Source organism: Carettochelys insculpta, chromosome 12 (genome assembly GCF_033958435.1).
Source record: "Carettochelys insculpta isolate YL-2023 chromosome 12, ASM3395843v1, whole genome shotgun sequence".
In the NCBI taxonomy this organism is placed as follows: Eukaryota; Metazoa; Chordata; order Testudines; family Carettochelyidae; genus Carettochelys; species Carettochelys insculpta.
Window position 1 is genome coordinate 26,502,333 of NC_134148.1, and position 68,758 is coordinate 26,571,090.

General features: G+C 45.4%; 1 protein-coding gene across 1 annotated transcript; it reads left to right on the plus strand.

The window, feature by feature from the left end:
* Positions 1 to 6,548: 6,548 nt before the first annotated feature.
* GATM (glycine amidinotransferase) lies at positions 6,549 to 30,732 on the plus strand. Its single transcript, XM_075006684.1, has 9 exons — positions 6,549 to 6,669; positions 8,319 to 8,537; positions 19,013 to 19,208; positions 21,453 to 21,643; positions 24,055 to 24,192; positions 24,469 to 24,633; positions 26,501 to 26,564; positions 26,685 to 26,801; positions 29,678 to 30,732. Exons 1-9 carry the CDS (start codon positions 6,601 to 6,603, stop codon positions 29,788 to 29,790), a joined length of 1,272 nt encoding a protein of 423 aa, XP_074862785.1. The 5' UTR covers positions 6,549 to 6,600; the 3' UTR covers positions 29,791 to 30,732.
* Positions 30,733 to 68,758: the final 38,026 nt, after the last annotated feature.

The following is a 68,758-nucleotide window of genomic DNA, read 5'->3' on the forward strand; positions in this document are numbered from 1 at the left end:
TTTGAAGTTGCCCCGGCACTTCGAAGTACCGGTGGGTGAGCCGCGGCTAGACGCGTGCCAGTACTTCGAAGTTTAAAACTTTGAAGTTGCCGTGGGGGGATGGGGGGAGGAATTTGCTTAATGAAGTGCTGCGTATGCACGGCAGCACTTCATTAATAAACTCCCAACACCCTAGTTACCATCCTTCCTTCGAAAGAAGGTGGTATTGTAGACAAGCCCAAAGTGTGGAACAAGCAAGATTTCCAAACACCCTCTCCTCCTCATTGTGCCCAGCACTAAATATGCATTGACGGAGATTGTGCCCAGACGTACCACTGCCACTTCCCATCCAAATGCTTTTTTAACATCCAGGTAATGATTCCATGATAGAGTCCCAACCCTGCAACCACAGACCAGGGAAGGTAAGCAGTGCTGAGCATGCTATGATCTGGTAACACTCGCTCCTATATAAGTAGCGTGTTCAGGGACTGGCCCTAATGGGCTGTGGATAACAGCATGTTATTAAAATCCATCAAAGTCTTGTGAAATTTGTACTTCCAATTCTATCTGTCCTTTAGGGAAGGGCATTACTTCCTTTTCGGTCGTTTGTGAAGTGTTACCATAAGAACTGTATTGTTTTGTTTTCAAAAAGGGATAATTGCACTTTGATACATGATCCTTGTTTTTTTTTTTTTAAATACTGTACACGAGCACGTAGATTTAGATGTTAAAACTGTTAGCACAATGTTAAGGTTGCAAACCAAGCATTCCTAAAGCACCCTGGCCCCAGCCCTTCCCTCACCCTGCTGCTCTCCCTGGGGCTGGGAAAAACAGCCCTGGCCCCCTGCTCCTTCAGGTCTGGGTCAGGGAAGAAAACCATGGACCTGGCCCAGGGTCTGCTCTGCCCCCCTTGCAGGGCTGGGGCTGGGAAGAAAGCCACAGCTCCAGCTCCGGCCCCAAGCTCCTGCCGGGCTGGGTTAGGGAAAAAATTTGCAACCCCAGTTCTGCCCCTGCCCTTTCCTCCTCCTCTTCCTCCTGAGCTGGGCCCAGGAAAAAATCCACGACTTCAGCTCTGACCCCTGCCCCAAACCCAGCACCCCCACTGCCACTGAGCCAAGGCAGCACATCAACCCCCCCAACATCCTCTCAGCCACTGCATTCCTCCACCCCAGGCCACAGGCCATCCCAACACAGCTTCTAAGCCCCCTTCAAACCCTCAGCCCCACTGCCCCTGCCCTCATTCTGTCACACTCCACACTTGACCTAACCTGCCTGCACACCAAAACCCGGCTGTGACATCTACATCCACATCCCCTACCTAGATTCCCTCACTCACACCAAATGCTATTCTGCATCCCCACCATCCTGCCCTCACTCCAGCACCCCCACTCCCTGTTCTGAGTCCCCCACACCCCACCCCTGCGTTCTCTTCTCCATAACCATTCCCTACTCTCAGCCCCACCTTGCAACATGCCCGGTACCCCCACTGCAGCACCCTCCACCCCCTGCTCTGACCCCTCTGAGCCCCTTATGCCACCCACCCCTTCCATAAGCCCTCCCACACCCTGACACTCTCCTGCCCCCTCTACTCTAGCAAAAGTCAGAGACTTCAAATGTTGCCTACCAACAAGCCCTGTGTAATCCGTGAATCACTCTGCCTTTTGTTACTATTAATGTCTTCTCCCTTCATTTTCCAGAAATGCAATCATTTGCATAAACCAGATACCTTTGCCTGGCCAATGGGAGCTGCAGAGTTGACACTTGGGTGAGGGTAGTGCACAGAGACACACCACCCTGGGGCTGCAGGGACAGTGCTGGCCACTTCCAGGAGCAGTGTGATGCCAGGGCTAGCAGGAAGATGCCCTAGCCCCACTGTGCTGCCAGTGTTGGCAGTGGTAGCTAGGGGCCCTTGAACCCTTTAAAATCACCTGCATGTGGGGCTGGGAGTGACTCCAGAGAAGATGCACAGGCATGGCAGGTGGAGACAGGAGCAAGCTGGAGAAACCGTCCTCCAGACATTGGAGACAGGCCCCTATCCGTGTTCCCTGTAGGCTGTGTGCTTGTTTGGCTGCTCCAAAGAGATTCCAGTGCCGCCCAGGTGTTTAGCAGAGTGCCTACAACTGGGTTTTGTTTCTCCTGGTGGCACACATATGCTATGTCTACGCAGCAGACCTATTTCGGGATACCGCCGTGTCTCAAAATAGCTACTCTGTGTCTTTGAAATGCACCCGTTATTTAGAAATATTTTTCAAAAGAACGGGCGTGCTATTTCAGCATCCCTATAATCCTTGTTGCAGGAGAAGTAAGGGATGACTGAAAATAGTGCTTTATTTTGACATTTGGTGGTGTTTAGACAGTGCCAAATGCTGAAATAGCCTATTTTGAACTACACTCAAAATAAGCTATGCAATTTGCTTAGCGAAAAATGCATAGCTTAGTTTGAGTTTAGGCTTTCATGTAGACATGATATCATGGTGCACAGAAAAATTATTCCCCACATGGAAGGAAAAGATTAGAAGGTACATTGGCTCCTGAATATTCCTGGAGCCCAGGCATCACAGGTCCATATAACTCACTGCCCCATATAGGTTCAAGCCTCTTGTGCAGAAGACAGAGAAAAGGGATGCTAGACAATTTGTATAGTGGGGGTACTGAGAGCCACTGAGCCACAGTGTGAATCCTGTATATAATGAAAATCATGTACAACTAGGGGATGCTGCAGCACCCTCCTCCCCCACACCCTTAGTTTCAGCACCTGTGCAGGAGAGTGAAAGAAGACATAGGGAGCATCTTATAATCATACAAACAAGTAGAATCTTTTGCTCTCTGCACAGGCGTCTACCGAGTGGAATGGCTTTCAAGTGTACCATGAGCCTGAGCCAATGCTCGCGGAAGACAGTAGAAGAATTAACATTAATAAACATTAGATAAGACCCTACTTTCTAATGTGGGTCTAAGCCAGGGCTGAGCAAACCCTGGCACGGGTGCCAAAAGTGGCACACAAGGTGATTTTGATTGGCACGTGAGGTGGGAGCTCAGCCCCGTCCTCCTCCCCCATGCAGCCAGGAGCTTGCTGATAGCCATGCCGCCTGCACATTAACAAAAGACCAGCTAATGCTGCCAGCCGCCACCTAAACAGTAAACCTCTGCATCTTTATTTTATTAAAGAAGCTGTTATAAGTAGGACTATTGGTGACTTTAAAAAGTATCACTGGCACTTGGACTGTACCCAAGTCAAACTTCAGCATTCTGCCTTGGGAAGGTTGCTCACCCTGGTCGAGGCTGTTGGAAGGGGGATGAAGCAATGCAGTGCGTGATGACCAAAAGAATACTAGATTGACTGGACCCTGTTATAGCATTAAGATGAAGAGGGAAGTTTTTTAAACTGACCTGGAAGGAAGTGAAGTGAAGGAGAGACCGAGGAGATAAGAACAGAGGGCATTTTAGAAGACCAATGTAGATTGCATTACAAGTATCAAGGCACAAGTCCGTGGTCCAAAGAGGACCCACCTCTGCAATCTTTAATTTATTTATCTGAGGTGTCCCATTTCGGATAATGGGATTACTTCTGCAGGTAAATGCTACTCAGTGTGAATGTAAGGTCACAAAGTTAGGACCTAAGAGACACAATTAGGAGGGGATATAAAAGTATTTATGTCTTGGCCACACTTAAGGTTGGCTTTCATCCAAGAGGAATGGTCTTGGAGGGGTAGCAGTGTTAGTCTTTAACTTCATAAAAAACAAGCAGTCTTTTAGCACCTTAAAAACTAACAAATTATTAGGTAATGCGCTTTTATGGGTAAGAAGTGGGTCTGCCCCATGAAAGCTCATTACCTAATCAATACATTTATTAGTCTTTAATGTGCTACATGACTGCCTGTTTTTTATCCAAGTGGAAGTGAAGGCAAGACAGAATTTTGAGATATGGGCAAGAGAAGGACAGCATTGCTGTACACTGTGAGTGGGAAATATGTACCTCTGTAGGAAAGTATATGGAGACAAGTGTATTGGCTTCAAAAAAGGCCCCACTGTAAGAAGTCGGCCAGGATTGTCTTCCATTGAGAGCAAACATAGTAAGTAGAAGAAGAAATCCTTGAGTGCTGAGTCAGAAAACAACACCTATATCAAGCTGATCAAGAGTGGAGCCAAAGTTCCAAAAGTAGCTGATAAGTCAGGAAAGATATGAAAAGAAAAGAGACCTTTGGCTTTACCCTCAAGCCAATCATTATAGCCTTTAAAAAAGGCTATCTGAGTAACACAACCTGAACAAAAACTGAATTGGGGAGGATGAAAAATCTAAAAACTTGAGAACACATAGAATAGACTTAAAAACAACAAGAAGTCCTGTGGCATCTTATAGACTAACAGATATTTTGGAGCTTGTGCTTTCGTGGGCAAAGACCCACGACTTACATTCTGGAAATGAACTGGAGAAATGAAATGGGTTTGTAGCTGGGCCAGAAAGCAAAGAAGTTTTTTTAAGCTAGTGGGAAGAATAGCCTTTTGGAAGCGGAAAAGATAGAGCCCAAGAAAAGGTGGTTTTCGATGAATTGTGTTCTAGAGTTAGATGAGCTGCAGAATGTAGTTTAGCATTTGCTATAGGGCAGGACAAAAGGGCAGCATCATGTTAGCTAAAATGACTAAACCTTGGTTCAAACAGTGTTGGATCTTATTTAGTTGATGCAAAGCTGAACGTCACTTGCTCTTGTCTACACTCATCACTAAGGTTCTAGTCCAACACAGTACTTAAAAAGTGTGAAGGGAACAATCCCACTGACCTTTTTTCACTAGGAAGAACTTGTGACATTAAAGTCTAGGCTACATCTACACTCTAAGCATCTGTCTACAGAAGTTACTGTCGGAAGAGATGTTCTGACAAAACTTCTGTCTACAGGTTGCATCTACATGTAAAAGTGGATCGATCTTTTGATCCACTTTGTCGACAAAAGGGCAACTCGGAGCGTATACACAACTTTTTTGTCGACAATTTCTGTTGACAAAATGTATTTTGTGTGTAGATGCTCTGCGAGTTTTGTTGACAAAACCCCAGTTTTGTCTACACAGCTCTCTAGTGTAGTCATAGCCCTAGTGTTGACAAGGCCAACTGTAGCTTTAACATGGTGGAAGGATAGAAATCATGATGGATAGAAATCATAGTTTATCTTGATTAGCTAGCGCATCTTAGAATTACAACTGATTTGCCTATGCTAGGGTTTTAACATAATTTTTAATGTATATTATTTTTTTTCCTAGGGCTGACATGGCCGTTGACTTCAAGAGGACTATTCATGTGGATAAGTGATCTACTGAATTGAGGCATACCACGTCAAAACTCATTTGTTCAAAACCATGTCTCAACGTGGCAAAATTTGATAGTGGAGATGAGGCTTAGGAAAGACATCGCAGTGAGTTGAAGGAATGTGTATAAAGTCAGGCGCAGGTAAGTAAGAGACACTTTCAATGAAGTGAATGAAGGAAAGATGAAGATTCATACTAGTTTTTGCAAAATAATGGGGGGGGGCATTTTTGCCCTATTGGATCTAATTTTTTGTGGAAGGAGCAACCAAAATATTTAAATCTAACTTATGTAAAGATGAAGAGTGAGGAGCTGCAAAAGGATGTTATCAGGTTGGGTGAGCGTGACAAAATACTAGAAGTAAAGCTAGAGGGAAAAACTTTGAGGGAACAGTTCTGTTGAGGTCAGTTGAAATTAAAAAGCTTTGCAAAATTGTTGATTTTTTCCAAAACTTTATTTTGGTTCACGTTCCAATGGTGTCATAACCTTGTGATGCTCTTGGCATGAAACATTTCAATTTTTCCCTTTCACACAGCTTTTTGGTTTGAAATAATTTATTTTTGTGGTGTTCATAAAATAACATAACATAGAAATCCAAACGTTTCAGCATTGTCAAAATGAAAACTTTAGATCAAAATAATTTTTCCCCTGAAATTTCTTTTGCAGAACATTTCAGTGCTTGGGGCTTTGTTCCTAACTGGAACAAAGCCAGTTCTGTTTGCTATCTCAGAACGCTCCACTATCTGCTACAGCTTTGATTAAGTGAAGGGGCAGTAGCTGAGCCAGCAGAAACTAGAATGAGAGACTTACCCGTGAAACTGCTAACAGGGGTCTGAAAAGAGACCAGAGGTTCCTCCTCTTCACTTCCTCCCCAACCCCAATCAAAATATGTGGACAAGGACACAGCAGTTGAAGTGAAACAGACAAGGTGGTGTTAATTCAGCTGTGGGCAAGACTGGCTGGAGAGCAGAGTGTGGATTGAAAAGGGGCTGGGTAACGCTGACCTCAGGGGCTGTCTTTCAGCCTGATACCTCTCCAAGCACCCTACCCCTAGTGTCCAACGACAAGCAATGCTGAACGTGGCGGGGTCCCTCTTACCTGCCCTACGACTGGCAGGGAAGGTTTGAACGAGCCTCTTCTCCCGCCCCCCGGCTAAGTGCACTCCCGCTGCACAAAGGAAAGGAGCCGGGAGCCCCTTCGCCCTGCGGCAGCCAATAGGGAGCGCGGGGGGGGGGCGGTGGGAGCTGATATAAAGGCCGCAGGGAGCGGCTCGCTCCCTCGTTGGCTGCTGGCCTAGGGTCGTTGCTGCTGCTCGCTGCGGAGCAATGCTGCGAGTGCGGTGCCTGCGCGGAGGGAGCAGGGGGGCCGAAGCGGCGCATTACATCGGGTCCCGGGTGGGTACCGAGCCCGTCCCCGCTGCAGTGCAGAGCCGGGGGGCGGGGGACAGGCGCGTGCGGGGGTGGGGCTCTGTGCGCAGGGACCCGAGGGAGGGGATGTGTGTGCAGCGGGATGCGCTGAGAGATGGGGGGCTGTGCAGGAGACGGGCGGTTATTGGAGTACAGAGGGGGCACTTTGGGGGGCTCTGATTGTGTGAAGGAAGCATTGGGGTAACTGGAGACACGGGTTCTTGGGGTGCAGAAGGGGGCACTAGCGGTTCTTGGGGTGCAGACGGAGGCTGTGGGGGTTACTGGAGACACACTGGGGCTATTGGGGAGGCAGAAGTTGGTTCTGAGCAGGCTTTTAAGAGGCACTGATGGACTCTCCCAGCCGGGTTCATGGTGGTAAGACCAATCGCATCCCTCTGCCTCTCTCTCTCCTTAGTGGTTGAGTGGACCCCGTCTGGTTATCACTGACTCTCCTGGTCCTTGAGCAGAGCCCTGTTTCCATTAGATGCCTGCGGGCTGGAGGCACCTGTGAGGGTGAGCTTCTGGGTTTAGGAAGAGGAGACCCCCTTGGACCAGGGTCTGGTGCTGAGCTAATCTGGTCTGGAGTGGTCTGGGGTAGCTATCATCAAGGCAATGATCCTGCCACCCAATGGACCTGGGAGCTCAGTACCCACCCTCAGAGGTGCCTGGTGACCCAGCAACTGCCCACACCCACCAGCCCACCATGGGGTATGTGTGAGCGTTACTAGCAAGCCCCTCAATGCTCTGCCATACTTGGTGTGCTTGCTATAGCAGGAGGAGTCCTGCTGACTGGCTAGCTTTTCCCAACAGCCTGGGCTCTGGGAATCCGGGGGGCTCACCACCAGGGCTTAGATGGCTAGGGAATTGCTTAGAGCACTCTGGGCATCGGGGAGAGGCAGTGGGGGTCTAGAAGAGCAAGGTAATAGAGCTAACTGAACTTCAGTGCACTGGGGTCCAGGCTACCGCATCTGAAGTTTTTTATTTTGTTTATTTTATTTTTAAGTTGCTTATAAATCTTTGGGTAGGGGCTAGGGGAAGCTAGATTTTTTTTCCAAATTATTGATACATTTTTGCTTTCTGTTTTCTAGCTACAATAGTTTGCTGTGGAACTAGCACAATGAATGTAATATGCTTAATTTGCTGCAGTTTCACTTGCAGCTTTGAAAAGCTTTGTTTGACTTTTGCCCAAATTCCCATATTTAATTTGTATTTCACATTCCCAGTCACCCCCCTACCTCCCCCATCTGCCATGCACATACAATCTGAGCTAGTGAAACAAATACAATAGCTGCTGTTGCTACGGTAACTTTTCCCCATTCATCATTCGTATTCTTCTTTTCATGAACCTAGAGAGGCCAAATTAGCTGTAACTGTTGAAGTTTGACTACTAAACAGTTAAATGTTGTTTCACATGGACGGTTTTTATTTTCTTTAAAGGTGAAATGTCCTTTAAGATCACAGTAGGATAGCTGTAATAAAGAGCTTTTATGATGTCAAAAGACTTTTGGGTAAAGCACACTGCAGTGGAAATATTCTGTAAAGGGAGAATTGAGTACCAGTGTCTTTTGTGTTTGTGATAGAGTTGTGTGATAAAGCTGTTTTGTTTTTTTTCCTTTTCCTTCCCTTCCTCCTTTAAGCTTGGAAGATCCTTTACAGGATGGGTGCAGCGAACTTTCCAGAGCACCCAGGCAGCTGCTGCCTCCCAGAATTCCTGTGCTGCTGATGACAATAAGGCCACTGCCCCTGTTCCCGAAGATTGCCCTGTCTGTTCGTACAATGAATGGGACCCTCTTGAGGAAGTAATTGTGGGAAGAGCTGAAAATGCCTGTGTCCCTCCTTTTTCTGTGGAGGTTAAGGTAAAATTTTTATCCTGAAAAAAGGCCCAAAATATCCCTTTATGTGTACAATTTTTTAGAGTGCAGTCGCCTGTGTTGCACACATCGTTTACATGAATAAGTTTAAAGGAGGCACTCAGCATATCCTAATCCCTATTAAAAACAGTAAGAAGTCCTGTGGCACCTTATAGAATAACAAATTTTTCTGGAGCATAAGCTTTTGTGGGCAAAGATCCGTTTTGTCAGATGTGTGACATGAATCACATGAACACATGCCTTATAGGTTTCATGCATCTGTGTGTCTGTAAGGTGCACTGGACTTCTTGTGGCTTTTGTGGATACAGGGTAACATGGCTATTCCTCTGATATTTAATCCCTGTATTTACCAGGGTGGTGCTGCTAGAATAGCTACATTTTTTTAAACTCAAATTCTAGAACTGAGAAAATGGTGACAATTATTAGCTCAATTATCATGTGCAATATTCACATCTCTTCTGCACAGACTAGAACTTGGCTTTGTCCAGACTGCAGGCTTCTGTCGGGAGACTGCATTGGAAACGTTCTGCTGACATCCCCGTTTTCCTCATTCCACAAAGAAGAAGGGATGACTCGGCAGAGGGATTTTCCTGATGTTTGGCCCAATGTGGATGAGCCAAATGTTGGGAAAGCCTCTGCCGAAAGAACGGTCAGCAAGAGATATGCAAATGTGATGCACAATTTGCATATCTTTTGCCAACAGTTCTCAGCAAGCTAGATGCAGCTGAAATGAACTAAAGTTGTAGAAAATTCCAAGGCTACCTTTTAATTCTCTTCTAGCTGATGACCCTCATTTTGCAATTTGCCAAGAGCATGTGCTAAGAATCAATATCAGTATTGCCACTTGCTTGTTTACCATAGGTTCTTATTTACTTCCTGAATCTGGACTAGCCAGGGCATCACAATGGGATTATATTCACTCTCTTCAGTCTTTCGTCCAGGTGTTAAGCATTCAGGCAGCATCCAGGTTTGTGTGCCTGAATTTTTCAGTATTGTGGCAGTATAGCTTTGGGTTTTGGTTTTACTTCTGTACTGGCACACTCTCTAGTAAGGCAGTTTCTGTAGCATAAATTAGGCTGGATGAAAGCATAGAACAGGAAGATTCTTTTGGGTAGGTTCTGTTCCTTCTGTCTGAGTTAATGACTTTAGTCAGAGCCAGCCTGGCTATTGACACTGTAGCATCTTTGAGATGTAGTATAAAGTTCTAGCTGCAAGTCAGGAGGATTCTTTAATTTACATAGAAAACTCTTCACTGGAAATCCCAAACAATAGACACAATGTACAGAGTTGTCCATTTTCCAAGTGTATTTTGAATTAAAGTTGCAGAATAAACATGACCCAACCTTTTCCTCACAAATTTAGTTCTACTTTAAGGTGCTTGACTTCAACTTTTTTTTTTTGAGGTACAACTTTGAAATCTTCCATTAATTAGAAATGGACTAAAATGCTTTTAAAAGTAGAATTAAACTTGTGCAGATGCCGAATTTCTAACAACATTTCTCTTCACTAACTTATTCTAAAAGTGGAAAGAAAAGGTTTTTAAACTTCCAGAAGTGAAGTTTAGAGATTAGACCAAGGGCCAGCAACCTTTCCCAGAGTGCTGAAATTTGACCTTTTGACCTCCATGTACGTTCAAAGTGCCTGTGATACTTTTTAACGTTACTAATAGTCCTACTTACAACAGCTTCATTAATAAATAAATGAAGATTCAGAGCTTTACTGTTTAGGTGGTGGTTGGTAGCATTAGCTGTTTTTTTGTTACTCCGCAGGCGGCATGGCTTTGAGCAAGCTCCCAGCTGCATGGGGGAGGAGGGGTAGGGCTGAGCTCCCACCTTGCGTGCCAATGAAAATTGGCTCGCGTGCCACTTTTGGCATGTGTGCTGGGGGTTACTGACCCCTGGATTAGACCATCAGGCTCCAATAGAACTGTGAAGAACACCCCACACCCCTATCCGCACACCTCCAAACGTGAGATTCATTCTCTACTCCCGAGAGGTGGATGCTTGAGGTAAAACCCTGGTACTACTGAATAATAGAAGTATTGCCATTTGCTCAAATGCAGCCTGGATTTCATCTGTAGAGAGCTGTGGCTCTTCAGCATCCAGCTTTGATATCCCATTCTGGCCCTGCAAAAGATAATCAGTCTTCCCGGAAATGAAGGAAATCAGAACGTGATTCTTATAAAATAAAAGAGAAAAAAGCAGACAACATATTTCTAAAATCTTTGCAGTAATACCTATATGTTATGAAGGAATTATAGAGGGTATGAAGAAAAGTTTTTAACTGGTTTTGTTGCTTATGATATTATGGGCAAAGAGTTGTCCTCTCAACACTTTCCAGATACTCTAAATGTCATTAGAAGTACTGTATTCCTGAGACTGGTAAATATTTTAATATGTATGGCTGCTGCTATTACATTATAACCCAGGTCTCATGTTTGCTTGAGCCTCTAATTTTAGCTAAAATTTTCCCCTATGTCAGCCGCAATATCTATAGCACAGTGAGGTATGGGAAGTGTAGAATTTCATCCTTAACTCAAAAATTTCATGTCTTGTGTTGAAAGTACTAAATTCTCTGGAGAAAACGTAGACATACAAAGCATATGTTGTTGGAAGCATTCTTTGGTCTGGTATTCTGAAAAGCACCATAGTTCCTCCATGTATTTAAACAAGTCCTGCTGGAACACAGGCTTCTTTCGTAACTCTTTCAGAAGGAGCAGTATTAAACTGTACTGTAATGAGACTATTCTGCAAAGGGAAGAAAACAGTGTTTATAACCCACTTGGGAAAACTGTAAGAATATCTGGACGTGTCTAGTGAGTGACCATAGAACTCCCAAGTAAGACCCATTGACAGATGTATTTTTCTTCTATAGCTTTTCTTTCCTCACTGCAGTTCAGCTGCTGACATATTGTGTCTCAAATATTCCTGCAAACTGCTCATTTGAAATAGTGGTGCAGTGAACCATGGCTGCAGTCACTGTATCCTATTGCAGTTTGTGAGGCTTGTTTTTGGCACACACTTCAGTCTTTTGGCTGTAATCAATAAACGATGTGCATAGCATAAGAAGGAGGGAAGCATGAAGCGAAGCATGGTAACACTATGTGTCTGAGACAAATATAATTAGAGTTGGCTCCTGAGACTACTAAAGGGCAATCTGGGTGGTATAAAGCATGTGGAAGGATCTCCGTAAGTATCCAGGCCACATTTGGGATAACTTTGGAATTTTAATTTGAGGGATTTGCTAATTCACACTGACAGAGAAATCCATTGTGAGTTAAAAAAAAAAAAAAACCCACCACATCCTAGATGTGTTCTTCTGTGGCAATTCAGTTTTTAACTAACATAAGAAATATTTTTGCAGTACATTTTGTGAAAATAATGAAGTCTTCGTAAAGAAGTTTTGCTGCAGCTCTCTGATATTGTATCAGAAGAAAGATTGCCATTTGTGCTAATGATAAATATTGTATTAGCAAGCATCTGCAGTATTTTGACATGAGTCTCTTTCCTTTTTATGGACTAGCAACAATTTTCATTGCTAGTTTGAACATATAGAATCATAGAATTCTAGGGCTGGAAGGGACCTCAGGAGGTCGTCTAGTCCAGCCCCCTGCCTAAAGCAGGATAAACCCCAACTAAATCGTCTCAGCCAAGACTATGTCAAGCTAGGACTTAAAAACCTCTAGGGATGGAGATTCTACCACCTTTCTCAGTAACGCATTATGGTATTTCTCCACCCTCGTGGTGAAATAGTTTTTCCTAATATCCAACATACACTTCTCCCTCTGTAACTTCAGACCATTGCTCCTTGTTCTGCCATCTGTTACCATTGAGACCAGTCTCTCTCCATCTTCTTTAGAGCCCCCTTTCAGGAAGTTGAAGGCTGCTATCAAATTGCCCCTCAGTCTTCTCTTCTGCAAAACAAATAAGCCCAAATCTCTCAGGCTCTCTTCATAGGTCATGTGGTCCAGCCCCTTAATAAGTTTCGTTGCTCTTCCCTGAACCCTCTCCAGTGCATCCACATCCTTTCTATACAGGGGGGCCCAGAACTGGACGCAGTACTCCAGATATGGCCTCACCAGTGCTGAGGAGAGGAATAATAACCTCTCTAGATCTGCTGGAACATTAACTTTACATCAAATAAATAGCTAGACATGAAACTTATTAAATTATGTTTCTTTTAAAACTCAATATGAATATTTAAAATAGACTTCCATCAGTAACGTATAACCTCATTTATTATTTATTAGGTAAGTAACTAAGTAAATATAAATCTCCCCATTGGAGTCATTAGTGAGGCCACAATACCACATTTAGAAACTACATCTGCTATATAAGGAGTGATGTTGAATGCTTGCTCTGACATGACTAAATTGTGTCGGAGCAAGACGCTTAGAAAAAGATAGAGCTTCTCTTTAAACAGGTTCTGAAAGTGTGAAGAAAATAAAGGATAGTTTAATATAGCTTTAGGTAAGATACAATAAAAACATTTAATATTGTAGCAGCAACTCTTTAAGGCTTTGCTGAAATATTCTAGCTTATATGTAGGGAGCCAGAAGTAAGAAGATATAACTGCATCATCTGCATTTCTGCCAGCTGTCTTGCAATATGCATACGTATTACTCTCCCATTTCAAACATTGTAGCATTGAAGGGAAATTTAAACAGGCAATGCTGCTGATGAGAGGCAGAATCTTGGCTCTGAGGTACTTAAGGTGGCTGTAGTCTCCCAGGAAGGATAAATTCAAAACTTCCTGGGATGCCAATAGGGAAGTCTTTGTCAGTAGCAGAGGATGTGGGAAAGAGGGGAGATGACGAGGAACAGGGGAAGAGGAAGCTATATAAATTCCTTTGATAAGGTTGCTGACATTGTCTTGGCTCTGAACCATACTTCTTTCTTCTTGGACTGTACCATGAGGTGTATAAAGATCAGTATAGGTCATAGGAAACAATGTATGACTGGATTTGAAGGCAGGAGTGGCTCTAGCTGTGTTGCTGGTTAGAGCAAGAAATGTGTTTATGGTCCCTTGACACATAGTGCCTGAGCTAATGTGCCCCCCTCTTCAGCTGGCCAATCAGTGGAGGAGGAAGAAGGAGAGCATCTGGGGCGCATGGGGGTAGGGGAAGCTGGCCAATCAGACTGAGTGAAAATGGCTGGCCAATCCAAGCAGAGAGAGTGCAGTGGTGCAATGACACCTTGAGAAAGCTGGTGCCCAGGACAACTGCCCCAAACAGCTGGCATCAGAGGACTCAGTGCTGTAGGCAACTTTGAGAGAAGGCAGAGGACTCTTAGGTGCATCTTGCATGCTTCCAAAGCATTGTACAACCACTTGGCCAATTGTTCAGGCACAACAGAATGCACAGAGCCCAAGGCATGGGGTGGTGTGCAAAAACAGTCTAAAGCTCTTTTCTCATCTTTAGTTCAGGTGCTGCCTTGCTGGCTGTTCTCCTGGTGCAATCAGAGCAGCCTTCAGACTGCTCTAATTTTTATGGTTCTAGGAGACTGAAATCTCAGCCTAGAGTCAGTGTGGTGTCAGGACATCCCTGCCACATAACTTTTTGCCTGGCTGTGCCGTGAGCAGAGATGGTCACTGTGAGATCATCTTTACACTAGCGTGATTTTCTCCATACTAGTTAATCCAGTGTTGCAAGTAGATGATGCAACCAGTGTGGTGATCTGTGATGAACGGACCATTCTTTTATTTCTTGCATGGGAAGGGGAGAGGGAAGCAGAGGGAGCCGGAATATATAGTGGGCGAAAAGGAGCAAAGACTTTCTAGTCTTTATTTTGCCAGATGTGTTCTTCATGGCACTGGAAATAACCTGCTCGTGTCATGTATGACAGTCTCATCTTATTAACTGAACTGGATTCCACTGGAATGCTGAGCTCTTCACATGATCAACACGTGTCTTCTGAACAGCTGCTACATTTTGTGAGGTGATCAAATTACCCACAACTTGCCAGGAAAAGAAAATAGCTCTGCTCACAAAAGGAAACAAGAGGAACTGCTTGAACCAGTGGGCAGGATGGCCATGCAGAGATGTCTGCTCCTCTCCTACCTGGGAACAGGGTGGTGTGTTTGGACACGTACAACTTTAAAACTTGCTTGCGAGTGGCTGGAGTTTTGCTCCACTGCATAGGTCTGTGACACGAGTACGTAGGTAGGCAAGATAGAAGGGTTGGCTAAAGTCAGTCTGGCAACCCTATGATGGACACCATTGGCCTTAACCTGTGTGGTCACAGCCCCATCTGAAGGCTTTATCCTGTCTGCGCTGGCTCTTTTCACATTATAGAGGCAGGGGTAGGACTTTCCTGGGCTATTGAGGAGGCCTCACTGTCATTTCTATTCAGGCAGGTTGTGGCTCCTTCATCCCACAAATTTCATTCCCTATACACAGGGGAGCTGGAGCCTCTCTCAGAGGATGGAGTTGCCAGCTCTCATCTACTTCTGTCTGTGTGACCTCTCCTTATGTGATTCCAGAAGAGCCACAACAGATTGGCAGCTGTGTCGGCCACTCCCATAACTACAGTCCCTTACTGCATTGGCAGGATCAGAGCAGTGGGTTTCAGCATTAACAGCCTTGTTAGACCCCTCAGGCAGTTCATATCTCACACTGTTGTTTCAGACCATCTGCAGTCCGAGGCTGTCACCGCTGCTCCAATGATCCTCTGGCCATGTTTTCTAGCTTTTTTTCCACAGCTGAGGACTAGAAACACAATTCTTCTAAAATGAAAGCTGAGATGTCAAAACGATATGGTGACTTGTTGGTCTAGGGGTGCAAGTCTTTGGGAGAGGGGTAGCTGAGTGGTTTGAGCATTGGCCTGCTAAACCCAGGGTTGTGAGCTTAATCCTTGAGGAGGCTATTTAGGGGTCTGGGGCCAAATAGATTAAAGAGGAAAAAAAAATCTGTCAGGAGTAGGGCTTGGCCCTGCCAAGAGGGCAGGGGACTGGACTTGATGACCTCCCAAGGTCCCTTCCAGTTCTACATAGTGCATATCTCCATTTATTTATTTTTATCAGAGGCTCCAGGCACATGGCTACCCTGTTTGTCTTAATCTGGTTCTGACAAGTGGCAATGAATTGGCTTCTGCTCCTTCCCCTTCCAGAATGTATTTCTTTCCCCTCACAGTATGGGCCACAAGCCCCCTTCTGCCCCATGGCGAGTCACTGGGGAAGCTGACCATCTGCCCTTTGAATGCTTCAGAATCCCCAACATTAACAGAACTAACATATGACAGCACTGAAATGAGAAAGCATGAGGTGGGTGGCTCATTAGAATAAGGGTAGGTGTACACAGCAAAGTTATTTTGAAATAATGGACATGAAGAGCTGTTATTTCAAAATAACTATTCTGGCATCTACACAACACAATCACAATTGGAAAATAATTTCAAAATAGCCATTGGCTTATTTTGAAATAGGTAACCCTCATTCTGTGAGGAATAGTGCCTGTTTTGAAAGAGCTATTTCAAAATAGGTGCTGTTAAGACTGGGAATAGAGCCTATTTTGAAATAAGCCATAGTGTGTCCAATGGCTGTAGTTCGAAATAGACTCTAGGACTACGTTTACACTACAGCAATCTGTTGAAAGAAGTTACTGTTGGAAGATATCGTCTGGCAAAACTTCTGTTGACAGATCACAGCCAAACATTGAATGAGATCACCCTGTCGATCTGCTCTGTTTACAGAGAGCGGCAAGACTGACCGGTCACTCTCTCGACAGAATGGCCAACAGGAAGCACAACAAATAGGGCTGCCCACTGACCCGGAAGCCCTGTCTGTCAACAGAGGGGCCCCATGAAGCCTCCACACATCTTTTTTTGTCAACAGAGTCTATTGAAAAAAGCGTTCTGCCTCATGTGGGAGAGGCAGAAGGCCGTCGACAGAAGTGCCAAATTCTGTTGACAGTGTGTTGACAGAACACATCTTTAGGGTGGACATTCTGCAAGTTTGTCAACAAAGCTCTTTAGTGTAGACATAGCTTATGTGTGTAAATTCTGTATTGTGAAATAGCTAAGTGCTATTTCAAAGTGCATTTTTATGTGTAGCAGCATTATTTTGAAACAAGCTCTTCTGGAATAGCTCTTCCAGAATGTTTTATTTCAAAATAAGGCTACTGTGCAGACATACACTAAAAGAAAATTAAAAGTACCAATTTCTCTATGAAGTGAACATGATGGGGGGCCATAGTAGGTCAGTGAAACAAGTAACAAGACCTGTACCATTGAGATTTCACTGACCGACTATTGGGCATTCTTATGAACTCTTCAGGGTAGAGTTGTGTTTCTTGTGTGTCATGCCCCTCTCGACACGGGCATTTGGGTACTGCTGGAGGATAAATGTTAAATAATTATACAAAGTGAATTTAGAAGGATGTTTGCTCTAAGTTGCTTCATTTTGTACTTGCATAGGGTTCAAGTTTTTGTTTAGTGGGGGTTGTCTCCACAGCTTTTCAAATCAACTATTTGGCTTTTGCATATGCTCAGAGTGTATCAGCAGAAGACACGAGTATTTGCGTATGTGTGAGAAAAGCAAACCCCAGTCCTATGTTCTTTCATTCAAGGGAGTAAATATTTTTCAAAACCCTCAGTCTTGGTGCTGTGTTAATGCTGCTACTCTGAGTCACTCTTAGGTTTCAGATGTGGTTGCTTGGGGATGGGTGGAGAGATGTTTGTAAAATGCAAAGTGGTAACAGATGGTGCAGATGAAAGTGTCACTACTGAACTCTGATTGTCAACATACACAGATGGAGTTATTTATTCTTTGGTATATGGTTTTAGTCGGGCCAACCCAGTGAGGTCAACCAGTGCAGTTCTAGCTTACTGGGGGCCCCACACAGAAATATCTTAGCCCCCCCTCACATTAAAACAGGCAAGTTCCTATAATAAAGCAGATGTGGGCTTCTGTTGAGCTGCTTGGGACTGTAAGCAATTGCTTACTCAGCTAGTGCCTAGTATGGGCTCCGGAGGTCACTCTGAGGAGAACGCTTTCTGAGAAGAGGGAAGTATTTCTTTACTTAGGTTACTCGTCTCCTTTTATGGAGACAAGTAACGAGTTGGCTTAGAGTGAACACATCTGTATAAAGAAATGTCAGATGAATGGATGCAATAGCTTGAACATTCTCTCTGAAAGCTAAATGCTGAACTTGCAGCTTGTGAATGAAATTTATGCTCTTGTCACATTCCAGGCCACTTGTACGCTCAGGTCTCTTTCTGCTATTTGTAGCTCTCTTAATCTTGGCAGCACATGGCATGTGCAGACTATAGCTGGTGTTGGAGCTATTTATCTCCTGGCCCTCATGTACAGCTGAAATTCAACCCCAGACACAGATGTAACTGTTGGCTGAGCCAGCCACCTCATTGACCACGCTGAGCAGGCTTGCTGACAACAGGGTGGCTATGGGAGCAGTTTTCCTCAGGGCTCGATGATTCAAAAGGGCCCAAGACTCCCAGCTGCTGCTACTGTGCCAGCAGTGGTGTCCTTATGAATCACTGCTGGAGTGCTGTGTGGCACGCTCTGAGTAGCTCTCACTGCTGCTTGAGGAGTGAAGGCTACGGTGCAATGTGCTCTGAGCAGCAGTGAAGGCTGACTTCCCCAGCCCCGCCTCTTCCACAACAGGCCCCACCCCTTCTAGGTACGTGGAGCCAAGCCCCTCCGCACCTTGGATTCAGAGGCAGAGAGCCAAAAATTTGTCTTCCCTCAAGCATATATGCTTTTCAGGAATTGGCATGTGCAAATGGCAGGCCATAGAACAGGTCAGCAACCTTGCTGAGGCGGAGTGCCAAAATTTAACCTATTGACTTCTGTGTACGGTCCGAGAGCTGGTGACACTTTTTAAAGTCACCAGTAGTCCTACTTACAACAGCTTCATTAATAAATAAATTAAGATGAGAGCTTTACCATTTAGGTGGCTATTCATAGCATTAGTTGTTTTGTTATTCCACAGGTGGTACTGCTTAGAGCAAGCTCCCAGCTACTTGGGAGAGGAGGGGCAGGACTGAATATTGGCTCACATGCCAGTCTTGTCACCAGTGCTGGGGGTTGCTAACCTCTGCCACAGAACATAGATGCACAAACCACATCCACTGTACACATGAATAGTATTTAAAATATTACAGACATGTTAAGGGCTGCCAGCTCCTGCCCTAGTGGCATTATCTGCAGTTATGAGCCTTCTCCTGTTCCCTTGTCTCAGGTCCCTAGGTGCATGACGGACCTGTAAACCATTGGTAATTCTTTCCATACCTACTGTGAACCCTATTGCAGAAGCAGCTGCAGAGCTTTCGGAGGGGGGACCTGATACAAGTTGGAGAATGTGGTGTCAGTGGAAAGACGTGGTGGTTGAGAAACGTTTCCTAAGACCAGTAATGTATAAATTATACAATCAACTCCACTATGTAAAACATAACCAAATATTGCAGTGTTCTTATGGCCAGTTCTCTGTTGCCTTTTATTTTCAGGCCAACACGTATGAAAAGAACTGGGGGTTCTATCAGAAGTTTGGAGGACAGAGCTTCCCCAGAGAGCACTTGAAAAAAGCTATTGCTGAAATTGAAGAAATGTGCAACATTCTGAAAATGGAAGGAGTTATTGTCAAGAGGCCTGAGCCAATTGACTGGTCAGTCAAATATAAAACACCTGACTTTGAGTCTACAGGTAAATAGCATTCTTCATCTGAAGTATTTAGAACTGTTGTTGAGCATCTAGGTCAAGGGTGTCCAACAGGTGGCCTGGTTGCTGTGGTGGGACTGGCTGCTGCAAGGCCAGCTGATGCAGAGCCCCAGCTGGGGTGTGGAGCCAGCAGGAGAGAGAGAGAGTGTGTGTGTGTGTGTGTGTGTTAAGCCTGAGGGTGGGCAGAGGCCCATTTGTGGTTGCAGCAGAGGGTTAAAGCTGGGGGTGGGGGAGCGGTTTGGCGCTGCAAAGGGTTTAACACAGCGGGGGTGGTTTGGAGCTATTTTGTGTTCAGCCCCGCGGAACACACAAAAGATTGCCATGTGGCCCCAGATGAAAAAGAGGTTGGACACTCCTGACGTAGGCCAAGTAAGTAAATCCTATCCATTTTGCTGTGGGATGGGCTAACTGGCCTTTGAGAGATCCCCTATAGTTCACAAGCTGCTGTGAAATCTAAACACTGTTTACTATATGGAACAAAATGACAAATAGGTGAAACACTTGCACCAGTTAATGTGAATGGGGACTGGCTGCAGGATTTCTCATTATTTTAAACATCAAATATATCTCTAGGTATTTTTTTTAACCAGTATTTTGCACAAATCCGGGATCGACAGTGAAAATGCCTAGCATCTTAGACAGGAAAGTGATTTTTTTCTTATAAAAAGTTTTGTCCATCTCTCTGCATTAAAGTAGGACTATCTGCTGAACTGGTCACCTCTAGCTGTGGTGCTTTAGGGGTCTCGTTTGGTAAGTTATATTGACTTCTTAGTCAATATAACTAGCATCTGATGAAGTGAGTCTGTGCTCACGAAAGCTCGTGTTCAAAACTTTTCTGTTAGTCTATAAGGTGCCACAAGACCCTTTGTTGCTGTAGTTAAAAATTGACATTTTTCATGTGGAGCTTGTGCTCACCATTCACTGAAAAAATAGCTTCCACTTTTCTCTTCCATTTTTTATTTTTATAAAAGGGGCAAATATCTCACTGAAATGTTTTAAATTAGGCTTCTGGAGAAGTTCATTCATAGTTACCTGAGTTAACTTACGTTAACCAAGTAATGTCCTGGCTCAATGTTCCCTCTATTTTTTCCCATTCATGTGCAGAATAAATTTTGTTATCTACACCAAGGCATGTGTGATGTGCACCATCAATAGAAACACATGCTGACAGCTCTGGGTGCTCTACTAATCAGCTGCACGGTATTTGAATCTCTTCTAGGTGGCTGCCCAAGGGCACAGCTTACAGGGAACACTTCTCTGGACATTTGTAGATTGAGAGTAGCTTTGCTTTAGTAAAGAAGCAAGCTTTGGGCAATTTTGCATTGGTAACTGCAGTGAGGTGCGCTATCAGTTTTTAAGGGACACTTTGGCTTTGAAACTTACCCAAAGGGGAAAAATAATCAGAAGTTGCCCTTCCAATTTTTTTTAATTTCTGTGGCTGTTTGAAAGACTCACATAAATAAGGGCGACAGTAAAAATGACGGCACACAGGCTCATCCAGTGGAGAAAGTGATCTCATTGAAAGATTAGCAAAATGTTTATCTCATCTTTCAATTCTAGTAATTGTAGGTGTTGTGACAATAAAGTTTTAAAATTTGTTCTTTTTAAGTTTTTTAAAAATGATCTTATCTTTTTAAAAATGAGAGACATTCCTGCTTGTAGCAAGCAGAATAATTGTAGCTGTGTCAGTCTTGGAAAGAAAAGGTGGGCGAGGTAACTCCTTTTACCCAATATCTTCTATTCAGGAGAGAGACAAGCTTTCAAGCCACAGAGGGCTCTTCTTCTGGTCTGGGAAGGGATTGTTTTGCGTAAGTGGTAAGAATGGATTCTAAGGGACCGTTCCAGGTAGAATGGCCCAGTAAGACTTTTGCAGTCATAGGGCAAAAAGAGGGGGTTAGTGGAGTGCAGATTGTTGTTTCAAAAAAAACCCATAAATCCATTATGTATTCAGACTGTTTTTTTTTTTTTTTGAAGTCTAGCAAATTTATGAATTTAAGCTCCAGGCTTGTCTTTGGAAGTATTGTGCAGGTTTCCTTTAAGTATGAGTGATAGGTCTGTTGTGCAGTTGTACAAAATGTTCACCCACAGATGTTTTAGTTTCATATCCTTTCCCTGTGTGAGCTCATCCAAGAGCACAATGATTGTCTTGGTTGTAGCCATGCATTCTTGGGCTGGGATGATTGTCCAAGTAGCCTCATCAGTTTTAATGATTTTTCCCCCCCCTCATAGGTATGTATGCTGCCATGCCAAGAGACATCTTGTTAGTAGTTGGAAATGAAATTATTGAGGCACCAATGGCTTGGCGTGCTCGTTTCTTTGAATATCGAGCTTACAGGCCAGTTATCAAAGATTACTTCCACCGTGGTGCCAAGTGGACTACAGCACCCAAACCCACAATGGCTGATGAACTCTATGACCAGGTATCCCTCTCACCTTGTCTTCATAACATCAGGAGATGTTTGCACAGAATGTGCTGTTGGGTAGTTTCAGCCTTCAGTTTAGATTTGGGAAACTTGACAAAACTCTAAACATTTCTTTTAATGTTGAAATGAAAAAAAATCTGTGTTGCTGGTTTCTTGTTGTTTGGCTTCAGTATTCTCAGTGAAGTGCTCCTAACCCAAACTGTTGAAGCAAGAGCTGTCCTTAGTAAGAACAAGATGTGAAACTGAGTAGAAATGGTTATAGCTAAAAATAAATGAGCTAGTTTATTTTCATTATTCAAAGGGAGATAAAGGTAAAAATAAATAGTTTAAGTGATGAAAAGTAATCTAGACTTCTAAAAGCTGCAGACCATATTGTTGGGAAAAGGTGAAGAATTTCTTTTCCGTTCTAAAGTTAACCAGGCCTTCTCCTTAACACTTACCAACTGGAATAATCAGTTGTATAGTCCCTCAATGAAGATTTGTTAAGGAGTTTGAAGATTTCATTAAGGTGAAAGATGTTCAAAATTTAAGTTTATCCATATAGGGCTGTGTCTACACTAGCCCAAAACTTCGAAATGGCCATGCAAATGGCCATTTCGAAGTTTACTAATGAAGCCCTGAAATACATATTCAGCGCCTCATTAGAATGCTGGCGACTGTGGCACTTTGAAATTGACGTGGCTCATCCAGACAGGGCTCCTTTTCAAAAAGACCCCGGCAACTTCGAAATCCCCTTATTCCTAACAGCAGATAGGAATAAGGGGATTTCGAAGTCGATGGGGTCCTTTTGAAAAGGAGCCCCATCTGGACGAGCCAGGCCACGGTGAGCCGCATCAATTTTGAAGTGCCGTGGCTGCCAGCATTCTAATGAGGTGCTGAATATGTATTTCAGAGCTTCATTAGTAAACTTCAAAATGGCCATTTCAAAGTTTTGGGCTAGTGTAGACACAGCCATATAGTCTCTGAAGAAATTGGTTGGGGCTTCTGAAATAGTTTGTTCTTTGAGTTTGCTGTAATGGTTTCATTAGCTCTCAATATGAACTTATCTCTAGGAGTTCTGTCTTAATTTAGTATGTAATTAACCCCTCCTTTACTGAAGTAACAGTATCGCTGAAGTCAATGGTGTGTGTGTGTTTGTGTGTGTGCGCGTGTACTTCTACTCCAGTAATTTTCTGGAGGGGACACAGGTGACTTATACTTAAGTACATTTCCCCACTTCCCAAAGCAACTGCACTGTGACTCAAGTAACTTTCTGGTACTTTTTCGACCTCTGTTTATCTGGCTCTAAACAATACTGTTAAACTGGTGACTGATGGCAGCCGGGGTGCATGTGATGTGATTTTTGTTTTTTTAATGGTTAACAATAAACTAATGACATTTTTTGTAAACAAATTTTAAAGTAATATCCTTTAGACTAACACAGTAAATTTAAAAACTGTCAGGGGATGGCAAATGCCTGTTAAATAGACTTCATTATCACTTGACTGGCTCTTTCACAGGTTCTATTAATAGGTCTTTTTAAATTGTAAGTTAACTAGTTCCTCTTCAGAGGAAGCAGAGCCACAGAACAGGGATACGAAGAGGCAGGTGTGTGTACATTAAGACCTCATGATGCCCCAAATCTTTGAGTGCCTCATGCAGTTGTGTATTCTGCATACGAATGAGGATGGCTCTATTTCCACTGGCCAGCCAGAGCTGGCCTAGACATCTGTCACAGCATATTTTAAGACATATTTTTTCAGTTTCCTTTGTTCCTTGTGGTATATTTGTCTTTCAACAAAGGTATGGGCCTTTGGTGTCCACTTTGGGTAGTTGCACATCATTTGTTTTAGTTGTGCCATGTCTCTATGATGCTGTAAGTGTTTTAAATATCTGGAAGGTCTTACCTACTATGTTAAAATGCAGCATGTTTGGGAGATGGGAGTTGTGGCTTCTCCATTCTGAAATGTGACAAAAGCACAACATTGTAGCTGTGTTAGAATTTTAAGACTGCAAAGGATTTCCTCATGCTGTGTGTGCTACAATTGTTACACTGGCAGTTACAGTTAACCGAGTTATTGCCGATGTCAAAGCTGAGCAATGAATACACTGCCAAGGGCAGTCCATTTTTTGTATGCAGCAACTGACTGTATTTCTCTATTTAAAGCATCTCCTGTTTCTCAATGCACTTGATAAACTAATGATTACTTCAGCTATTTGAACCTGTATGGCAATGAGGTTGACGCCTGCTTCCTTTATTTTCACTCCAAAACTCAAGAAAACGTTAATTTTAAGGAACTTGGTGGATACCAATTTAAACACAGCTATTTTTCTAAATTTTAACACATTTATAGCTCCAAAGCTTTCCCACTACCAGTTCAACCAGGCTAAATTTGTTGTGTGTACTTTGTCTTCTCTCTGACAACCAGGATTACCCCATCTGCTCCGTGCAAGATCGACATATACTGGCTGCACAGGGAAAATTTGTGACAACTGAATTTGAGCCATGCTTTGATGCTGCCGACTTCATTAGAGCTGGAAGGGATATTTTTGTACAGAGAAGCCAGGTAAACAGTCCGGTTTCTATAATTTCTTGATATTTTAGTTACTGAATTTCTCTACATGTAAAACAGTATAGTGGACAAGGAAAGTTATTCCCCATAAACAGGACATATGACATGCAGGATGAGACCCCAGCATAGCTGCCTTAATAGAGAGTGCACAAACTGGTTTTTGTAATAACCGTAGAAAATAATTAGTATTTTTTAGTAAACAGGATCAAATGTTCGGCAGGTTATGGATTATAAAGCTAAAACTTAATTTACTGTTGGTCGCATTTCCAGGTTACCAACAATTCAGGCATTGAGTGGATGCGGAGACATCTTGCACCAGAGTATAGGGTGCATACAATCTCCTTTAAGGATCCTAACCCTATGCATATTGATGCCACACTCAACATCATTGGGCCTGGTCTTGTGCTGTCCAACCCAGATCGTCCATGTCACCAGGTAAGACAGTAGCAAATGCTTCGGGGAGGAAAAGAAGCAAAACCACGTTGCGCTCAGCTTGCCTGGAGTAACTAGCTGTTGTACAATTACTGATTCACAACCATGTGTCTTTGGCAGTCATGTATATTCTTGTGCTCTTGCTGCTAAAGCCCTGAGTGCCTCCGAGAACAGGGATTTGCATAGTGATGGTGTGGCCATGAAGTATGTGTTGAAATCTGTATTTATGCTACCATTGGAACTCCAGCTGCGAGCATAACAGGAATTATCTAGCAGCTCCTCAGTCCCCGCACAGCTCCTCCTTCCCTGTTAGAAATCACTTGTGGAAAGCCTGTAACATCACTCTTTTGTTATGTGGGTAGACTGTAAATGTATATGTGTGTAGACTTTAATATATATTAGGCTGCATGGAATCTCCAGGGAAACGTAAAATATAGGTATTCTACATCTTGAAGTGTTGAGCATTGCATGTAGCATCTTCTTGGGTCAAAAGAGATAGACGTGCAGATTCTTTAGCTCTTCAGCTGAGTTTTTGTCTTTGTATTTATTCTAAAAGCCTGGCTCTCAGCCTACTGTTCCTGAATCTTTACCAGGAGGAAGAGTTCAGACACCCCTTGCCCAGGCAGCTGTGGAATAACTGAGAAATATTTTGAAGGGAAAGAGCCAGGACAAATGTAGAAACTCAGCCCATACTTCATTATAGGGTTGGGGGTTCTGAACAGGTTAAGTGCACAGGGGAGGCAGGCCCATTTCAGTTTAATAATATGTTTTTATAATGTGCTAGGATCTGGGGCCTTCAATAAGAACCCCATTGTGCCTGTACAGGCACATAATAAAGTTAAGACTGCCCCTGCCCTCAGAGAGTTATGTTTCAGTACACACAGTAACAACCAGGAAGGCTTACCAATATTTGAAGATCCCCCTCCCCATCCAGCCCCCAAAAGTCTCCTGCAGGTTAGATTGCCAAGTTTGGGTACAAGAGATGAATGTGCACTCAACGACTGGAAGGTGAAGGAGTAGGCTTTATTTTATTTTATTTAATTTTTTTACTTGTAATGGTGATGCTACTTGGCCAGTTTCTGTAAGTGCACTTGCTGTCCCTCATTTCTGAAAACTCTGCTGAGTGTATTGATGGTGTAGCAGAGTGCTGTGTAGTACAGAACCAGAGCTCCTCCTGTAGGTGGCATTTTAACAAGGAGTTTCCACAAAAGCACCCTCTAGCATGCACTGTTCTGTATCACGGCTAATAAATATCTGTCAATCTCGGAGTTTTATTTAGCTGAATTGTTCCATTTAATTTGAGAAGACAGAGTATGGTTATAGTAAATATTAGGTAGTAAAAATAAATTATTCCCTAGGATGCCCATAGACTGGTGCTGTTTGTTACATGGGCTGCGCAAAGAACCAGTTTATTCCTGCTATGTCTTTTCTGTGGAGCATGGGTCATGGGAAGAATAGCAATATACTCTTCCGCAAAATTCTTTGTCCTCGAATAGAAATCTCATTGATATAACTAGTCCTTTCTGCGGTAAGACACACAAGAAACACTACCACATACGTGCAATGAAATACCAGTCGCCATTCATAAATCCACTTTAATCTGTTTGATTTACCTGTTTTTACATGCAGATTATTTTTTCAAGCTGTAGATTTGTAGTGGGCACAATCCAAAGAAATGAATTCTGGTAGGATCTTTGAAAGAATTGGTAACAGTGCTTACGTGAAAAGTGGATCCATAAAAGGAACTTGAACATGGAGAGGATTGTGGCTTGGTGCATTGGGACAGGAGAGGGAGTGCTATGGAAAACAGCATAGACAAAATGCACGGAGTTGGAGGAGGCACTGAATGTTTTTACCTAATATCTTTCAGATTGAATTCTTCAAGAAAGCAGGTTGGACAGTGATTCACCCTCCATTGCCGCTTATCCCAGACGGTATGTTGGATTCGCTGGGTGGTGGCTGCTTTAAAAACTCCTTGGCGTTTCAGTTTGTAAGGCCAAAACAATGCAAATGTAATAACTGCTATATTAAGAGAAGCATTTTAATTCTTTTAGACCACCCACTGTGGATGTCCTCAAAATGGCTCTCTATGAACGTGTTAATGCTGGATGAAAAACGAGTGATGGTGGATGCCAATGAGACTCCAATTCAAAAGATGTTTGAAGATCTAGGTAAGTCCTGATTTTGTTTACACACTAAGATTGAAATGGAAATATCTTAAGCTGTCAGTTATGTTTGTATCAGTGAATGAAGTCTGTACTCAGACAACCTTATTTATTTTGTAGCCAAACACCATGAAAAATGTTTAATTTCAGTTTGAAATATTCTGTGTACTTTGAATTCTTAAAACTTGACAAAGGGTTTTCAGCTCCCTTAGCTGTCACGGGAGTGACAGTTTCTGGGACTAATTCTGTGACAGGGCAAAGGTCATTCCTTGGAGTACTGTCATGCAAAAGAGAGGAGAACTCAAACTAATTGCTTAAAATGCCTATAAAATGAATTACATTTACTGCATATTGCGTATTAGGAAGGAGATGGGGAGCAGCCTGTGAAAATTTGTTGCTATAGAAGAGATGGATTCAATCAGTCACGTTAGAAATAAGATACAGAGAAACGTAAGTCTTAGCAAGATGCATTGGAGATGCATTCTGTACTTGTGAAGAGACAGCTGGCAATTAATTATGGAATTATAGAACTGGAAGGGATCTTGAGAAATCATCTTGTCCAGTCCTTAGCACTCCTGGAAAGACTTGAGTGTTATCTAGTTCAGCCCTGATAGGTGTTTGTCCAACCTGCTCTGAAAAATCTCCAGGGATAGAGATTGCACAGGCAATTTATTCCAGTGTTTAACCACCCTGAGTTGGGAAGTTTTTCCTAGTGTCCAATAAAAACTGCCCTTGCTGCTGCAATTCAAGCCCATTACTTCGGGTGCATTTCTCAGAGATTAAGGAAAACTATTTTCTCCCTCTTTCTTGTAACAACCCTTAGCTGTGTCTACATGTTAATGAGTGAGTTCAAAAGATGATAATGAGGCGCTGCAATGCATATGCAGTGACTCATTAGCATAATGGGGGGCCACGGCGATTCGAAAGTGCCGCTTTCAAATCGCACACCACCTGTGGAGACAGGGGCCTTTTGAAAGGACCCCACAGTCTTCGAAAACCCCTTTTTCCTAACACCAGATATTCCTATCTGGTGTTAGGAAGAAGGGGCTTTTGAAGACTGCAGGGTCCTTTCGAAAGGCCCCCATCTCCACAGGAGGTGCGTGATTCGAAAGCAACACTTTCGAATTACTGTGGCCGCCATTATGCTAATGAGACACTGCATATTCATATCAGCACCTCATTAGCATCTTTCAAACTTGCTCATTAACATGCCCCTTCCAAAAGGAAGGGGCTCATGTAGACACAGCACAGAAGTACATCCCTATTTTACAGCTTGGCAGGAGGAAGTTCAGAGCCCTATAGAATGTCAATGGGAGAGCTGGGACTGAAGTGTAGGATTGTGGGGCTCACAGCCACAGTCTGTCTTGGGTAGGTCGAGGCAAACTTCAGTAGGTGCACTCGCCTTTGACACTAACGTAGTCTCATGTTCCTCTCTGCTGAGATCATTCTCCTTCCTCCTCACACCCCACCATTTCTCTTTTTCCTCCTCAGAAGAAGACAGTCTTCCCCTACTGGGAAGCACACACTCTCTCTCTCCCTTAAGTCCACCACTCGTCTCCCCCATAATTCCTTCCATTTCTCCCCTCTGTCATCCATCCTTCCTCCTCCTCTAAATTTTGAGGAGTAAAGGGACTTCGAAATTGCCCCAGCACTTCAAAGTGCCGGCGGGTGAGCAGCGGCTAGACATGTGCCAGTACTTCGAAGTTTAAAACTTTGAAGTTGCCACCGGGGGGGGGAGGAATTTGCGTAATGAAGTGCTGCCTATGCATGGCAGCACTTAAGCAGTAAACTCCCAACACCCTAATTACCGTCCTTCCTTCGAAGGAAGGTGGTAGTGTAGACAAGCCCTGAATGAGTTGCTGGACTGAGAACAAATCATTCCCAGCTCACTAACTTGTAATCAGGCCTTTTAGAGCAGAGCCGTGAAAAAACGCAACCTAAATGGCTCTCCCGAATGCTGCAAATTCCACGAGGTAATGAAGCCCCTGGAGGGCCTTCGTCAGAAATTTTTTTTCTGTGCTCTGATCTCAGTCTGTCTTTTGGTGTTTGTTTTGTGGAAGCAGAATCATAGCTGAGACATGAGGGATGAAATGAATTTGGAACTGTTCCAGGAAAAGAGTATCTCTGCCTCTTTCTCTTGTCATGGACTGAGGAAATATGCTGTAAACTCAGCACTTTTTGAATGCCAGATTACTGGTAAACCACAGTTTTAAAGTCATATTATGTGGCCACTAAACTCCAATTGAGCCTGCTGAGAAACCGGTATAAATTAGTCCTACTTGTATCCTGGCTTTTCTGATTCTTCACACTTATACAGCAAAGGATCACTTTTATGTTTTTGAATAGGACACACAGCAGGGCCAAAACCCACTGCGGGTCCTGAGACAAGAGGTACGTATGTGTGTGGCAGGGGGGAGCAGCTCTGCACCCCCAGAAAGGGCAGGGCTGTGGGTGGAAGGGGCTGGGGCAGCCAGGCCTTAGCACTGCCTGGACCATGGTTCGCCCTCCCCCTCTTAGAGCCATGTGGAGTGCGCAGAGCTCCAGTAGCAATTCAAAGGGGCCCAGGGCTCCAGCTGTCACCACTGCTGCTGTGGCAACCAGGAGCCCTGGGCCCCTTTGAATTGCCAGGTCCCAAGGCAATTATCCCCTTTGCCACACATCAAACAGTGTCTCAGCATCAGGCACTGTGTGTGCCTGGAATAAAGAGACTATGCACTGTGGTTAGAAGAGCAGTCAGCACTGAGCAGAGGAATTCTTAGCAAATGGGTATGAAATATTTCATAGGACATAACATGCAGTCATTTGTTATCTCTGAGCAGTGCCTAACCTGTCTGTCTTTCCCCTTTTCTTTCTGTGTTCTCCCATGTATATTTTCCTTACAGGCATTTCTACAATTAAAGTGAATATTCGCCATGCCAATTCCTTGGGAGGCGGTTTCCATTGCTGGACATGTGACATTCGCCGCCGTGGTACCCTACAGTCTTATTTAGACTAGTCTTGAGCCAGATGAGCAACCTTGGCTCAGCTTGCGTGAAATAAGTCTGGGAAATGAAGATACTTACTTTCACCTTCCTGCTAGAACAAATGCATGAGCTGTAGTGTTTAAGTAACAGTGTTCCTAACAGTGGTCTGAACAGTGTTGATTCACTCTTCTCAATAGGCAGATGCATTTGAAACTACTCCCATCAGCAACACAGATCTTCTGGCTGGCTTTTTGAAAGATTTCCTCGATTCGTGAAACCACTTCAGCATGGCTTCAAAAGTGAAAAACTTGATAATACATCTAAGGTTCTTGCTCAAAAAGCTTGACCACTAACATTAGCCATCTACCTCTATTTAATATTCTATCAAAAAGGCAGCTAGAAATGTTAGACCTGAGTTTAACATTCATTTTTCTTTCCAGTCAGTGTTGTGCGTGTATATGTATATCATAGTTTTTAATACTATTAAAACAGACTTAATCACACAGAATTTACATAGATGCCAGCTAATTACATCAGTATGTGTTACATGCTTTAGATAGCTGAATTATACAAGTACTAGGAGAAATTCTTCAGAATTGTGTTAATCTCCTCAATTAGACTTTGAAAAAATCCTGTTTTTACTTATTCCCTTGTTCCAAAAGTTTCTATTGTGTTTCCTGTTTTAGAATATTTTATTCAAATGTATAATGCTTCACTGACCACTTTTATATCGCTGTAACTGGTTCTCTTATTAAACTCTGCACATGTGCAAATGAATACCAGAGATGATAGGTCTGCAAGTTTCATCCTACAAATGTTTACGTAAAATGTAGGGTTTCTTAACTATCTTAAAACTGCTAAGCTAATGGTGAATTTGTGACGAGAGCACACACAGTGCTGGCAAACTGTTCTAATATTGATTACTGGACGTGTATTTTTTATGCTAATAAACTTTTTTGCATTCACAATTTAAACTTTTGTAGCAAATTTTACTAAGAGATGAGTGAATGTGATGTGCTTATTCAGTAAGGCTAGTACTACACTCATCCCTAGTGCCGGCTGTTTGATGCAAATGAGCACTCTCAAAAGTGCAAAGTGATCACTCATTTGCATATTCACACAGCTCGTTTGGATATCTATAGCAGAAAACAAGCAGCGAAGATGTGGTTCTGCTGGCAAAAGCCCCCTTTGTTGGCAGCCCCTTATTCCTAATTTTTTCCAGGGATAAGGGACTGGTGACAGAGGGGGATTTTGGCAGCACAGCCATGTCGTCTTTGCTTGTTTTCTGCTGTGGATATGCAAATGAGCCGTGTGGATATGCAAATGAGATGTCATTTTGCATTTTTGAGGCGGCTTATTTGCATCAAGCAGCCAGCACTAGGGATGAGTATAAACCTAGCCAAAAACGGGATAGGTTTCTGTATGTATGAGAAACTCCCAGCTCATTTGAGCTACAAAGCAAAGTCAGCTTATTAAAACCTGTATTGCAGCTTGTGCCTTACACAGTGCATTTTGTGTGAGAAAGCAATTTTCTCCTTCACAGCTGTAGTCAGGTTTCTTTATCACAGAGTTTACTAAATTAATAGTACCATCTACCACAGGGTAAGGCAGAAGAACAGGCAAAGTTGAAATGAGACAATTTTTCTTGGCAAATCAGCGTGGGTTCGGAATTTGCCCTATTAATAGAAGTCTCTACACTCTCCTGGGACTTGAGCCTATTTTTTGTGTAGCCCTGAGAATTTTGCTATTGCTTTCAGTGGAAGCAGGACTGGGCTTTTACTCAGATGTTGTAGGTAGGTGGAGGGAGATGGTAACGATCATTCTTCTTTAAAATCACTCTATGTGGCCCAGTACTGAAACTGCAAAGCTTCAGTGTACATTGTCTACAGAGCTTCCTGTAGTTTTCTTCAGAAATATGGCTGAAGACATTGTAAGCTCCAGGTCTGAGTCTACACGTGTCCCTTCCTTTTGAAAGGGGCATGTTAATGAGCAGGTTTGGAATATGCTAATGAGGCACTGGAATGAATATGCAGCGCCTCATTAGCATAATGGCGGCCACAGCAATTTGAAAGTGCAGCTTTTTGAATCATGCACCGCCCATGGAGACAGGACCTTCTGAAAGGACTCCCCCCAGTTTTCGAAAGCCCTTCTTCCTATCTGTGATCGGGGTCCTGGCTCTTTTAGGCTTCCTTTCTTTAATATTAAAATGTTTCCATCGTACTTTCCCTTTTAGAGATTGGAAAAAGCCTATTTCCAGGTTTCTGATGCAATGGTTTGTCCTTTGGCTTTGATTGTCTACTTCAAGTTTGAAGGGCAGCTTCAGATATTAGGTATTCTTTTCCTTTTTTTTTTTTTAATTAGTAATCGTAGCCTTGACTTGTTGCCTTCCTTCTGTTCAAGGAGGCAATCAAAGCCAACAAGTAGGCAATCACATATTTTTTCATGCAATACAGTCTACCTGTGGAACTCCTTCCCAGAAGATGTGAAGACCAGGAATTTAAAGGGTTCACAAAAGAGCTAGATAAATTCATAGAGAGTAAGTCCATAAATGGCTATTAACGAGGATTGGTAAAAATGGTATCCCTAGCCTCTGTTTGTCAGAAACAAGAAACAGGTGACAGGGATCACTTGATTACCCATTTTGTTCATTCCTCTGGGACACTTGGCATTGGCAGAAGACAGGATAATGGGCTGGATGGACCTTTGGTTTGACCTAGTATGGCCGTTCTTATATACTAAGAGAGAACGTACAGCTTGGCTTCTTGTGAAACTGAGATTTTCTTGGTTATTTTGGGTAAGGTGAATAGCATGTAAATATTTAGGAGTCACTATATGATATAAAAAGGAACCATTACCATCTCAGTGTGTAGTTCCCTAGATTGTGTTAGCTAGGGTCTTTATATACAAGGGTAAGAGAGATTATTTAAGATGTTAGATTAAAAAAAATTGGACTGATATTTCAGCCTTTTCAGTTATGAATCCTGCATTGTCTGTATTCAGATGTTACCATCAGCTGCTCATCTGACACTAGGCTTCCTATCCATTGAGCAGGAGTATTGTAGGCTCCTAACCCTGGCAGTTCTGGCTGCTTTTAGGATCATCTTGTCTACACTCCTCTCAGCCAAGAGATGGAAGAAAGTGGAGTTCTACCTCCGCATTGCCAGTCCTAGCAATGATGCCAGTATAAAGACTGGAGATCCACATGCGGAGGGGTCATTGCCATCTTTTTCAGGAGGAATATAATTTGGTGGCATAAACAGGAACACCACACTGGGCATTTCTCAGTCCTAATCCATTCTCTGAACCCAGCTCTCAGAGCATCCTTGAACTTATCACTTAATGGGAATGTCGACACTACCACTTTCCTTCGAAGGAAGGATGGTAATTAGGGTGTTGGGAGTTTATCAATGAAGTGCTGCCGTGCATAGGCAGCACTTCATTAAGCAAATTCCCCCCCGCGGCAGCTTTGAACTTTTAAACTTCGAAGTACCGGCATGCATCTAGCCACGGCGCACATGCTGGTACTTCAAAGTTTAAATTATAAACCCTGAGGAGTAAGAGGACTTCGAAGTTGCCCCAGCACTTCGAAGTACCAGCGAGTGATGCGTGCCGGGACTTCAAAGTTTAAAACTTCGAAGTTGCCGTGAGGGGGAAGTTGCTTAATGAAGTTCTGCCTATGCATGGCAGCACTTCATTAGTAAACTCCCAATACCCTAATTACCATCTTTGCTTCACAGGAAGGTGGTAGTGTAGACAAGCCCAATATGCCTGTCCCCTCGTGGGCAAATTGGCAGTAATGCTTACCTGTCCTGTGGTCTCTGATGAGGATTAAATAAGGAATGCTGTGCAGAGCTCTTGTCTAGCAGTGCACAGCGTTGTTTGGAAGTACTGGGGAAACTGTACTGGACTTGAGGAGCCTGGTACAGGTTGGAGGAAGACAAGACCAAGAACTCCTGCTCAACACAGTCTAGTGTGTGACTTATACTGTAATGTTTCCCCACCAAATCATCTTGTTGCTGACTCGGTTTGGGAACATAAACAAAGTAAGTAGAGGGAGAGAGAGGAGGGGGGCAAGATAATGTCTTTCATTACACCAACTTCTGCTGAGAAAGAGGAGTGTTTTGAGCCACTCAGAGCTGCTTTTCAGGTTAGCTTACTATACAGCTTATACGTTTGTGTCCCTTTCACACACAGCCACTGGCCCAATAAAGGGTATTACCTCATCTGCCTTGTCTTTCTAATAGCCCAAGATCAACATAGCTGCAATGATGCTGCAAACACTGGTGTAAATACACATTTCTGTACATTACCAGTGTAACACTACGCTTATTCTCTCATTTGTTTCATAGGCGCTGGAACTAAGGCTGTGGGGTGGGGGGTGGCAGGGGAAGGGTTGCTGGAGCCCCAGGCTTGAAGTAATAATAACCCCAATAAGTAAATTTCCACCTTTAGCACCCCCCAATCAGGCACACTGATGGGAGGAGGAGGCAAAGGGGGCAATAGCCCCAGGGCCCAGTGATTCAAAAGGGACTGAGGGCTCTCACTCCTGCTGCCACAGTACCAGCAGTGGCAGCCAAGACCTGGGCCCCTTAAATTGCTGCTTGCTTCAGACAGCCCTAAATATGAGGGGGGAGGCATCCCATGCTCCAGGCAGCCCTAATAGCTAGCTGCTCTTGGCCCCACCCCTTCTGTCCTCAGCCTTATCCCTTGTGGGAGCCCAGAGCTGCCCCCCACCCACATACCACCTTGGCCAGGGCCACGCAGAGATTGTCGGCTCTGTTGCCTTTACTATAAAAATTCTTCCAGTGCCATTGAATCCCGGGCCAGCCTAGAGGGGGCCAAGGCAGCATGCTGACAGTGGGGCCCAGCAAGTGGCTGTTGAATGCTAGGGTCAATTGGAGCCCAGGGCTCTGAAGACACATGGCCCAAGGACACTGCCTTTCTCACTTTGCCGTAAGGCTGGGCCTGATGGAATTGCGTATTTCCTTCAATAAATGCTTATGTGAGGTACAGAACCTTGCTTTGTAGAGCAAAGGTTCTGACTCCCTGTATTGTGTAAATCTATACATTGGGGTGGGTAGAGGGGAAATCATCAAAGACACGTTGGAGAGCTTTGGTATCTATTCTAGACTAGCCGGTTCAGTGTTTCAAGTGTGTGGTGTTCTCCATAAGGGCTGGAAACACTTTGTGTGCATCTACACTAGGAACTATTTTCGAAGCTAACTTCAAAGTAGGGAGCCCAACTTCAAAGTCCTTACTCCATTCACCGGGAATGGAGGAGTGCCCTACTTTGAAGCTTAACTTATAAGTAGGGTGTGTGTAGACGCTCAACTTTGAAGTTGCTTCCTTCGAAGTAAGCAACTCCAAAGATATTTTTGTAGCGTAGACACAGCCTTTTTGAGCCAAAAACAAGCACTATAACTAGAGGTTACTTAAAAACAACAGAAAGTCAACTGATTTGTGGCTGAAACTGTAATGCAGAAAATGAGAGAGAGAGAGAGAGAGAGAGAGAGTGAGCTGCCTGGAGGGGCATAACCAGTGGGCCCTGCAAGCTGAGTGCTTGAGCCCCCCAGGAGAGAGTGAGGTGCTGCCCAGCCTGTGTCTCTATTGGTGGTGCACACCCACACAGGCCTGGATGTGCATAACAAAATTTATTCTGCCCATTGAAGGAAAAAGACAGAGGCACCCCTGGGCACAATGTGCATTATTGTTACAGCAGATGTCACCAGGAGGCACTGGTACAAATAAGCCTCCATAGTTTTTTCTTTAGTATGCAAGCCGTCATTCAATCTTGAGAAATCCAGCTGAGCTGCCCTGTGAGGAGAAACTGCCTGTAGCACTTACGGAGGGAATCAAAGTAATGGCATCATTAAAATGTCACCTCAGTAGGCCTTTCATGTTAGGGTTATTCAAGCCGTGTTCCTTTATACTTTGATTGTGCTCTAAGCACTTGTGTCTGATCACCATTATTTCTTGAGGCGGACGTGCCCCTGGAACCTGGGCACTAGGCTTAGGCGGAGGTGGTTAAAAGAAGGGCTTGCCCGGATGCTGTCAGACCCAGCTCTGTTCCAGGACTAATGGATGAAGCGTAAATAAAACAAGTTACCCTTTGACTGTCCCCAGATTCCATGTCATTGGGAAGCTGACCAATGTGGCCCTGGACTTCTGCTATTGCTCAGCAGAGGGGCAGTGTGCATGTCAAAACTGGACAGAGAGAGCCCAGAAGAAAGAACAGCAGTATTAAGGAACAAGGGCTGGGAAGTTAATTAGTGGAAGGGATTTGACATAGACCAGTTTTGTACTTTTTCCTTTGACTTTACCACAGTGCTTTTAGTGCATGATGTGCTTCACTCAACACACCTTCTCCACTTTTCTCCCCCAATTAAACAGTAGCAAGGACATTAGTGAAGAAATGAACCCCTTTCCTGGTTAAAGGAAGGATCTTAGTTACGGCTTGAGTGTAGGGATTTGCAGCATAGCAGGGGAGGGATGGGCCAGACCAGCTGGCTCAGCTCAGCTGTAGACAATCAATCCAGAGAGCCAGTGTTTTTCTCCCCCCTTTTACTGTGGAACTTGTCCAAAGCAAGCTTGGTGTTAGCCACTTTCCCTTGGACTTTGGCTGCAGGAACATTTTTGTATTTGTTTGGGTGCTTAAAGTGTTTGGATAGTCTTTACCCTTGGATATTACTGATGGTGTACATCTCAAAGGTGTAAAAACACCTTAATCTCCACCAAAGAGAGGACAAGGACAAGGAGCAAAGGCAAGCTCTTCAGGAGAGAAATTGTCTCTTACTATATGTTTGGGGCCTCTAGGCACTAATACAATACATCTTAATGATAAGAAGAGTGAGTAACAGTTAACAAGTCTGACTCTTCTGGAACATTCTCAGTGTATTGGTGTGGAAGCAGAGGGGCAGTTTCTGTGCCCTGGTTGGGTATGTTTTTCTTGTTTGGTTTAGATACTATTTTCTCAGTTTTTTTGAGTATTATTACTATGAGAACTCATACTCCAAACCTGGATTTCTGAAAATAGTATCTAGGTATCTTAGACTGGATACTTAAGTAATTAAGTTCCCAAATGTGAACCTGGCTACTCTAACCTAACCATGTTGAAAACTGGGCCAGCTATGGCAATAAATTCCTCTCTTGTTTTCCACTGTGCTGGTGGGGAGTGGCCCAATGAGGTACATAAGATGTTTCTCATCACTGTGTTGCATTGTCTGTCCTATTCTCTGCCAGGTCAGCTGGATCCTTTGTGGGCATGAGATGGTTTGAGTGTGTATATAGAAAGAACCTGGTCTCATCTGCTAACCCATTTCTAACAGAGTTCTGTTCTCACACTCATTTCTTCCCCAAAGTATCATCCTTTGGGACAATCTTTTCCTGACTTCTCTGCCAGAAAATGACTAGGACCGAATTGGATGGATAGGAAAAGCTTTTATGCAAACTAATTTATACTCTTTTACTGGACATATTCATTTTACAGTGGGCAACTAAGGCTTATTGATAAATAATGTCAGATATGTGGCTGGTTGGCAACATTGTCAAATAGCCCTCCGGCTGTGGCTATGCTACAAATTGCATAGGTTATTTCAAGTTACCTTATTTTGAGCTCTGCACCGTACAAACGCCACTGAAGTTCTAAATAAGGCACTATTTTGAGGTTTCTGCTACCCCTCTCACGACGAGGGATATTGGAAATGGAATACCATGCTCCAAATAGCTCTGCTATTTTGAGTGAGGCATTTAGTCCAGGAGCTGCTATTTTGGGATACATTTGTACCCCGAAATAGCCACAATAGTGTAGCCTTACTGATATTTTCACTAATTTGGTAGTGTGACAAATCATGTTGCCCCAGTAGAATCAGCTTAGTCTGGTGAAGTAAGTACCCTCTGTGATCAGGTTGAACTGCTCCTGTGCTGTCCCAGTATCTAGCAGCCATTGTGAGATGGCTGGAAGCTGTGTAGAAGGAAGGTTATGCTTACTGGTGGGGAGAAGCAGTTAGAGAACTTTCAGGTGGTGTTGCTGCTTTTTGCTGTGGAGAGCGGCCCTTCTGCGGAGAATTTAGTTAATAATCCAAGATCTTATTAGATTCCCTTCTATTTCTCTGGATTCCTGCATAGCAGCAGTGGCTAAAAAGACATCTCTAGCAGACCAAATGGTTGTTTTCCTTTTCAGATATGGTCCTGATTTATGATTACCCACCTACCACCTCAAAGATAAAGAACAAAACACAGAGGATGACATGCTCTGAGGCTAACATTGAAATCTCCATAGTAGCTTCAAACAGTGCAGAAAGTTCCCCTCCCTTTTTGAAGAAACACCTTACATTTGTGCTCTGGACTGTTTGCCATCCACTTCCAACTGCCAAAGGAAACTCAACATACACGTTAGTATCCTGAGTAGATTGTAAGAGCTATTTAGGTGTCTAGTGGTGCCTTTGAAAATCCTACTAATCATCCACCTTCATCTTTAGATGTTTAGGTACCTTTTAAAATCTGAGCCTTATATCTCAGTTATTTCACAATCCCTAATGCCCCAGAATGTCACCTAAATCACCAGGGATTCCTTCTGGTGAGTTGAGCATTTGGGCATTTTCAGTGGTAGGCATTCATCCCTGGTATTTACTCTTGAGGGAAATATGCCGTGAAGGGCATGAATCAGACCATCAGTCCCTGGTTACAGTCTCAGCTGAGTGACCCAATATTTCTGGGGGGGGATCAGTAGCAAGAGAAATTTCTCATCGTCTTGGGATTAATTGTATCAACTATGTCAGTCAAAACAGGGGTGAATGACAGTTTACAGTTAAATGGAGAAAGTGAATACCTGTATAATAATTTGGCAAAACGTCTGAGATCTGGGTTATGGCAGTGCCTGAAGGAAGCAAGGCAGTTTATTTGTTTACAGTTAAGGAGCTTTAGACTTAAAGCTTTGGGCAGCTCTGGTATGTGGTTTTGAATACAGTCAGGCCATGTGCGTCAAACATGATTTAGGATTTTTTCAGGGACTAAGGCAGCAATGAAAAGCCTTCCCGGAATCCAGAAGGGAATTTGGAACAGTGCAAGTAGCTGCCCTCCATCTCAAAAAAGAACTGCAATGAGAAGGCTAAGCCAGTGCATTGTACGCTGTTCCAGAGAGCACACTTATGCCATGATTTCTTGTGGTGGGAAACTAACAAGAACTACAGCAGAAGTTTAAGGCCAGATTATAGGCCTTTATTCCCACTGCTCTCTGCCTTGCTGGATGTATAATATCAAATCAGATTGCACAAAGCAGTAGAGAATTAATCCCATGTTTCTGCCTGCACCTGCTACTTTGGGAGCACATCTATAAGCTACATCTCATGGCGTATATTCTTTCCTCCCATACCCATGTGCAAAAAAGCCCCAAAACCGATACAGTACATTAGCTTTATGTCTGCCCTGAAAGGTCCCCCCACGGCCCCAAACAACACACTGCCTGCTGGAGAATGGATTTGGTACTGGTGCATAAAGAAGAGTGGAAGCTTCTGTCATCAAACCACTGAAGTGCTCCTTGGCAGGATTTTCCATGTGTTTCGCAGTCCTAACCCAACCCTTGGCTTCTTATATTCAATGGGCTCATTGCCTAGTGAGGTCCAGATAGCCACACGTGTAAACCCCAGCTACAGAACCTATTCTAGAGAGGCAAGCTGGAAATAGGGTTGCCAACTCTTACTGAAGCTATTCCAAGAGACTTTTTTTCTTATCCCAGCATGACCTAATGTCATTTTCTTACAATAGCCTATTAAAATCTCTTTCACTAGTCAATAGGAGACTGATGCTGATATCTGGAGATTCCAGGCAAATCCTGGAGGGTTGGCAACATTAGATGGAAACAGATGGGGTTCTTGACCTCTAAAGTGAATAAAATTGGACAATGGCAGCAAAAGACAGTTTTATATGGAAATGCTGACACACTCCCAGTGACAGCAACACTAGAGGGTGCTGTGGTGCTACCATTCCCCAAGAATGGCTGCAGCACTTTTATTTTTATCTGCCTCCTTTGACATTTAATGTGATGAAATGAAAGTGTACAAAGTCACATGGAACATCTGCCCCCATGGTTGTTGTCTGAAGTTGAAGAGGGAGAGGTGTAGGTTAGATATTAGGAAAAACTACTTCACCAGGAGGGTGGTGAAGCACTGGAATGCCTTGCCTAGAGAGGTGGTAGATTCTCCATCCTTTGAGGTGTGTAAGTCCCAGCTTGACAAGGTCCTGGCTGGGATGACTTAGTGGGGGTTGATCCTGCTTGAAGCAGGGGGCTGGACTAGATGTCCTCCTGAAGTCCCTTCCAGCCCTATGATTCTGTCCCACCGCCCCTTATCTGGTCACTACACTTCAAGGATGTCTCTTACTCACCCCACCTGATCACTGGAGAAGAGGGTGGAGGCCTTATGCGTCTTCTAAAAGGTAAATTTCTTCAGCGGGACACAGAAAATCACCGCTGGGGTGGTCTAAGTGGTAATTAGCAGAGGGGCCCTGTAACTTAAATGTCCTTTGGGATGCTAGAGTGACGCACAGGCCTAAATTCAGCATTGGCACGTGCCTCCTGACCCTCCCTTCCCACCCAGGGATCTAAAGCCAGCAAAGAATTCATCCCCAAGGCTTTTATTTTTATACACGTGGCCAGCAGCCAATGTTCCCTGTAAGATGAGCCCTTGGGGGGCCACCAGGAGAAATTCAGGTACCAGCCAGCAGCATGTGCTTTTATGTTAGTACACATCTACACATGCCTTGGTGCACCTAACAAAGTGTATGCCCCCTGTGGATGGAAAACAATAGAGGGAACACTGCCAGCAGTCTGCTTCGTAAGGCCACAATCCTCTTCTTTTTCAAAACTCTCTGTAGGATTCACTCCTACCTTCATGTTTACAAGAAATTAACCAGAGGTCTTGCTGTGCAATATAGTTCTTTTATGGCTAAGACTACAACAAATGAAATTCTGGAGTTACCTGAGCCTTTTTGTGTTTCAAGTATATAGGTTCCAAGAGTTTAGGGGCAATGCAGGAGATTCACTCATGCCTACAGAGAGAGAGCAAAAATACCCTTAAGAAATTCCAGTTAATTAGGGCAGAACCCCAGTATAAATCTGCTTGGATTTGAACGTCCCAGATGAACGTCCCTTATCTGGTCTACCAGCTGAAAGCTCCGTTGGATGGAACATCAGCTGGCACGGGTTTCAGAAGTAAACGTGAACTAAATAATATTCATCCTTTTCCTGCCTGTTGGCATTATGGCTCTGATTCAGTTACATTTATAAATATCATTTCACTATATTTAATTTTGTATCTGCAACAGGGTTTGGTTTTGCCTATGCTGCAATAATGAGCTAAGTTAAAAGGAGGGTAATTAGGTCTCCCAACACAGCTGATTTCATAGTGAAGTGCGGAGGGAGCTTTAGTAAGGCTGTAACTTGTAAATATTTATCAGTGCTTGGATGATCCTTTGTCCTGCTTTGGCCAGGACAGTCTCATCTCGCCTGTTTTGGCTGCAGTAGGTATTTGCTCCATTTGGTCTTGGCAATTTGATCAGCTAGCAAGAGCCAACAGGAAAAGTGCCCACTTTTGTCACAAAAGTGGGGGTGCTGAGGAACATGTGAGGGTGAACACGCTGCAAGGGTTGTGCAAGCAGCAGCCCCAGCCTCATGTTAGGGGTAGGCAAGGCTCAGGTGAGCAATGACACCAGCTCTTGGGGAGGTGGTGCTCAGGCTAGCCTCACATGATGTCCTGTTTTCCCTGTGCGAAATATGGCCGTGGTGGTCAGTGGAGGGTGACTGAGTGTCTGGTTTTCAACCGGAATACCCAGTCAAATGGGATCCTGGTGGGCCCAGTCAGCACTGCTGACCAGGCCATTGACTGACTGGTTTGTGGTGCTGTGCAGCAGGGCAGCCAATGTGTCTGTCCCCCACCCCCACCCCGTGGCTCCTACATGTAGTGGCAGTTAAGGGCCTTTGCATGTAACTCCGTCCCAAGTATAAATCCTGCTGCTCCCATTGGCCAGAAACTGAAACCATGGCCAATGGAGGCTGAAGGGGCAGTGCCCGCAGATGGGGCAGTGTGCAGAGCCACATGGTTGCACCTTCATGACGGAGCTGGAGGGGGGAACATGGTGGCTGCTTCCAGGAGCTGTTTGAGTAACCATAGCCTGAAGCCTGTCCCCTTGATCCCTTCCTGGGCCCTAACCCCCTGAACAGCCCGAAAACCCTTCCCATCCTCCAGACTCCTCAATCTCCGCTTGAAGCTTCCTCCTGCCCCCCAAATCCCTCATTCCTGGCTCTGGGACGCACCCCCAGCAAGAGCCCTCACCTGCTCTTGCATCTCAACCTCCTGCTTCAGCCTGGAGCCCTCTCCTGCACATTGGATCCTTCATTCCCAAACCCATCCCAGAACCTGCACCCCACATGACAGTCCTCTACACCAACCAGTGAAAATGAACGAGTGAGGGGCAGGGCAAGGGTTTTGGTTTTGTGCAGGTAGAATATTGGCAACTCTAAGTCAGTGCTGTAACAGACATTCAATGCTTGTTGTTCTCTTAAGGTAACAATTAATAACACATTCTTAATATCCCATTAAAAGTATCATCTATTATCATTAACATGTCAGTATTTGGCCAATGCTTACAGCCAGGAAGCACCTAATTTATCACAGGTGTTTACCTAACTCGTGATCAGGAAATAACTTCAGCACCTCAGCTCCCACTTTGGTAACTTTTGGCAAATGTGGACTCCCTTCCTTGCCCTCTTAACATTTTTGAATGTTTTATAAAATACAAGCAAACGTAGAATAAAAGAAGTCTGCATGGACGAGGGTAGTTTATCGCATAGAGCTGAAAGGGACTTGTTCATAACCATGGACTTTTCAATGGTGGCTATTGTACTGTGCTATCGGGGGATGTGTGTGTGCCTGCGTCAGAGACCAAATACTACTCCTGCCACCAGCACATGCTCACTTGTATAACCTATAACTGAATTCTGCAAGATTGCTTGCAGACTGTTCTGGAGTGGGACCCTACCCTCTCTTTGTTCACCAGACCATGCTCCTGGTCGTGGCTAAATGTTTGTCTTGTAATAGTTCAGATTGAAAGAGCTTGTGATGGATACGGCTACAATTTAGTCATGGAGGTTGCAGAAGTCACAAAATTCCTGACTTTTGGCTACTTCTGTGACTTCAGCCTGTGACCCTCGGGAGCTGTAGGGTTCAGTGCCACCTGCAGGATCTGGGAGCTGAGGGGTGCCACTGTTGTCATTTTCAGCCCCCAGAATTCCAAGCTGCCACAAGCAGTAGGGATACACCACAACTCCTGGGTGATGGGGGTGGGGGGAACCCCAGGGTTCCTAGCTGCTGCAGGCAGTGTGGGGAATTGGTGAGCTCCATTTTGTCACAGATATTTTTAGTAAGATTCAGGGACAGGTCCCAGCTTGCATTAATTTTTCTTTACTGCCCATGACCTGTCTGTGACGCTTACTACAAATATCCATGGTAATATCTTAGCCTTAACCATGGACAACGCTGAAGCTTTAATTCAGATGGGCCAGAATGTCAGCTGATGCTGTTGCTCCTCTGGTTGAATTTTTCCTTAAGGTATTCTCTGATCCCCTCAGAAAATGGAAGGAGGGAGAGAGATTTCTGCTTGGACCAAACCATCAGGAAGAGGTAACCCATGGGCATTTCCATCATAAACCTACAGAAAGTGGTGGGTGGTGAGTTGCCCTGGGAGGGCCAGAGAGAGGCCATGTGTCCTGCAACTCTTCTCAGACCCAGAAGTAGGTGAATTCACCAGGAGGCAGAGGCTTTGCAGAACCAATGCCTTCCTATCTCCTGCCCTGCTCTCCTTGCAAACAGACCCTAGCCACAAGTGCAGACCAGGGCAAACCTTCCAGGTGACTAATCTGACAAGTCCAGCTGAGACTCTGTGATGACTTATGGTGTGGAGTTTGATATAGATATGTACAGACAAGTTCTATTTTGTTCTTTGAGCATCCATTGCCATTGGCTTGTAACGCAAATCAGAGCCTCCCTCACTGTCTTTTTACCTCCCCCTAGGACTCAAATTCCAAAGGTTGTTAACATACAACAACCAGTGCTGACCAAAGAGGAGTTGTTCCTATTGAAATATTTTAGCATACCCATTGTATTGCCAATGCGAAAAGTGCAGCCAAAGCTGCAAGAATTCAATGTTTCCAGTCTGGATTCTACATGGGCAGTAACCAAGCCATAAGTCACCTCATTTGGAGAAGGTGGTAAGGGCTTTGAGACTTAGGGTCAGATAGCATAGGAGATGGGAAGAAGCATAAAACCTGCTTTTAGTATCTGGCTCTCTTCCCAGGTAAGTGAGGCTAGATAAGGTAGGAGGAAGGAAGGAAGGAACAGTGGAAGGTGCACGGACCCTGAAAAGACACTGATCAAATCCCGAAGACAACTAAGTAGGCTTTTGGGATGCAACTATTATTCTGGCGTGGATCTGTATCTCTCTGGTGGCTTGCCTGTGAATAAAGTGTGTTGAAATCCCTAAAATGGAGTACCCCCACACAGAACTCTATTCTATCACTGGGGAGCCTTGTGGAGCCAGGAGGGGTCAGTGGTGGTCCTGAGGCCCAGAGCTGCACCCCCTAGAAATGATACCAAATGCAGAGTCCGCATCGCAGGCATGGGCCCAAGAGCTCGGAAGTTGGGGCTGTGCCTGGATGCTGCTCAGACTCAGTGGGCTGATAAGACTGGGGGATCCAGGGTTTGAATCTAAACACCACAGCCTATTGAGTGTCCAGCAGGGGGAGCTTGACTTGTCTCTGACTCTTCTTTCTCTGAGACTGGGCTCTTTCGAAAATCCCAGCTGCAGTTGGGAGGTGGCTGATCCCTTTTGGCGGAGCAGGGGGAGGGCCAGCTACTCCACTCATTGTGCGTTGTAATGGTTGCTAGCTCTGTGGCTCTGGAGAGGGGCCTAAGTTCAGGTGTTGTGCAGGGGGTTCCTTTGCATGAGCTATTCTCTCTCAGCTGATCGGCCATTCACCGGCAGTGCACTCTGTCCTGGCGGAAGGCTGGCCTTGGGCCAGATGACCAGCTGATCAGGCACTGGGCAACTAATCGTTTAGGGTTTGGTTTACATGGTAGCTGACCTATGGGGCATATCTTCAAGGGATAGTGAAAGACGGTGATTTTCCTTCACTTTTGAAGGCACATGACTGTAAGGATCACAACTGCAAGCGCTGGCATTTTTCTGCAAAGCAAGAGCCTGTTAAAATGCCATATTAGCAACCCCCTCCTACTCCCCCCGCCCCCTCAATTGCAGACTTACTTTTCTGAAGGCCCATAACATTGCCAGTGCTGTCCCTCCAAACCTGTTTCCATTGCATGATTCATTAGAGGGGCTCAAAGCTCTTCAGAAAGAAGGGACAATATCATCCTTATTTTACAAAGGGGAAACTGAGGCACAAAGGCTAAGGAGCAGAATTTTAAAGGTACTAAATTAAGGGACATGTCCAAGTTCATCCAAGAAGTCTGTATGTCCGACATGAAAAGAATCCAGACTGTCTCTGTGTCTTAGCCTTAAGGTGTAAACACAAATCTGTTTGTCCTTTCCTGAAAAAGATGGTAAAAAGACCCTGGACATGAAGGGCCAGGTGGCATAAAATGCAGTGATTATCAATTTGCACAACTTATACTTTATAGTTTCATTGTAAAATATAGCTAACTACTCTGTAGTAGTTACAAATATCAGCAAATTCCCATTACCCCACTGTGACATTTTTTACCCAAAGACAAGTACGGTACAGCACAACATCAGAGGTTTGTTGTTTTTTTTTGTTTTTTGTTTTCTAAACAAGAAAAAAAGTAATTATTCCAAAGCTATCAAAATGCTTTAGAAATCAAGGCAGGCACAATAAATATTTTTAAACCCAGCCCCTACAGACACACTGATTTCTGCTGCAGCTTATCCCTTCAGTTCAGCCTGCAACATTTTTATAATCAACACAAAGGTTTACATTATGTACCAGGAGACAGTTTGTTCCTGCTGCAGCATATCTTGGGAGAGGAAAAAATATCAAATCTTGGTTAGTGTTGACTAATGGTATTAAAATCATAGCTGGATGTAGATTAACCTTTTCTGATACAGGTGCGTACTTACAGCAACACCTTGTTCCTTAAAGGTATAAAAGCTATATTCTAATATAGAGAATCTGATCAGGGCCTAGGATTAAAGCCAGGGGTCCAAATCTAATGTATGTGTCTATTGAGTGGGCTGATCTTGGTCTCTTTTCCTCTACTACCCTGCACTGCAGGAGCTTCCCCCTTGGTCCGGGGCAATGTGTCATTGACCTGCCAGCTCTGCATGGCATTGGTGAAGCTTCAGAATCTTTCTTCCCTTCAAGCCTAGAAGCTGAATGCTCATCTTCTCCAGAGCTACATTTCCCATCGTTAGCGTAAAGGCCATCCCAAGGGAGGTGGTAACTGGGCAGCTGCTCCCATCCAGTGCCACCCACGTGGGGAGGGAGGAGAAAACCCCTTTCACCTGCTACCCCCACCACCATGCCCTGCCCCAGGTAGCCCTCCTCTCTACCATCCATAGGACAGCTGGGGTGGCCACTGTGGGCCCGCAAAAGCGACGGGCCTGGTGCAGCCGCCCCAATTCATCCTGTGCATGGGGTGGCTCTGGTTAGGGCTCTGTCTGTACTGCTGTCAGAGTTGTGAGGACAGCATGAGAATCTTGTAAGACATAACCAAGCCAGCTCTGATCTAGCTAGCATGACTAGCAATAAGAGTGAAGCAGCAGCAGCAGCATATAGGACTCTCAGGCTGGCCACTCAACTCTACCCAGGTGGGGTTGTACAGCCTGTGCTGCAGAAGATTCCCTGCAATGGTTATGCAAGCTGGGTCAATCAAAGGTAGAGTGGGTCTCTCTATGCACGCTGCGGCGACTCCCTGATTGCAGTGCAGACATATGCTGCATGGCTGTACTTGGGGGGGGTTCAAAATAAGGTCACCCAGCCCACAGTTCCCATCAGAGCATCATAACAACACCAAATCATTTTACTGGAAACATACAGGAGCAGTCAGAGTGGTGGCCAGGAGGGCCATTGGCCTTGGCCTCAGGCCCCGAGGGAGTCTCAAATTTAGACCTTTTTTTATTTTTGGCATTTGATGAGTTTCACAACTTGTTTTTAGGCACATCCCTATTGGACCAAAATGTGACACACCCTCTCAGCTTAGAGCTGCAAATTTAAGCAATCAAGATGCAATTTTTTCCCCTCAGTTGGTGCTTTTGTAAAGAAAAGAGCTAGAAGAGCATTTGTTAAATAAAAATATAAATTGTCTTTGTAGTGGGTCAGTATGGCCTCCTGCGGACCCAGAGGCCGGGGAAGCTATGCCAAGGCCCTGGTGGGCGGGGCCGGAGTCAGGAGACCAGAGGCCCGCCCCTCAGAGGGCGGGGCCAAGGGCGAGAAGAGCCAAAGGCGGGACTCGGGCACCATTCAGTGCTGGGCCTCCGGGCAAGGAGGACGTGCCTGCACGAGCTCCCCGGGGCCAAAGGGAGAGGGCCTGCAGCCGCCCAGCCAGGCTGGAGGAGCAGGCCCCCAGAGGCTCCACGCAACTCCGCATCCGTATGCCCCAAGGAGACTACCCGGACTTCCCGGACCTACCAGGACCTTCCCGCCGGTGGAGACCCCCTACCCCCTCCCTGACAGGGCCAGCCCCCGCTGAGCCTGTCTATAGTTCCTTTGTGTTGCCGCCCCGCCCCAAACTGAGGGTTGGGCCGGTGCTTATCCTTGTGTGGCTGCCCCGCCCCAAACCGAGGGCTGGGCTGGTGTTTTCCCTTTGTGTTGCTGCCCCGCCCCAAACTGAGGGCTGGGCTGGTGCTTGACTCTTGTGAACTGCTGCCCCGCCCTGGACTGAGGGCTGGGGCCAGAACTATATAACTCTGGTGAACTGCCGCCCGCCCTAGACCAAGGGGCTGGGCGTCACGGGACGTGCTACACGTGGTGGAGAATGTGGGTAATTCGATCCCCACCCCTGACGTAAGGGGTGAGGAAGTGGGCGCAGACCCACGGAGGGGAAGGTCCCTGGACAGTGAGGGCAACTGTCCGCTATCTTTTTTTTTTTTTTGCGTTTTTGTCTCTCTCTCCTCTTTCCCTCTGGGCTTGTTTTGTGGGTTCTTGTATTGCTGCTAACTCTGCTTCCCCAATGGAGATGGACAGGTTACTGCAGTATTTGGCGGAGAGCCAGCACAAACAGCAAGCTGCCCAACTACAGCAGCAGCAGCAATTACTCCAGCAGCTGGGAGCCCAGCAGCAGCAGCTCCTGACAGAACTGATGGCACAGAGCCAGGAGCACCAGCAACGGTGCCTGCAGCAGCTGGCAGCCCTGGTGCCGCTACCCGCCGAGCCACAGCAGGAAGCTCCAGGGGAGGGCCCAGCGTCGGCCCCACCGGTACGCCTGACGAAGATGGGCCCCGCGGATGACCCGGAGGCCTTCCTGGTCACCTTCGAGCGGGTGGCAGTGGTGGCCAGGTGGCCCCGGAGCCAGTGGGCCACATTACTGGCCCCTTATTTGACCGGGGGGGCCCAGAGAGCCTATCGGGCTTTGTCGGTGGAAGACGCCCGAGATTATGACCGGGTAAAGGCAGCCGTCCTAGACGCATTGGATGTCAGCCCGGAGACCTTTCGCCAGCGCTTCCGGTCCCTGACCTACCCTCCGGGAGCCCGGCCACGGTGTGTAGCACAGGAGTTGAGGGACGCGTGCCGGCGGTGGCTGCAGCCAGAGATGAGAACCTCCGCAGAGGTCGTGGAGCAGGTTGTGCTTGAGCAGCTCCTCTGCATCCTCCCACCTCGAGGACGGGCTTGGGTGTGGCGCCACCGCCCTGCCACCGTGCAAGTTGCTGTGGGTCTTATGGAAGACTTCCTAGCGGCGGAAGAGCCAGAGACGCCCACGGGCCTGGTACCATCGTCCTGGCCCCTGCGTCGGGGAGCTGGGAAGCCAGAGGAGCCCCACTCCAAATCATCCGGCCAGCTGCGGGACCCACCCAAGCTATGTCGGACGACGCCCCTGAAGCAGGACCCCGGTAAACCCCAGGGGCGGATGGAGGGGGCTACTAGCACGTGACCACCAGATCCTAAGGGGCACCAAACCCGGGGGCGGGCCTAGCCCGCGGTAGGACCCTGCTTCAGTTGCGGTCAATGGGGGCACCTCCAACGAGACTGCCCGGAGGGCATCTGTAGCTTTGGCCGAGTGTGGGCGGCTGAAAAGAGGGCGCGACCCCCTCAGGCACCCACAATTACAGTCCCAGTCCTCGTGGGAAACAAAGCCGTGATTGCTTTAGTGGACTCGGGGTGCAGCCAGACTCTAATATGACAACGTGCCGGCCTGGAGGCTGACCCCGCTCTAGGGACTATCAGGCTCCAATGTATCCATGGAGATGTGCGCCCTTACCCCAGCGCACGAGTGCCCCTGACGGTGGCAGGGGTGACCCATTATCTGGTCGTCGGCCTAGCCCCCCAACTAGCGTACCCTGTGGTGTTGGGTCGGGACTGGCCAGGCTTCACAGACATCTTCCGGCCGGCCATGGGACCCAACGAAGAGGCGGCCCCTGTTCTAGAAGGGGACACGCCCAGGGACCCACCCGAGGAGAGTGTGGAGCCGAGCCTGGAGTCCCCAGAGGAAAGACCTGCTGAAGGCCCAAAAGGGACCAGCCCCGACGACGGGGCAACCTCGGACTTTTGTTGCGATCAAAAAGACGACCCCACACTAAGTCGGGCCTATTCTCAGGTGGCGGCCATCGACGGTGTGGCGACAAACCCCCAGCTCATGACGCAATGGCCCCACTTTGAGCTACGCCAGGATCGCCTCTACCGGGTGAATCGGGACCCCCAGACCCAGGGCCAATGGGCACAGCTTTTGGTGCCGAAGTGCCACCGACGGGCCGTGATGAAGCTGGCCCATGACATCCCTGCTGCAGGCCATCTGGGCCAAGAGAAAACCGTGGCCCGAATACTATCCCGATTCTTCTGGCCCGGGGTCTACCAAGATGTGAAGGACTATTGTAGTTCCTGCCCCGCGTGCCAGCTTGCTGCGCCCCTGCGGGTCCCTAGGGCCCCCCTGGTTCCAATGCCAGTGGTGGGGACCCCGTTCGAGCGGGTGGCTATGGACCTAGTGGGCCCGCTCCCTAAGAGCATAGCTGGCTATAAGTTTGTGTTAGTCCTCGTGGACTATGCCACTCGCTTCCCGGAGGCAATCCCACTGCGCAATATCACGGCCCGCACCATCGCAGGGGAACTAATGAAGATCTTTGCCCGGGTAGGATTACCACGGGAACTGCTTACGGACCGGGGAACTAACTTCACATCACGCCTGATGAAACAGGTCTGTGCCCTCCTTGGGATCAAACAGTTACACACCTCCGTGTACCACCCTCAGACAGATGGCCTGGTCGAGCGATTCAACCGCACGCTAAAAGAAATGATGCGCAAATTCCCCCCAGAAGACCTGCGACGGTGGGATCAGTTGTTGCCCCCCTTGCTTTTGGCCATCCGCGAGGTTCCCCAGTCCTCGACGCGGTTTTCGCCATTTGAACTGTTATACGGACGGCGTCCCCGGGGAGTCCTTGACCTGGTGCGAGAGGTCTGGGAACAAACCGCGTCCCCCTCAAAAGGACTGCTGCAATACGTTCTCCAGCTCCAGAAGCACCTGGAACGGGTAGGGGCTCTCGCAGAAGAAAATTTGAGAACTGCGCAGGTGTCCCAGGCTCAATCGTACAATCAGGAGGCACGGAGCCGCAGCTTCGAGCCAGGTGACCGGGTCCTGGTCCTACTGCCGTCCAGCGAATCGAAGCTGTTGGCTAGGTGGCAGGGACCCTACGAGGTTGTTCGAGCCGTAGGGCCGGTCACCTACGAAGTCCGCCAACCCGACCGCCGCAAGAAGACACAGCGATACCACATTAACCTTTTAAAACCATGGCGGGACCGGGAGGGCTTCATGATAAACCCCTGCCCCCCGGAACCCGAACTAGGACCCCAGGTGCCTCATGGGGAGGAACCTGCACAACCGGCCCTTGGGGCAACGCTAACGGGGGAGCAGCGGAAACAGGCCCAGTGCCTCCTCCAGGCGTTCCAAGAGAACTTCACGGCCCTTCCAGGACACACCTCCCTGGTCTGCCACGTCATCTGTACAGAGCCAGGGAAGGTGGTTCGCGATGCCACACGTCCACTACCCTTTTGAATGCGTGAGGTAGTAGAGGAGGAGGTACGGGCGATGCTGGCTCTGGGAGTCATAGAGCCATCCCAAAGCGAGTGGCGCAGCCCCGTGGTGCTCGTCCCAAAGCCCGACGGCACCCAGCGGTTCTGCATCGATTTCAGGCGGGTGAATGCAGTCTCCAAATTCGATGCGTACCCGATGCCCCACGTCGATGAGCTGCTGGGACGTCTGGGGGCCGCCCGCTACTTTAGTACCCTGGATCTCAGCAAGGGGTACTGGCAGATCCCCCTGACACCTTCCTCACGAGAGAAGACCGCCTTCGCGACCCCATCGGGCCTGTATCAGTTCACCCGGATGCCTTTTGGTCTCCATGGTGCCCCGGCGACTTTCCAGAGGCTTATGGACCGTCTCCTTCAGCCCCACAGGGACTATGCCGCGGCCTACCTTGATGACATCGTTATATATAGTCGTCACTGGGAGGAACATCTAGACCGGGTGGCCGCGGTCCTTAGGTCTCTGAGGGCCGCGGGCCTAACAATGAACCCAAAGAAGTGCCGGATTGGTTGGCAGGAGACGACCTACCTGGGGTATACCATAGGAGGGGGCCGGGTAAAGCCCCTCGTGGGCAAGGTACAGGCCTTAGCGGCCTGCCCTCCCCCCAGTACCAAGCGACAGGTACGACAGTTCCTGGGACTGGCAGGATATTACCGGCGCTTCATCCCTGAATTCGCCTCAGTTGCAGCCCCCCTGACGCAGCTGCTAACGAAAACCCAGCCACAAAGGGTGGTGTGGACTGCGGCTGCCGACAAGGCATTCCGGGCACTAAAACAATGCCTAATACGGGAACCGGTCCTCTACAGCCCCGACTTCACTCGTCCGTTCATCCTGCAGATGGATGCCTCCGGTGTAGGCCTGGGAGCTGTCCTGTCCCAGGAAGTGGACGGAGAGGACCACCCCGTAGTTTACATCAGCCGGAAGCTCTTCCCCAGGGAACAGCGCTATGCCGTGATAGAAAAGGAGGCTCTGGCGGTGAAGTGGGCCTGCGACGCCCTGAGGTACTACCTGCTGGGTGCCCCCTTCACCCTAGTTACAGACCATGCACCCTTACAGTGGCTGGCGCGGATGAGGGATACAAATGCCCGTATTATGCGGTGGTACTTGGCACTGCAACCGTATGCCTTCGACATACGTCATCGGGCAGGTAAGGACCACATAAATGCAGACTTCCTGTCCCGCCTGGGGGAAATGGAAGAGCCCGCCCCCATGGCATGGGAGACGGACTTGAGGGGGGGGGGAATGTAGTGGGTCAGTATGGCCTCCTGCGGACCCAGAGGCCGGGGAAGCTATGCCAAGGCCCTGGTGGGCGGGGCCGGAGTCAGGAGACCAGAGGCCCGCCCCTCAGAGGGCGGGGCCAAGGGCGAGAAGAGCCAAAGGCGGGACTCGGGCACCATTCAGTGCTGGGCCTCCGGGCAAGGAGGACGTGCCTGCACGAGCTCCCCGGGGCCAAAGGGAGAGGGCCTGCAGCCGCCCAGCCAGGCTGGAGGAGCAGGCCCCCAGAGGCTCCACGCAACTCCGCATCCGTATGCCCCAAGGAGACTACCCGGACTTCCCGGACCTACCAGGACCTTCCCGCCGGTGGAGACCCCCTACCCCCTCCCTGACAGGGCCAGCCCCTGCTGAGCCTGTCTATAGTTCCTTTGTGTTGCCGCCCCGCCCCAAACTGAGGGTTGGGCCGGTGCTTATCCTTGTGTGGCTGCCCCGCCCCAAACCGAGGGCTGGGCTGGTGTTTTCCCTTTGTGTTGCTGCCCCGCCCTGGACTGAGGGCTGGGCCCAGAACTATATAACTCTTGTGAACTGCTGCCCCGCCCTGGACTGAGGGCTGGGCCCAGAACTATATAACTCTTGTGAACTGCTGCCCCGCCCTGGACTGAGGGCTGGGCCCAGAACTATATAACTCTGGTGAACTGCCGCCCGCCCTAGACCAAGGGGCTGGGCGTCACGGGACGTGCTACAGTCTTGCTCTTTTTTGGTACCTTTATTTTCTTTTCATATGTTGTCATTTTTTGTGTTTTTGTTATAGCTAGGGGCCTCAAAACCTGGATGTGGCCTGGGTGCCTCTAGACTACTGATAGGGCTTGGAAACATAATACAGGCTAAATCTCTCTAGTCCAGCAACCTCAGGATCTGTCCAGTGCCAAACAAGAGAATTTGCCAGACCGCGGGAAGACAATATTGTCTAGCAGCATTATCAACACTTCCATTGCTTACTGGGCTCTTAGAAGACGTTTAGGAGTAAATTACACAGGACAGAATACTGAGAGGTTGAAGTGATGGCTGTAAACAAACTTTATGAGACAAAGGGGAAACTTAGCCACGCTCACAATAAGTGGTCATCATGCATATTGCTGGACGAGTGGGTGCCGGACTAGAGAATATCAACCTACATTGTGAAGTCTTGCTGACTATGGTGGCAGATTGTAAATCTGGGGTTAAATTTCAGGGACTTGAGTGTCTCACAAAAAAGACAATGGGAAAAAATTCATAACTAGAAAGAATGTGAAAAGTGAAACGCAGACTGAAAAGAGAGCATTGTTTGCCTCTTTCTCTGCTATTTTGTGATAGATAATGACAGCTTCAGAAAAGTTCCGGTGAGATTTCTACTTGTTTTTTCAATTAGAAATCAAATTCCTCTCTGCCCTTCTATAACTTCGGCCAGCTGCAGCTCTGCAAATGCCTTCATGGATTTTACATGCAATGCTTTTTGGTCAATATTACAGATTGGGAACTGAACTGCAACAAGACACTGATTTGACTAAGATAATGCAGAAAGTAGTGGGGCAGATCTGCAAATGGAATCCAAATCTGCTGAGTGTGAGTCCTGTGCCTTGCCTCAAGAGGGTTATCCTTCAGTGCTGACTGTTTCTTTTCCTGGAGAACATAGGAGAAAATCTTAGGACAGGTTGGCAATCTTGGCGGATCTGGAACGTGTCAATGCAGCAGGAAGCCGAGACAGCAGGGACTAAGGTGGGGGGGGGCAGGGGGGGGGAAATACCAGGCTGTGGGCTGCATCCAGTTCCCCAGGGTTGGTCCCAGGTGGGCAGCTGCCTCTCTATTTACCCGTGTCTCTACAGGTACAGGTAACTGCAGGTTACATTGGCCAGGAATGTTGATCTGCAGCCAATGGGAGCTGCAGAAAGTGGTGTCCTGGTCTGCTCTGCTTCCTGTAGCTCTCATTGGCCAGAACTACTGAACTGTGGCCAATGGGAGCTGCAATTGCCTGTACCTATGGGAGTGCAGGTAAATACAGTAGTGGCATCCCACCTGGTGCTAACCCTGGTGAATCACCACTGGCTTCTTGCCCACCTTTGGACTAAGGTCTCAGTTGGCAGCTTTGTAGCACTTGGCAGGTCCTTGAAAAACTGTTCTTTTGGGGGGGAAAAAGCGGGGGGGTGGGGGAGAGACATTGAATCTTATATTCAGCACTGACATCTGCAGTGAGGTGGGAAAAACTGTCATCCTTGTTCTACAGCTGGGGGAAAAAAACAAGATGCAGAGAATGTGACTTGCTGGAGCTCCATGTGAAGTCTGTGACAAAGCCAAGAACGAAGCCCATCTCTCTTAAATTAGTCCTTTTATTAAACTGCAACCACTAAGGAAACAGATTTCTAATATTCAAATAAAATTTCCCAAATTTTCAAGGTGGGAATTGGGTGTCTTTGCCTGCCCACAGCACCAATAACAAAGTGTGGAGTTTGCTTCAACAAAATGCTGAGGCAGTATGTTCTGCATTTTGTGATATTTGGCAAACGTGTTTTCTTTTATTGGTTTTGAATTAAAAGGCCAAAATCAGTAAAAGGAAATAGATTTTTTTTTTTACGTAGTTTAGAATCAAACTGTGGAACGCGTTGCCGCAGGATGTCTGAGGCAAAGATGCTCATAAGAGCCAGACAAGGGACGGGAGATCTGCATGAACAGCTCAACCACCTCTAGTTCTTGCTTTTGGCTTGTGGATATTTTCCTGAGGAGACATCTCAGTAGTTTTAATCCTGAGAGGGTTTGCTGGTCCCTGTGCCAAGCCAAATGTACAGTGATTCAGAGAGGTTTCTCTAGTGAGTGCAGCACGTTTGGATGCGAGCAAGGTAGAAGGTGAGAGTTTGGCCAATGAGCAAACTGGCTTCATGAGTCAGAAAGAATAAAACGCAATTCAAACTCATTGTATGGCTATTATATCAGTATCTTTTGCAGTAACCAGACATGAACTTAATCAGCCCATCTTGGTTGTAATTCCATTTTCTTTAATAACCAGCTAAAACCAGGCCAGATCTGTTCCCTTCCTTACCTTGCTGCTCCAGAGTCTGCTGCTTAGTGCGTGGGATTAGCAATTTGGGAACCTGGAGTCTATTCTTACTCCTGGTTCTGATTTGCTTCATGATATTGGGCAAATCACTTAACTTCTTCTAGCCTCTGTTCAAAGATGTGGCTGTTGATACTTCCCTTTCTCTCAGGAGTGGTATGGAGCTTCCATGAACGTTAGGTAGTTGTTTTTCAGATCAGTATTCCAGGATAATGGGATTCTTCACAGGTGGAACGCAAATCTCTCTGCCAAGTTGTCTGTCTGTATCCTTAGGGAAGTGTAGCCCCAAATGAGGAAGTGACTTTCCCTGGAGATCAAACAGAGAATTAATGCCCTAGAGAGGGCTAGCTCTCGGATCTTTTAATCTGTTGGGCCCACACACTAGACTATCCAGCAAATGCAAAGAATTCTTCCAAAGAGGTCACAGAGAGAAAATCCAGTCCATCCACCTGCTAGTGGCATTGTAGTACTCTCACTTTTCCCTACTACATGATTGAACCTGGCATCATTCTCTTGTGTGAAACCTAGAATTCACCTGAAACTTCCTTTTGGCCTCTTCCATCCAGTGTTGCAAGCAGCACATTTGACAGTTAGGCATTATTAAAGCAGACAGGCCCAGTGCCATGAATGGATGGGCTTAATTTTCAAACCCACACTGAAACAATCCAGGTTTCTGAACATAATTATTCCTTTTAAAATTACCAGGTGGCTTTTTAGCCAAAAACACCCATTAATTGTGTCATCATTATTATCACCCTTTTGTTCCCTGCAATGCAGTGTGAAGGTGCCATTCAAAAATGAAAACATTGCCATGAACCAAATAAGGCAGCCAACTCCTAATTAATTTCTTGCACAGCAGAAAGACTGAAAAGTTTGCAGACTGATTCATCAAGTGAGAATATTTCACTGCAAATGACCTTGACAGTGAAACCAAATAAACACAACAATAGAAAAAAAGCAATTTGGAATTTCAGGCTGGCTCTCTGCCTTCTTTGTTTTTAGAATGAATGGAGTAGGAAATTTGTGATGAAGGGGGAAGACCTTTCTCCCAGCCTCCTCACCCCTGCACTCCAGGCATGAAGCTGTTTATAAGGAATGTAAGAAAACAGAAAATAGTTTTTCATCCAGTAACACCAAAGCAGTGAATTATAGTGAACACCAAATATGAAATGTCTGAACAAGGACAAATATATAAGGTACTGTTCTCATTTATGTATATTATTTATAAACATTTTGTTGAGCTGTCTTCTTCTCTCACCCTCACCTCCCCTTTGCAGACTCTACATCAGGCCTATACATCTGGCCCAATATGATCTGATTTAACACAATTCTATCTCAATCATCTAAGCTTGGAGCTGGAATAATCCTCTTACAATGTCTTGATGAACATTGAGTTCACCTGGCTTCAGCTGTGCATGCAAATGTCACAAATATGTATGTTCAGAAAAGCTTAAAATCCAATAACTGTGGCTGTCTGCAGCAGCAATCTGCCTGTAGGACTTATATCATGCAGTCTGGGACTGGTTGGGCCCCATATTCCAATCATAACGTCATACAAAAATTGAGAGTAATGAATTAGCATGTTTTCTAAACTATTTGCTGGTTGGCTGATCCCAGAGGTGGAACTTGTCCATTAAAAATTTGTTTGCTCAACTCCTATTGTTAACACTACTGGGTCAGCTGATGCAGGTCCGGGGATAGTATCAAGTACTTCACTCCTTTGAACACCTTTAATCGCTAAAAGCTTTATGTTGCTTTTTGCGCTGTGACTTTGAAGGTGAGGGCGTCTGTGATAGGCTTCAGCGCTCCATTGTAACTGTATGTTATTTTACCTAAAATAGATACTTGTATAAATATTGTGCATGATTTTTATTTTGGAAGGTAAAATGTTATTTTTATGTGGGGAAGAAAGTGAGTAGGTACCAGTAACCTGCACTGGTGAATGTGAGTTACAGGTCACTGTCTGAGCATGAGCCATAAAGTATGTGAATCCTTGACAGTCCAGCTTCAGAGTCTTTGGGTTTTTAGTTCAAGACCTGGCAGCTCATGCTTTTAGCTGTACAGGTCAATACATCAAACTCTGGAGGGTTGGCCAACATGGCGGCCATCAGTCATTCACACTGGGTTTTGCTGACATTACTATAAGTCAATAACAAAATGTCTGTACATGTGACCTTTTGATTTGGCTTCAACTTCTGCATACCTTACTTGACCCTTATTATCAATGGAACATGTGATAGAGGTCCTGCTTTCCATGTTTGGTGCCTTTGCTTTTCTTTCTTGCATAATCTGTGTGACTGGGCCACTTTCAAAAGAAAACAATGCCTCCAAAATTGTAAGGCCATGTCACTGCTTGCTGCCAGCCTGAAATACAGTCATACTGCTGAACTGAAACAAAGATTATCTCTTTTCCTGAAAGGTCAAGAGTAGCTTTGAAGATAACAACAAGAAATAGCTTGGAGCAGATGCTGTCCATGGTGAGGATTTGAGCCAGTCTAATTCCGTATTAACCAATCCCCATGTTGTTTGCGGGGAGACCTATGGAACCTGGCAACATCTGAGAAGCAGGAGAGAAGGGCAGTGAGAGAAGTGGCTATGGTACACCTGTGGACTAGCTAGCTCTTTTTTAGGCCACTGGGGACTTGTCTTCACTGCAAAGCCAACTTGAATTATAACTCAAGTGTTGCCTCTAACATGAGTCCTGTCCACCCTAACAGACACTTAATTCTAGTACAGTGGTGCCATTCATTTTTCTGAGTTGGCCTGAGAGGGCATATGGGCTAAAACTCAAGTGAAGACAAGTAGTCAGCTGCCAATTGGCCTACTAAGCCCAGGGTTGTGAGCCCAATCCTTGAGGAGGCCATTTAGAGACTGGGGCAAATAGATATCAGGTGTGGTGCTTGGTCCTGCCAAGAGGGCAGGGGACTGGACTAGATGACCTCCTTAGGTCCCTTCCAGTTCTAGGAGATGTGTACCTCCAATTATTAAATTAAATTCTGTAATGTGGAGGCAGGTGAGGGTCACTTGAGTGCCAATACTGTAATCGTCTAAAGCTTTCCCACAATTCCCATTAAGTGCCCAGAAAGGACTGATGAACTGAAATGCAATTCACAGGAAAAGAATTTGCAGAGTGGCTTGGGTTACTGCAGTGTAAATAACAATGGAAGGTGCCCTAGAAGTCTTTGACGAACACACAAGTGATTGCAGAGCCTATGTGAGCACAGCAACTCAAGTGGGGTTTCAAAGTGTGGCTGCTTTCAATCGATCTAGGCTAACACAAGTGGAATAACGCAAGTACAGGTAAACTTGAGCGAACTCTGCAGTAAGACGTAGCCTGTGACGATTCATTCCTCCAAAAGAGTTGGCTGCAGGTCACTAGCTGGCAAATGCAAAAATGAAGAGCCTGACTGCCAATAGCTAAAGCTATTAGAATGACAATGCTAGTCTGTGTGCCATAGGTACTACTCCCCAGTTTCTCTCCCTCAGCCTTGGCTGGAAGGATGATCACTTAGAGGAGAATTTTCTGTAGACTGAACATGGTTTTTCACTTCCTGCTGCCTTTCAATTCTCTTATTTTTTTTCCAGAAAGCAACAGGCACACTGGATTTAACTAAACACAAAAGCAGTCATGTAGCACTTTAAAGACTCTGTTACTATCCATCATGCATGGACTTAATTAAGATTATGGAGAAGATACTGGAAATTGATTGGCACCTCCACTTACATTGTCCCATAGCATAATCAAGTCCCCAAAGGGTGAAGCTAATGACAGCTGCTCAGATAGGCTGGTAGGAGCAATGTGGGGAGGAAAAAACCCTAGAAAAAGGAACTCAAAATTCATGAAGAAGAACAGCTCCTCAGAATGTAGTTGACCTGGGGAATCCATTACAGCAGGAGGCTGAGTCAGATACTATTGCTGGATTGAAAGGCTGGCTACTGCTATCTTCTCTCTTCTTCCCCTTTTTCAGATCAGGAAAAACTCCACTGCCTTTCCCCCTATAACTCTACTTTGCATGCAGGGGCTGCAAACAAAGTTCTGATGACACTGGGGAATAGACATGATTAAAGCAGTGCCCAGGGTAAGCAGCTGGGGAGACCCAGCTGTTGAAAGGCTCGAACACTTCTTGTAGGAAATTAGAAGAACTCTGCTCCTTACAAGTGTCTTTTATTATCCAGACTGACACTTTCAGCAACCAATCATCTTGTAAAGTTTAAATGATTTTAAATTAAACTAAACTTCCAGGAAATTGAAATTACTCATGAAAACAAACTTGATTAATGATAGGAAGAACATCCAATTCTGGGGGTCAGCCTACCTTTCTGAGGTGGAGTGTTTGAAATTTGACCTTTTGGCACTTATGTAGGGTCTGAGTGCCAATGATACTTTTTAAAGTCACTAATAGTCCTACTTACAACAGCTTCTTTGCTAAATAAATAAAGATGCAGAGCTTTACTGTTTAGGTTGTGGTTGGTAGCATTAGCTGGTCTTTGTTAATCCCCAGGCACCATGGCACTGAGCAATCTCCTGGTTGCTCCTGGGAGATGAGGGGTAGGGCTGAGTTCCCACCTCATGTGCCGATAAAAATTGGCTCATATGCCATTCTTGGCACCTGTGCTGGGGGTTGCTGACACCTGATTTAATCTATCATGAGGCAATTAATCTCTCTTAACTTCAGAGAGTCTGTGTGGCACAGGCAGGAATTAAACCTTGATATCCCGACTCTTACTCCTTTTCTTTAAAGGGACACTCTCAATGTGTATATTTTGAACTTGGCTACTTGTTGAATACTCCACGTTTTGAGTAATCACTGTATCAGTAGTATGACCTTACCAAAACCTCTCCCAAAACAAATAAAAAAAACCCACTCCCTGTATAACATGTATTTTACAACTTTCCTGTAAACAGTAATAATGATCTGTTCATCGAGGGACAAATTGACAAAACTAACTACACAGAGGAAATAGTGGCCTTAATTTGCCATGGTGACCAGTGGTCTTGAATGCCTTCTGTTCTGGGTGCTCAACCAGAGACACCCAAAATCTGAAAACCAGACACCTTCTGAAAATCAGCCCCCTTCTTACCTGTCTCAAGGTCATTAGTCCCCTAAAATTTCAGGGCTCTGTCAGCAATGTGCTGCCAGATACTCACAATAAACAGACAGTTTCTCTGTTCACTTTTTGTGAAGTGCTTTCAGTTAGCGTTGTGTTGGTTGTTAGAGGCTATAGCAGTACAACGTTTTCACACCAAAAGGTGACTTTTCAAGTTGACAGAGCCCTTTGTCAACAAAGCTGTTTTTCCTTCCTATAAAGAAATCTATTGCTCAAGAAAGCTTACTTACTCTACCACCTTTTGACAAAGTCCAAATCAGTTATCATCAGACACTGATGTAAAGCCTTTCTATTTACCCAGGCTTCTGGGGAGAGGCGTGTGTGGAAGGAAGAATTGTTTCTTTAGGTCTTAGTCTATAAATATTTGTGTGTATATACAAATTTGCACTAGTGTACAGCCCCATCCAGTTCAATAAGACTGCAATAGTCCCTCAAGTTACAGGAGGGTTGGGGTCCCACACACCCTTGCATAACTGGAATTTCGCATAAGTCGGGGGGTGGCTTTTTTCCCCAGCAGAACATGTGTTCTGCAGCCAGAGAAGCAGCAGGAGCACCTGGAGCTCCTTTTGAAAGCTAAGTACTAGGTTTGGGGGTGCAGTTGGGGAGGATTAAGTTGGGCAGTGGATTGGGGCCATGGGAAGGGGACAGGGGGATTTAGCCTGGGCTGGGTTAGGGCTGCATGGAAGGGTGAGGGGTGGTTAGCTGGAGTTGGATGGTGTGGAGGTGAACCAGGGTGGGGTTGGGGTTGAACCGGTACTGCGTGAGGGGGTTTGAACTGGGGCCATATGTGGGGTGGGAGGGTTTGAACCGGGTCTGTGCACAGATGTTGGGGGGAGCTGGAGCCACACACCATGGGAGTTTGAACTGGCTGTGCGGGCCAGGTGGGTTGAGGCAGGGCTGCCGAGGAGCAGGATTTTGAATTGCGTTAACTCGCATTAATGTGCATTTCAAGGGATTACTGTACTCACTTAAGTAAAATTAAGCATGCGCATAACTCTTTCAGGATTGCAACTTGGTGTTTGTAGAATTTGGGCATCATCTTGATGCCATTAGGTGACCACTGGATATTTTAGAACTCAATACTGTTGAGCAGACTAATTTTTTATAAAATGATCACAGATAAGAATAGAGGGTCACTTCCTATCCCCCTCCACCCAGTTACTTTAATCGAATAAAAATATTTACCAAACCAGCAATAAGTTGAACGCAAGCCGACTTTATTACTTTTAGTGACGTGAAATGATCGGTTGCTGGGTGACCTTGCTTCTGATTTTATGGTCTAGCCTAGCTCTTAAAGCCGAGGGGTGGGGCTACACTATTGAATTAGCACTGAGTTGTCAAGTTTCTCTTGAAGTGAGCAGAGGTTCAGTGTCAGAGTGTTAGAGTATCAGGGGAGCAATAATCTAATAAAAAGCATTTTCTATTTGTTACGAGAAAGGTCTTACTTGCAAATCAAGGCTGAGGGACATAAATATCTGACAACAGGAGCTATGAAGTCCTGAGAAAGAAAAGGCCATGCTTCTGTGACCCTGAGCAAACCTGTGAAAACCGGCAAGGAACTGTGATCTGAAATCTTGGATAAGACAAGGGAACATAAAAAGCTTGTGTTCTACCCACTGAAGTGTTTTACCAGATTGGAACATCATAGTCTGCATGGCGTGGTTTGGACTGCAGAGGGTTATTTGATGTGTTTTCAGTGGAAATCAAAGCTTTTCAGTTAAGGAGACATGGAAGAGACTGAAGGAGGAAATATTTTGGAAAGCAGCTTTGTCTGTAATGGTCCTTGGTGCAAGGTGAGGAAAATAATATATTTGTTTAAAGAAAATATTCTGTCCTGTCTTTGTGGTGTTTACAAGTAACTTCAACAGACCAATATCGTTTAAATTAGTCTGCACACATAACCTCTGTACCAGTCATTGTAAACAACTGGGGGGAAGGGGAGAATTCTTTGGAAGACTGTGTTAAAGTTTAGAAATGCAAATTATAAGGTGATATTCATTACACTGGAAACTTTAAATACCCAAGTAAATGTTTTTGTGCTGCAGAACCAAATGGAAACCATTTTTCACAGGTTTCCAAACTCCAGAAAGCTCTCATAATTTTAGTAAAGCTGCTGTTTGACATTTGCAGATCAATATGTTAAATAAAGTCACAGTGAGCGCATGCATTAGGTAACGCAAATGAGTCAGTTACTTAACTTCATGGCTGGAGGCAAATTTATAATATTATTCTATCAAATCTCCCTAAACAGCATTTAACTCTCCTGACAAGAACAGCTGTGCTACTTGTCAAACCCTGCACAAAGTCATTTTTGCGATTGTGTTGTGTTTTGGTTGTATTTGTAATTTGATAGCATGTAACAACATTGTCCTCAGTTCATGTGTAACCATAGTAGTAGTGCTGACATCCTGCTTTGCCTCTTTTTTTTTAAAATATAAAGTCGTGTTTCCTGTGTTTGAAGTTTGACAGATTTCCAATTTGGACCGATGAATGTGTTTATATTAATCTCATCCTGTTACATGAGATTAAACGATTAGGCTTTCAGGAGCTGGGCATTCAATCTTGATTTTAGTTTCCTGTAAAATATTGATTCGTATTGTTGTTGTCATCCTTTAAGATTCTTCAGAGGGCTAAATATCCTTGGAGTGACTCATGGTTGTGCAGGGAAAAATATTAGTCTGCACACTGACTTGTTGAGAAGTCACAGCACAATGTATGCACTAGGTGTGAGATGTGAGCATAGGGAATGTAGTATCGCAGCTATTGTATGAGAAAATGCTAAAAAGTCTTATACTTGTTCTTGTGTATAGTCTTGCATTGTCCTATACCTAGCTTTGACTCCATTTCAAAACGGTGTCAAGATACAACATCTCGTATCTCTAATACTTTTCCTGATAGTATCTGGGAAGCTAGGGCCCAAAAGAGTGTTTTAGTATGGGATGTAGTCTTCAGGATGTTAATTCTGAAAAACAGAAGCTGATATTTTAAAAAGAGAAACTTTACTTCTACATCTGGTCAAATAGTTAAGCTGCCCCTCTGAGACTAAATAGTTGAGACAGTATTCACATACCTTTATTTCCACTTAGAACAGCTGTTTGATCTTGTCATCTGTGTGTCTCTCTCTATTGCACTCTGCAGGATTTTGCTCTCATGAGATTGGGAGGAATGACATCCAAGAGAATGCCCGTGTTCGCATGCAAATAAGGGTGCTATTGCTCATTATTCTTTACTTTCCTGTTTAAACAGCTTGATAGCCAATTGGGGAGCAGAAACAAAAGCATAAGACTTAGGTGAGAAATCACAAACTACTAACAGAATAGGGACTAATGAGCAATATTTGAACACCTGGCTGAAAATTATTCATTCAAACTATTTGGCAAATGATTACAGATAAAAATATGGTCACAGAAATTGAGATCCATTTGCAAACAGAAAAAAGTCTGTATTGAGTGGGTAATGCATTCACCAGTACTCTTGATATCTAAAGAAAGCTTTAGGATTATAAGTGAATTAACTCTTCTGAAGACACTCTAAGAAATCATTCTGCATCTGGCCCATTTTCTCAGTAAGATTTTTTTTTTAACATACACTCTTGTGTGGTTATTGGGAACATATTTGGAGGGACAATTTGAGTGTCTGAGAACTTCTGTTGGATGGAAGATTGCAGTAGGAGTGAACATACTGAATAGTAATAGAGAAGTTTGCAAAGCAGGTGAAATTGTACATCTTCTGATTTGTGACCTTTTAATATGATATTCTCTTCCAATGTTCACTCTTTTCCATCCGTGTGTCAATTTTTCCCACCCATGTCCAGAATAAAATTTTATGTGCACTGAGGCATGTGCAAATGCGCACCACCAGCAGAAACAAAAAACCTAGGTGAGGGCATTCTCCTGATTGACAGGGTGATATCTGAATCTCTCCTCAGCGGATGCACAAGCACACATCTCACAGGGAACACTGCTCCCCACTAAAAGATACATCATTTTATATGTTTCCATAAAAAATAAATGATAAATGAGGTGATTTTTTTCAACTCTAAGAAGTACAGCAGTCTTATTCAATGTTACAGTGTATTTTCTAAGTAAACATTGATCTTCCTCGCTCTTTAAGACCAGATTTTCAGTTCTAGCCTTCACTTTTTAGATGCCGCTTTGCACTTGCAAATAGTTGCCTGCAACTTGTTCTTACGTAGACATCTACTTGTTTGTATCCCAGAATTAAGTAGTTGGAGATCTGTGTAGTAAATCTGCACCCACAGTTCATGATAGTGGCACAAAGAAATACTCACAAGCACAAAATTGCACCCTGGAAACTGGAGGCTGGGTTATAGTCCACTGGGAAACATGCTCCTGTATTTGCCAGTTTGTTCATCCCTGTGTAATAAAATGCTCCCAAGACAATCCCGGCTGTCAGGATCCTACAGTAAAAACATTGAGACAAGATACATTGGGGTGACAATATGTATTCCCCGTCCTCCAAATTCATATACGGGTAGAGCAGAAAGGTCATTTTGCTTCCAGTTTGAGGGTCTTGCACAGAAGTTAGTCTTGATGAGTAATTTGAATGACAAAGCCCTGGCACACTGGAACCGGAAAGCCTTTTTTTTCATGGCATGGAGGAGCTATTGAGTCGTCCATTGCAAGGCAGATGAAAGAGGAAGAAGAGCTGAGATGTAGGTTGAGAAATTGTAGATGGGCTGGCAGAAGCGGTGAAGTCATTCCAGGGAGAGAAGTGCTGTGGCCTGAACAGGCAAGGGGAAGTAGATCACACACTTTAATAGTGCAATGGATACATTTTGCGGAGCTAGAGATGATCAGAGAGGTAAGGACCATGTGGTTTGGATTTGGACACGTGAGCTCAAACAGGATTTGAACTCCTAAGTGAAAATTAGCATGTTGGTCTCACACTGGTCCTTATTTGCACTTATTGTAATACCATCAAATACTCGGTTTCAGCTCCAGAGAGGTTTAGGGGTGGAGCTTTTGCAAGCTTGAATTTTTGTGATTTGGAATGCATGCATGGAGAAGTGTACGCATTAGCTGGCTCAAGCCAGTGTTGTTAGTACCTCGATTTGATGGATACTAAAACCACATGCAGGTTTTTAAATAAAAACAAGCTGGCCATTTATTAACTTGCTGAAATATCTGATTTTAGGGAGCAACACATTACAAAACAAACTGGATTTTCCATATATTCAAGGGTGAACAGCAAACTTATTTTCAGGCATAGATAATTTGTTTGCTAGACATGTTTAGGAAGCAGCTCACCTAATTTTTTGTCACCTTTAAATACTTAGAATGCAAATTAATTAATACTTTGGAGAAAATGTGTTCCTAGATCTTAATTTGACACAAGTACACAATGGCCTTGGCATGGTAGCTGCAGGCTGGAAAGATTAGCTTGCTAAACACCTTGCACATGCTCTCGAGGAAACTCTTCAAACATGAGCTCTGATGCTTAATTAAATACTTACACTTTGCTGTTTATGTCTCCACTGAGGCAGAAGTAATAGAACTTACTCTGTTAGCTGCTTCACAGAACAGCTTCCATGTGAAATTGGTACAGACTTGTGACAAAGAGGAGATAAATTGCTGGGAAAAGGACACATCTTGTTTGTTAATATGCTGAATCAACCTGTGCCAAGGCTACAGGTGGTCCAATGATTAGGAAAAAAATTCCTCTCAGAACAAACTTTGTAGTAGAAATGGTTGTTCTCCCTCACTGTTAATTAAGAAGAAATATGTGGGAAGTAAAATTGTTACCTTTTCACTCTATCAATTATAGTCCCTACATAAGTAAATTTTAGTAGTGCAGCCCCCTAGACAGAGATGTAGCCATGTTGGTCTGTACCTATTCCAGATCTGAGGAAGTAGGTCTGCCCCATGAAAGCTCATCACCCAATAACTTATTCTGCTAGTCTTTAAAGTGCTACATGACTGCTTTTTTGTTTGACTGAAGAGATGTTTACCACAACACTGTACTTCCCTTTCCAATGGCATTTATGGTGCTTCCGATACTTGGAAAGGGAAACCCATTTTGAAGGAAGTGTGACCAATATTTCAGTCCCATGCAGTATCTTTTGGATTGTACGATTGTGGTATTCTTCGCAAGTAAGCGTTATCGGTACCTACCAACCCACGTTATATTAATGTACTACCTGTTCCTTATCCATCACGCATCTGACAAAGTGGGTCTTTGCCCACGAAAGCTTATGCGCCAGAAAAGCTGTTAGTCTGTAAAGTACCACAGGACTTCTCGTTGTTTTCATCTATTCCTTCTCATTCTGATTTGATGCCACTGGGCTCAACTAAAGCTGCCATTGTATGGGAATTTGATTTTGGACTTGTACTAGCAATAGGGTGTAAGAAAAGTGGAGGAGTTTCTGGGACCTCTTTTGTGGTGATGGGGAAATCCTAACTAAAATATTTGTAAGGCCGACAGACCCCGGTCATCAGCAGGAGGGAATGAACCTGTGACCTTTGGGGTTAGAGTCCTGTATACTCGACCGCATGAGCTAAAAGCCAGCAGGTTCTCAGCCAAGCTGGAGAGCAGAGGCTTCACTCTCCCTAGCCAGAAGTCTCTGTGCCACTGGGGTGGCATGTTTTTGCCACTTCCAGTGGGAAAGGGGATGGCCAGTTATACAAGAGACTGGTCTTGCCACTACAGCTCGCGTGGAGCTGGTATGGGGAGCCACATGAGAAAGCAGCTGGGCTGTTCTCCAGAACCAAAAAGCTCCCTATTTTAAATGAGCCTCTAGCTGTTGAGGTTGTAAAGTCTGGGTGCGGAACCCCCTTGTCCAGAGCTGGACCCTGAGGTTTGGGGCTCCCATTCATAGCCTCTGGCCCACAATGGGGTGGAGGGTTTGGAGCCCTGAGCCTCACAGGCAGGATCAGGCAAATCAGGGCCAGAGTCACGCTGTGGGCTCTGCTGGGCTCTGAGCTCTGCTGCTATTGGATGCTGTTCCCCTTCCCAGGGGAAGGGGAGGGGGAGCAGCAGTGGCTTCGTCAGCCTGCCCAGAGGCTTCATACACTGCTCTAATTGGATGGAATATTGGCCAATCAGAGCAGTGGAGGGAAGTGCCTGGGAACCAAGGGATGGGTCGCAAAGCCATGTGTGTCTGGGACTAAGCGGGTAAACTGCATCCCCATCACTCAGACCCCTTGCCCCTCGCTTGCGCCTGCATCCCCTTCCCATCCAGGCCACCACTGCCACCCCTTTCTGCCTCCTCCCTCCAACCCTGACTTCCCACTATGCCTCTACCCCCTCCCTTCTTCCCAGACCCTCATCCCCACCCTGATCACGTACAGCTGGGGCCCATCTCAGCGAGGTTTTTTTTTTTTTCTCGCTGGTGTGGCTTTTGACTGATTTGTCTACGAGTCAGTGGCCCCTGACCTGAAAAGGTTCGCCGCCCCTGTTGTAGAGAGAACCACGTGCACTAAGTGTAACTGATGCAGTGACATCTCTTGCTGTTCGTAGATCTCCAAGAGGTCTGAACTGCTCCATTCATCTAGGTAAATTCTGAGGCGTAGCCAAGGGATTTTGGCCTGAGCAAGGAATGCAGGACTGGGCCCCCAATCAATAAAGCAGTTTTACAGAATGAGGGGTTTCTTTACCTGGGTAATGTGTTTTATGCCTAGGAGGTGAAAATGCTATTTTATCCCGTAGATCTCATCTCTGAAGTCAGTGGGAGCTGGTATGCAGCACTCTGAAAAGAAGGCACCAAATCTGTGGCCTCTTGTCACTTCATCTTGTCTGCCTGGGTTCCCTTATCTGTAAAATAGGCATAATGAGGCTTACAGGGGGAATTCTTTAATTTAGATTTTTAAGGTGAATTTTGGTTGCATTAGTCCTTCAGTGCCATTAGATCTTTTTCCATTGAACTCTCTTTCCAGCAACCTTTCGGGGGTAAAAGGCTTAACAGTAAAATAAGAGACTTAAAAAAGCATTCTTATACATTCAAAATAAGCAACTATATGACCTCATCTAATTAACGACATTACAGCAGAAACTGTGCTCTTAAAGTGGTACAGTCTTACGCACAACTGCAGCAAGCTATTAATCTCACAGACGAGACAGACCTGTCAAAATGAATGATAGAACCACGTATAAATAACTCTTTCTGCTTGTCATGGTCTTGCTTACAGTATCTGTATTTCTTTTATCGCTTGTAATTCCACCACATTCACTACAGGAGGGGCTTCTGCACTGCTGACAGGCTACATCCAGCTGGAAGATTGGCTCACATGAAAGCCTTGCCTAATTAGCAACTAGGACAGGAGGATGAAAGAGTAGCTGGTTTTGTTCCCCTTCTTGAGAGTATCCATTGGTTTCCTC

Coding starts and splice junctions, on each gene's coding strand:
- GATM (XM_075006684.1), top strand. CDS start 6,601: ATGCTGCGAGTGCGGTGCCTGCGCGGAGGGAGCAGGGGGGCCGAAGCG. Junction 24,193..24,468: donor TTTTTGTACAGAGAAGCCAG/GTAAACAGTCCG, acceptor TCGCATTTCCAG/GTTACCAACAATTCAGGCAT. Junction 26,565..26,684: donor ATTGCCGCTTATCCCAGACG/GTATGTTGGATT, acceptor TAATTCTTTTAG/ACCACCCACTGTGGATGTCC.